General features: G+C 36.0%; 2 protein-coding genes and 1 pseudogene across 2 annotated transcripts; 2 read left to right on the top strand and 1 right to left on the bottom strand.

The window, feature by feature from the left end:
- Window positions 1–10,327: 10,327 nt before the first annotated feature.
- Window positions 10,328–12,264, top strand: LOC132277894 (G-type lectin S-receptor-like serine/threonine-protein kinase RKS1). Its single transcript, XM_059779737.1, has 2 exons — window positions 10,328–11,414; window positions 11,738–12,264. The coding sequence occupies exons 1-2, from the start codon at window positions 10,328–10,330 to the stop codon at window positions 12,262–12,264; spliced, it is 1,614 nt and encodes a 537-aa protein (XP_059635720.1).
- Window positions 12,265–14,231: 1,967 nt separating this feature from the next.
- Window positions 14,232–16,298, top strand: LOC132277886 (G-type lectin S-receptor-like serine/threonine-protein kinase At1g11410; annotated as a pseudogene).
- A 344-nt stretch (window positions 16,299–16,642) lies between these two features.
- LOC132277878 (remorin 4.2-like) lies at window positions 16,643–18,555 on the bottom strand. The gene is made up of 3 exons (XM_059779723.1): window positions 18,493–18,555; window positions 17,565–17,729; window positions 16,643–17,053 (listed from the first exon to the last, which is right to left on the bottom strand). The coding sequence occupies exons 1-3, from the start codon at window positions 18,553–18,555 to the stop codon at window positions 16,862–16,864; spliced, it is 420 nt and encodes a 139-aa protein (XP_059635706.1). The 3' UTR covers window positions 16,643–16,861.
- Window positions 18,556–67,779: the final 49,224 nt, after the last annotated feature.

Here is a 67,779-nt window from a genome sequence, read left to right as displayed (position 1 = left end):
ATCTGCCTAAGTGTATTCTAGGGGGTGTAAGTAAATGGGTCTAAGAAGAACCCAAATTTTGGTTTCCTATCCTTCTTCTCTGCCTTCTCGACAACAAAAAAGAGGTTTATATGGAAGAACCGAGTTTTCTTTTCCGAAATAGCGTGAAAATTAAAAAGGAAAAATTAGCATACAAAATTTATATGTTGAATATTTATATCAAATGATTTGCCTTTTCCAGTATTTGAATTTGACGTGAATAATCGAGCCAACTAGAAATTTATGGAACTTCATTTTTAGTGAAGGTACGAGTTTTTTTTTTTAAGTTATGTGTTGTATTCTTTAATAATTTAGACTAATCTATAACTGAATACTTTTACTATGTTTGTTTGTCGAGAAAATGGAGGGGAAAAGGAATTAAAAATTTCATTTTGATGTCGATTGGGTAACCAGTATTTGAATAACTTCACTCAATTCAAGCTAGAAGTGTGAATTAAGATATGTTAATTCTGGAAGGTATTAACTAATGAAATTCCAATTGATTTAGATTTAGATTTTGTTTTCTCTTCCCACGTTTTACCAGCAATCAAACTGAAGGTTAATTCTAATTTTAGTTTTGTTAAGTTTAGTTTTGTTTAATCTCTAGTCTATGATATTAGGACAAATCTTTGCAAGTATAAGTGATAATTGTTAATTACCTAATTTCTCTAATTCTCACTACACTCAAGTTGCATGAGTTTTGTCACTGCAATTGCATGAAACATAACGATGATAAACGTATGACAACTAATATATATATAAATTGAAATAAAAATAAATAAATAAATGAGAATCTAAATGGAGTCGTCATGATTTATGAATGATCGTTGCTCATATATATAATATAAAGTTGTCTTACTTAAATATAAATTATTCACATTCCACATATTAATTTACTTTATGGATTATCAATTATCTATATTTGCTTTATTTTCAGTATGAATATTATACATTGTAAATTGATATATGGGAGGAAATTAAATTTAGATTAGAATAACCCAAAATTTGGTTTCTTATCTTTCTCCTTTACAACAAAAAAAGAGGTTTATATGGAAGAACCAAGTTTTCTTTCCAAAATAGCGTGAAAATTAAAAAGGAAAAATCAGCATATAAAATTTATATGTTGAATTTTTTATTTTAAATGATTTGTTTTTTCCAGTATAATGATACACTAGGCAGAAATAGGTGTGATTTTTAGAGGGAGAGAGTTAGGGTTTATGGAGAGGGAAAGAGAGAAAGAAATTTGCTATAATGACAACCATATAAATAAATTATAATAACACTCCATGAAATTTGCTATAATGACAACCATATACAAGTTGATATATTTTTAAACAATGACATGTACTCCTCCTGTTTGCCTCCCTTTGACAAAGATACCCCTAAAATGCCCTGTCATGTGGTAAAATGACTTAAAATAGCCTTTGACTTGTGAATGAACACTTTTTAATAGTAAAATTACCAAAATAACCTTTTTATCTCAAAGCCGCCACCACCACCTCCTCTTACCACAAATACCACCACCACCACCTACTAAAGGTATGTTCTTAGAAGCTGCTTGTGAGAGAACAACTTTCAATTTATCTTTTACACCTTTTAATTGCAATCTTTCAAGCACCTACCCATAAATTGATGGTATGATTGTGTGAGAATGGCTCATCAACACAATTACACCTTTTTTTTTTTTTTTTTTTCAGTTGCGATCTTTCAAGAGTTCATATTCTGAGGTAGTGCACTAAGAGATGGTATTGTTTGCATGTGCAATCAAATTGAATATAAAACAAACAAACAGTTGGGACTAAAAGTTTGTTGGGACTAAAAGATCATGCACGCAGATGATTTTTTATTTATTTTTTATTTTTTTATTTTCCTAAGTGAAAGAAATTGTATTAAAGAATCAACAATAAAGTACACCCCCCTCCATACAATGAATCAAGAAAGAAAGACTCCATTCTCCGTGGCAAAGGAAAAGGAGAAAAACAAGAAAGATCACAAAAAAACAATCAAACAACTGAACCAAGATCAGCAAGTCTAAACTCACAGATGGTTGGAAATTAAACTTGATTATGTGCTTTTTAATGTTTTTGTGAAGGTTACAAGTCCTTTAATATGGTGTGTTAATTGTGTGTTAGTGAAAGTTTGTATTTGTGTTAGTGGAAGACATGAGAGTTAAGTCTACTAAATACTATGTTAGTGGGATTAGTGAGAGTATTTGGGTGTTGAAATGTAATTGGTTATATATGTCTTAGAAGATATATAAATTTATGTACTATACCTATTTTATGTGGAGACAAATGTTGAATAAGATGCCCCAGGACGTAGCGGCATTGACAGGGATCGGGAGGTAAGTCCTTGAGATCTCGCTTTCGATTCACACTCCTGACTTAAATGGTGCGTGTGTTGTTGGGCTGATACACATGCTCTAAGGAAAATAAAATAAAATAAAATAAAAGTTGAATAAGTTGGGATTAATTGAAATAATTTATTTCTTCCTCCATTTCTCTTCTAAATTATAGGGAGTTGTATTTGTTTGTCTAGTCCACTTATTTCCAACAAAATGGTATCAAAGCAAAGCCGAAAAGTGATATAAGAGCAAAAGCCAACATGGCCTATACAAATTAATGTAACACCTTGTGTTTATGTACAAGAATTCGCCTTACTCTATTTAAGAATTCCCTAACCTTCTCCAAATAAATCACAAAAAAATTAAAGGATAATTCTCCAAAGTATTGAACACAGTGCTTCTTGGCCTCTGCTTTTCCTTGCCGCCTTACATTCCTTAGCCACTAAGTTTATTTGCTAGTTGCTTTTCTACTTTTATTTGACAGCCCATTAGGGGTGGCAAATTACGATACAACCCGCCAATACGATTCGAATACGACACGAGAAAAGCGGGTTTGGGTTGACCTTAAATAGGTTCGGGTTATAAACTAGTTGACACGATTAACCCATTTACTTAAGCGTGTCGGGTTAGGATTGAGGGGTTCAACTCGTGTAACCTATTTATGACCCGTTTAAATCAACATGTTATAATCGTAAATATGATATATGTAATATGTTCCATGTTTAAACCCAATTACTATAAATAGTTAAGTCATTTCAACATAAACTTTGTTTATGTTTTATGATTTTTTTTTTCTTATTTTGAATATTTGCGTTAATTGTGACAAAAATTTTCTATTTTCTATTATTTATTATTGTTGGAAACGGGGGCATTAAAAATATAAACTTTGGATGAGATTTGAAATAGATTCCGCTAATAATTTTTTACGGATCTCTAGACAAGCGCGTTTCTCTCCGCAAGGAGATGAACGTGGTATATTTACTTTTTGAAATCCATTTCCAGATGAATGAGAAATTAGCTCCAAAGTGTGGTGTTTTGATAAGCCTAAATGGGTATGCAAAATGTGGGAAGTGTTTGTCCCACATGGAAAAAATGTTGAAACAAATTGAAATTTAAATAAGCTGAGTTTAGGATTTGGGCTTTGGCTTGGGCCTAATTGTAAAGTCCAGATTATTCTTTTTTTGGAATTTTGGATTGGGCCTAATTTTGGGTTGGGCTTATTTAAATGGGTTTCACAAATGAGTAGGGTTTTTGGGTGGTTGGTTTTTTGAATTAAAAAAACTACTTTTTAGTTTTTCTAAAAGGTTACACCTTTTAAATTAAAAAACCATATTTTAGTTTTTTCTAAAGGGTTACACCTTTTAAATTAAAAAACCACTTTTATTTTTTTCCAAAGGGTTACACCTTTTTCCGAACCATCATAACCCATAGTTGCACCCACTCGAAAAGGCACATTGTAACCTATTGGAATGGATGTGTCTATTGGTGAACAGACACCATGTGAACCATTGCAACCTATTGGAATGGATGTGTCTATTGGTGAACAAACACCATGTGAATCATTGCAACCTATTGGAATGGATGTGTCTAATGGTGAATAGACACCATGTGAACCATTGCAACCTATTGCAATGGTTGTGTCCAATGATGAAAAGACGCACTCCATCCGAAAAGGCATTTCTATTTCTATAAATACCCCCCTTTGGATCATTTGCAAGTCATTCATTTTCATTTTCTTCTATCTCCCTCTCTAGACTGGAACCCAACCCAAGAGGGTTCAAACCATAGGTTAAGTGGTTCGAGCCACTTCGACCCTAATCCAATTTTATCGAGCCATATTAAGATTGGTCCGAACCATTTGGTTCGGATTACACCCAATTCAGCATTTATATAGTATATAGATGCATTTTTGAGTCAGAGAGAGTATTACACGGAGGAGGTTCGCCGTATCCACGAGTTTGTAGTGCTGCTACTGGTGGATGTAGACCATTGTATCCTGGGAGATAGACGCCACTGAGTCCGTTAGCACCATAGCGGGGCGAATCTATCTTAAGGACATAGTATCCAATACTAGCCTCGGTCCAGGTTCATTCCTTGCATATTATTATTATTTTATTGCTTTATTTTGCATATTTAATTAAATATAGAGTAGCATATTTAATTAATGATTTATTAGTATATTGTTAATTATCTTATGACATATTAGTATAAGGGTTGTTATATCTTAAAAGTCACATTAAGCATATATTTTACCAACAATCTTAAGACAGAGTCCTTCATTGCGTAAATTTTATTATATGTTTCTATTTAAGATATAAACAAGTAGATATTATACTAATAGTTGAGATATGATAAAATAATGTTATCTACATTATTATATGATAATATGTTAAATATTAATGCATTCAATATTATGTGAAATTGAAGCATGTTATATAAGTAGATTATTGAATTATTCAATATTGGTTGAATTATTTAATTTTGTAATATGATATTATGAAGTATATGACATTACCTTAAACATGTACCAACTAGAGGTGGAAAAAAAGTACTTCGTTACTTTTATCATTGGTTGCACAAGATACCGTTATGTGTATTTGCCACGAAGCAAAGATGAAACCTTAGAAATGTGACATCATATGAATTATGGAAAGGTTGAAAACACTTTTCTATAAATTCTTAAAAGTGTAGTGGTGTCTATCTAAGGTTGCAGATCCTACTCCTATGAAAGGTTAGAGTGGACCTAAAATATGACAACCTTGTAGGTGAGTGTGTCGTGGATGGGTGCAAGAGGCACTAACATGCTACCATCACATTGAGCAAGTTACAGGTGCACAGTCCCACACCACCTACGTAAGGGAAAGGTAAAGTGATTTTATGTAGTGGTGTTATCTCTAATTGGTACGAGGCCTTTTGAGATAAAACCTAATAATAAAATCGTGCGAGCTTGATCCCAAATGGACAATATCATACTATGTGATGGAGTGGATCGTTACATAAAACCTTTGATAGGTTATAACATCAGTGCATATCATTTTCTTGTAGGCTAGAACGTTTACATCTTTTGGTCCTAATTTTCTAGTATGTTTATTGGAAAATGAGCCACAAATCTTTTTTCTTAAATTAATTATGTGATATAATTAATCATGTGATATAATATGAAACTATATTGTTATGCAAATTCAATATTATTTTTACAAAAGTTTATTATTTGAGATTATAATATTGAGATATGTAGTTGAATTACTTAGTGTACGTAGTAATTTAATTTTACAATATAGCTTATTTAATGTGTGATATTATTAATTGTATATGAGTTCATGACTGGTTTGTGTATTTAATACAACAAACAAAAAATTAACTAGTTTATCTATATCAATTCTCCCAATAGTCAAGGGAAAAAGATCTATATTAGTGTCTAAGACACGTATAGCTATGAATGGGCTGAATAAGATAGAGATCTTCGATAACTCTAAAGGGTTCAATGAAAAATGTTATGGATACACTAAGCAAGTACACCGAGACATGCTAAATCAAGCTAATCAGCTCTAGTGTACAATTTAGTTAAAAGCTAAAATGTTACTGAGTTTCAAACTAGTTAGCTTAGCTACAAGTTAAAATGATTAATGAAGTGTACAGAACTTAAGAGGAAAATTTGTTAATTGGTTATAGCTCTATACTTGGTAGTATAAAAAAACACGAGGGTGATGAGTAGCCATTTTAGCCATAAACTATTTGAGCTATTCATCATATCTGCTCATGTAGGAGGGAATAATACTACTTGTAAAGTAGTAGTTTTTGAAGAATATTCTTCAAAACAAATTACTCTACTACCAAGGTAAACTACTTAGATAAGTATGTACTAAAGCTATGAACTACTAGAATTGATAGCTAAACAAACTTAACTTCAAGCTAGCGGTAATAGCTGAAAAGTGGGTGCTCATCATAACCTAGTAGTGAGATATGAGAAGAGTGTACTTAATCTAAGCTAGTAATGATAGTTAAGAACTCACTTTTAACTAGTAATGATAGCTAAGAAGTGAGTGCTCACTTTGTGGTGATTGTATCCAAAGCTTAAATAATAAGATAATTATTTGCTTAAATGATTGAGTTATGTGATGTGCAACACATGAAATGTTATAACATGTTAATATGACTGACTTAACATGAACCTAAACATGAATAACTCAATTTATAAATATAAAAGATGTAAAAACAAATATTAATTAGAGCCCATTGTAATTAATATCTTTAGCATTAATTCACGGTAATGTCAGTGAATTATTATAAGAATATGTTAAAGATAAAGTGAGTACATATGCACTAGAGACTGTTATATATATTTGTTGAGAAGCGAATATGGAACCTTGAAAAGGTAGATGAGGTGAAGTATTTAATATATGGTACTTTCATAGTTGAAAAATCATAATAAATACATTAGAGATAAAACTTCAGGATTATCTCAAAGTTGTGGGGGGATATTGTCCATAGATAAAATTTGCTATGAGTTACCTCACCAAATAAGAATACTTATAAATGTAGGGTTCTTAATCCTAAGAAATTTTGGATAGAACCAAAAATCATTTATAGTATTATAACAATAGTGCATGTTGTTTCCTATGAGGAAAATATTATGGAACAACTAGAATAGTTCTTTTTCCAGCGGAAGGCCGAGTTATTTGTTCTAGTTGAAGAGCAAAGTGTGCAAGCTTATAAGTCCTTAAGTGGATTAAAGCTAGTACCAAGACAATGACATAAATGTGATGTATAAGTCATTGTATGCCTTAAAAAAAAAATTAATGATATACTAATTAGTATATTTGATATGAAAGATTTAACATCCAATAACATAGTATATTCTCAATAGAGTGAGATTGAGATAATACTAGTTATGATAACAAAAGCCTAGCTAACTTTTGTAGATGTAAATCTCAAATATAAATACTAGCCGAAGTATATCATTGGTTGAGATTGCAAGGCATCTTAATAACTGTGTTTAATTGCACATTTTCAATCCAGAATCAGATCACTAAAAAACAATAAATTGGGTAGTTGAGATACACCCTAAATCCAATATTGCATAGATCGAGGTATCTAACTAAATTGGAGGTGTAACAGTGATGCAATCTGGATATGGGATATTAAAGACTTCAAATCCAATAGTGGATATGTCTTTTATATTAAAGGTGTAGTTTTATGTTCTTAATATAACTCAAAGTTAGAAACTTTGAATAAATCAAATAGGGAAGTCAATAGATTTCACCTAGAGGACAATTCAAAGTAAGTCTACACCTGTGCCACTAAAGAAAATGATATTGCTAACAATAAGCAATTTTAGGGCACAAAGTATACAGTTGCTCTCACCTGGAGAAATCTCTGCAGAGTGTAATATTTCTAAACGCAACCTTGTGGCCACATATAAAATTGAAGGTTATACTAGAGAACAATTGTACAGTTCATCGAGGGGAATGGGGTTTAAAGCCGAAAGCTAACGAGTCACCTTAATGGAAACCCAACCTAGTTGACTGGAGATCCCAAGATCTAGGTTCAAAGGGACAACAGAAATTTTGAGTGACTCACCAGAAGCACTGGGAAGATATAAATCTTCTACCCATTTCTATGATGAAACAGTGCTACCTACAGCGATGATCAGGATAAGCTACGCTTTTAATGACTCTTATACCTTGAAAATTCAAGTGGGGTTTGGTAGGATACTCTTAATAAGAAGTCACCTATATGAGTGTGAAGTGGGGCCGCTTCTATGAGAACTATAAAGGCTAAGTCTTCTAGAGCACTCATTGAATACCAGGACTTGTTCAGGGCCAAAATGAACACAACAATGAGAACCAACTTTGTGAGGAAAGCTACTGTGTGTCTGTTATTGTCTTGGTTTACACAAACGGCTGAACAGTTCAAGACATCGCATTCACTGGTTAGCCAGTAAATCCGATAGCAATACACTAGGGAAGGTTCAAAGCCAAAAGCCACCTATCCTGATGCAGTAACTTTTCGATTATACTCTCTCTAGTGTCTGCATAATCATCTTTTGCATTTTACGCAAATTTCCATTCATGTGGGGGATTGTTGGAAACGGGGGCATTAAAAATATAAACTTTGGATGAGATTTGAAATAGATTCCGCTAATAATTTTTTACGGATCTCTAGACAAGCGCGTTTCTCTCCGCAAGGAGATGAACGTGGTATATTTACTTTTTGAAATCCATTTCCAGATGAATGAGAAATTAGCTCCAAAGTGTGGTGTTTTGATAAGCCTAAATGGGTATGCAAAATGTGGGAAGTGTTTGTCCCACATGGAAAAAATGTTGAAACAAATTGAAATTTAAATAAGCTGAGTTTAGGATTTGGGCTTGGGCTTGGGCCTAATTGTAAAGTCCAGATTATTCTTTTTTTGGAATTTTGGATTGGGCCTAATTTTGGGTTGGGCTTATTTAAATAGGTTTCACAAATGAGTAGGGTTTTGGGGTGGTTGGTTTTTTGAATTAAAAAAACTACTTTTTAGTTTTTCTAAAAGGTTACACCTTTTAAATTAAAAAATCATATTTTAGTTTTTTCTAAAGGGTTACACCTTTTAAATTAAAAAACCACTTTTATTTTTTTCCAAAGGGTTACACCTTTTTCCGAACCATCATAACCTATAGTTGCACCCACTCGAAAAGGCACATTGTAACCTATTGGAATGGATGTGTCTATTGGTGAACAGACACCATGTAAACCATTGCAACCTATTGGAATGGATGTGTCTATTGGTGAACAGACACCATGTGAATCATTGCAACCTATTGGAATGGATGTGTCTAATGGTGAATAGACACCATGTGAACCATTACAACCTATTGCAATGGTTATGTTCAATGATGAAAAGACGCACTTCATCCGAAAAGGCATTTCTATTTCTATAAATACCCCCCTTTGGATCATTTGCAAGTCATTCATTTTCATTTTCTTCTATCTCCCTCTCTAGACTGGAACCCAACCCAAGAGGGTTCAAACCATAGGTTAAGTGGTTCGAGCCACTTCGACCCTAATCCAATTTCATCGAGCCATATTAAGATTGGTCCGAACCATTTGGTTCGGATTACACCTAATTCAGCATTTATATAGTATATAGATGCATTTTTGAGTTAGAGAGAGTATTACACGGAGGAGGTTCGCCGTATCCACGAGTTTGTAGTGCTGCTACTGGTGGATGTAGACCGTTGTATCTTGGGAGATAGACGCCACTGAGTCCGTTAGCACCATAGCGGGGCGAATCTGTCTTAAGGACATAGTATCCAATACTAGCCTCGGTCCAGGTTCATTCCTTGCATATTATTATTATTTTATTGCTTTATTTTGCATATTTAATTAAATATAGAGTAGCATATTTAATTAATGATTTATTAACATATTGTTAATTATCTTATGACATATTAGTATAAGGATTGTTATATCTTAAAAGTCACATTAAGCATATATTTTACCAACAATTATTTGATTAAATATTAAATGTTTCATTTTGATAAATAAGTTATTAAACGGGTTAACACATTTATTCGTTTAATAAATAGGTTGAGTTAGTGTTGAGGGTTCTTGACATGATTATTAAATAGGTCAGGTTTAAATTTATTTGTTTAGTATAATACCCTTATATCGATACGACGCAATTATGACCTACGAACACGAATTGCCTGTACCCTTCAACCCATGCATTGCATACACATTCAGCGTCATTCTTTTACCTCTAGCACACATAATTTGATTACCAACACATTCATTCTCATTGGCTTATCCTTTTACCATCCAAAGCGTGAGTCATCTCATCCAATGACCAAAACCGGCATCACTCATTCACTCTAGCCAATTACCAAATCCCACATCAAGTAACCAATAGATTTTTTTTCATGTAATAAGTGAATTTTAGACAAATTTTTAACATATACAAATTAATTTTAACACCTTGTGTTTATGAACAAGAATTCACCTTATTCTATTTGGGTTGCAAATAGAGACAATCCGATCAATGACACCTCTGGGATTCTCTCCATCGACAAAACAGGAAACCTCGTTATACACAATGGAAATGATAGCATCCCCTTTTGGTCGACAAATGTCTCTGTGGCACCTCCGGCGAACACTTGTTCAGCTCAACTGTTGGATTCAGGAAATTTGATTTTGCTTCACAAAAGTGTTGTTGCATGGCAAGGCTTTGATCACCCTACGGATACTATGTTTCCCTTAATGAAAATTGGGGTGGACCGGAGGACCGGTCTGAACCGATTCCTGATGGCTTGGAAGTCACCTGATGACCCAGGAGCCGGAGAGTGTCTGTATAAAATGGACCTCAATGGGTCTCCACAATTCTTCTTGTCTAAGGGTTCGGTTCGATTATGGCGAACCGGACCGTGGGATGGGGATAAATGGAGTGGCATTCCATCAAAGCCCACATATTTCGTGTTCAACATCACTTATGTTGATAATGATGACGAGGTCTTCGTTATTCTCAGCAATAATGCATCGATTCTATGGAGATTCGTCGTGAACGAGTCTGGAACCTTAGAAATGTTTGATTGGCTCGAGGGAGACTGCAGATGGGTTGGGTTCTGGTCAACCCCCAAGGATGGTTGCGACTCTTATGGTACTTATGGTACCAGTGCTATGTTCGGTAATTGTAACCCACCCAGTGATGGGAAGTTTGAATGTACATGTCTACCCGGTTTCGAACCCAAAATTGCACACGACTGGTCCTTGTGGGACGCGTCAGGCGGGTGCGTGAGTAAACGCGGGGGAGACACGTGTCGAAATGGAGAGGGGTTCGTGCTAATGATACATTCTAACATTCCCTATGCAACAGTGACACGTGTGAATATAAGTTGGAGTTTGAAAGAGTGCGAGGAGGTGTGCTTGAAAGATTGTTCTTGTAATGGTTACACGAGTGCAGATATAAGAGGAGGAGGGAGTGGGTGTGTCACTTGGCACAGTCAGTTGATGTATACAAGAGTGTTTTCGGATGGGGGTCAGGAAAAATACATTCGTGTTGATGCAGTTGAATTAGGTATGCAATCAATCCTTTCATGCTCATACATTTGCGATTCTTCATTTAGGATGGTTGATTTTAAGTGATTTGGAATCGATAGATAATTAAATTGAACTTAAATTTAGTTATTAAATAAGCACGCTAAGTTGAATTTTGCTTGCTGAGTCACTTATAAATTCTCAGGAAAATATTATAAAATTAAAAAATATTTTTACTTATTCGATTAGAGCTAAAATGCTCAAAATTAAATGGTCACTTGAGTTTTGAAGTAATGAAAAATATTACTTCCTATTTCAAAATGAGTGTCTCTTTTGGAGAATTGTGACTCTCAAAAATTGAAGAGTCACGGTTCCTAAAAAAGACACTCTTTTTCGGACCGTGGAATAGGGTTAAGTATAGTGGCATTCCACTGCAAACATCAAATTTTGTGTTCCGCACCACTTATGTTGACAATGATGATGAGGTTTTCATAATTGGTAGCAATGAATCGGTTCTATCGAGTTTCGTCATGAATGAGTCTGGAACCGTTGAAGTACATAATTGGCTCGAGGGAGACCACAGATGGGTTGGGTATTGGTCAGCCCCTAAGGATCGGTATGACCCTTTTGGTCCTTATGGTACGTGTGGTTTGTTCGGTAATTGTAACCCACCCAGCGATGGGAAGTTCGAATGTACGTGTCTACCAGGTTTCGAACCCAAGTTTGCAAGTGACTGGTCCTTGTGGGATGCGTCAGGTGGGTGCGTGAGGAAACACGGGGGAGACACGTGTCAAAATGGAGAGGGTTTCATGCCGTTGACACATTCTAACATTCCTTATGCAACAATGACACATGTGAATATAAGTTTGAGTTTGAAAGAGTGCGAGTAGGTGTGCTTGAAAGATTGTTCTTGTAGTGGTTACACGAGTGCAGACATAAGAGGAGGAGGGAGCGGGTGTGTCACTTGGCACGGTCAATTGATAGATACAAGAGTGTTTTTAGATGGGGGCCAAGATATATACATTCGTGTTGATGCAGTTGAATTAGGTATGTATTTAGTCTTTTCATGCTCATACATTTGTGATTCTTCATTTAGGATTGTTGATTTTAAGTGATTTGGAATCGATAGGTAATTAAATTGAACTTAAATTCAGTTATTAAATAAGTACGCTAAGTTGGATTTTGTTTGCTGAGTCACTTATAAATTCTCAGGAAAATATAATAAAATTAAAAAATATTTTTACTTATTCGATTAGAGCTAAAATGCTCAAAATTAAAAGGTCACTTGAGCTTAATTTGAAGTAATGAAAAATATTACTTCCTATTTCAAGATGAGTGTCTCTTTTGGAGAATTGTGACTCTCAAAAATTGAAGAGTCACGGTTCCTAAAAAAGACACTCTTTTCAGGACGGAACAAATATAATGCAGACCTCAATAATGAAAGAATAAGTCAACTTGTTTCAACTCAATGAATGCATCCCTAACGTGGCTTATGAGGTAGAGTAGACAAATTGTTCAACCAAAAACAAAAATGAGAAAAATGAAAAAGAAAAAATGATATTTATATTTTAATGATAGTTTTTGTATGATATAATTGATGGAACAAATTATAAGAAAATGATATTCATATTTTAATGATAGTTTTTGTATGATGTAATTGATGGAACAAATTATAAAAAATAACAGTATTTTAAAATTATTAGAGCAGAGGAGCACATAAATAACAATATGCATTAAATAAATATTATTAGAGCAGAGGATCACATAAATAACAGTATGCGTTAAATAAATAGTTGAAGTGTCTCAATCAAAAACATAAAAATGACAGCACTGTCTTCATGATTGAATTAAACTAAATTTGACAAGTTATATGTTTATAGATTAGCACTCTCTGTAAACCTTTGTATGCATTTATTTCCATTCAATATAAAATGTATTTTTGAAAAGTACTGTAATATTTTAAATTCAAAAACATATATCAATTATTAATGTATTTAACTGTTGAAAATGTTATAAAATTGGAATTCCCAGAACTCCCATAATTTCGTTACGTGAAGATTGATTAGAATTCGAATTTCATTGTCAAAAACATGAAATTCCAAATTTCCATCCAGTAACTTGTTCAATTGTTATTCATGTGAAAACGCAGAAAATTAATAAATTTAAAGCTATTTTATGAGATTTAATATATATATACACACACACACACAAGATGAATTCAAGAATCTTCAATGGGGTGAATTAATGTTTCTTTTTAATTTCTTGTTTCCAGCTCAATATTCCAAGTCAAAAGGCAATCACGGCAAGAAGGTGACGGTGGCCATTCCGGTAGTGTCTGTTATTGTAGTGTTATTTCTCACAATCTTCTTGGCATATTGGTTTGTGATGAAGAAAAGGAAAGGTAAACAGATTAATTATTTGTGGTAACAGATAAAAGATTAGTTATTCTTCCAATTCAGTTTACAATTGTTTTACCATAAAGGCCATATTTACTTTTAAGGTAAACAATTTACAATAAGTTCTGCTTATTTTTGGCTTGGACTAGCATTATTAATTGTGACAACCTAAAATTCAAAAATCATAATAACTAAGGGTCCATTTGGAAATGAAGAAATGTTCAGAGATTGTAGAAAAATATGGAATTAAACAAAGGGAAAAATCGATACAATAGTAAAGAAAAAGTGAAAAAACATATAAATGATGGAAGGTTCAAGTCCCTAATGGGTAATGCCTATATGTGGCTTTCTTAAAATAAAAATAAAAAAACATAATTCAGCCACTTGTTTGTGGTTTTGACTGATTTGGCATGATCTTCATTATACTTTTACTATATAATTCATTAACACGAAAAATAGGAATGGCAAAGTTGTCATTTAGTGAAAATGAGCTTGCTGAAAGTGAAACTAGTACAGATTTACCATTCTTTGATCTAAGCACCATTGTAGCTGCCACAGACAATTTCTCTTCTGCTAACAAGCTTGGACGAGATGGTTTTGGCACAATTTATAAGGTACGTAATTAGTAGTTAATTATCTCAAAATTGAGCAGCTTAATCCAATTGTGTTTAAAGTAAAGCGAAGTTAACTTTATGTTCATTGAGGGTGAGAGTAAACTTGCACAAATTGCCATTTTTTGAAAAATAATTTAATCAATTTCAGGGCCGGCTACATAACGGCCAAGTGATAGCTGTGAACAGGGATAAGGGAATTTAAGAATGAAGTTACTCTGATTGCGAAACTCCGGCACAGGAATCTTGTGAAACTTTTAGGATGCTGCATTCAACAAGAGGAGAACATGTTAATCTATGAATACTTGCCAAACAAAAACTTGGACTCGTTTATCTTTGGTACATATGTGTTTTTTCTACGACTTTCATTTGCTTCATCTTTTTCATTATAGTTCTTGCATTATCAATGAGAAATATTTTTTATACATTAATTTGGCAATTTATGATGCATGATTTGGCAATTTTTAATTTCTTGGAATCAGATGAAGCTAAAAGGTCAACGATGGGCTGGGAAAAACTGTTTGATATTATTTTAGGAATTGCTCGAGGAATGCTATATCTTCATCAAGATTCGAGATTACGAATCATCCACAGGGATCTAAAAGCCAGCAATGTTTTACTAGATGCAGAAATGAACCCAAAAATATCAGATTTTGGAATGGCTAGAATTTTTGGAGGGGAACAAATTGAAGCAAATACCAATAGAGTGGTTGGAACATAGTAAGAAGTTCATGTATTCATGTTATGAAGAGAGAGATTTACAAAGTAAAATATTTAAGTAGACTAACAAAATTTTCATATGTTATTTTTGCAGTGGTTATATGTCACCCGAGTATGCAATGGAAGGATTATTTTCAATAAAATCTTATATTTTTAGTTTTGGTGTTGTAGTGCTGGAGATCATTTGTGGCAGGAAAAACAGCCGTTATTATCAAGACAAGTATCTGAATTTGATTGGACATGTAAGTAAAATGCATGTCATAGTTTTTAGAATGAAAAATAATATGATTGATGATTATGCTTAAACTGTTTCAGGTTTGGGGCCTTTGGGGAAAAGGAGAAGCCTTGGACATGGTTGATTCATCATCGCTAGGTGAGTCATATCGAACTCATCACGTTCAGAGATGCATTCACATTGCGCTTTTGTGTGTGCAAGAACATGCCATCGATCGGCCAACCATGTCAGCAGTTGTTCTGATGTTGTGCAATGAAACTTCTCTTCCTCCGCCTAAACAGCCTGCATTTATTTCAAGATCATCTAATAGTGGTCTGAACTCATCATTAGCTAATGTAGGAGTTTGTTCCACAAATGATATTACAGTTACCATGGTCTATTTGAGTCCGAAAAGTATATAGGCATGTTGCATGGATTTTTTTCCCATTAATTAAGGAAGCTATATTTTATTCATTGTTTTTCTCAATGTATTTAAAAATTTCCTTAGGAACATTTGCATTAATTAATCAAACCTTTTAATTTTTTGGACAAAGTAAACTATATTAACCCTTGCTTGAAAATCTTTTGAATTAAACTTTTCATTAAGTCTCAAGTATGAGATGTCTTTCAGTATGCTGTTCATTCTCCCAAAACTGCAAACAGTATAAGCAGGCGGCATTGGACAAATGCAATCATTGATCTGCTTGAAGGGTGAAAGTATAGTGCGTTAGCTTTATATTATTTGTTTCATTATCTCATTTTTTTGGAAATTTTAATGGCACATTATGTTAGTTTTTGGGAATTTTATAACTTTGAAAAATTCTCAGTAATTTGTTCATGAAAACCCGTTATTTTGTTTTTAATCCAGGGCTTCAACCTCAAAAAAGGTTTCTGCTGTTGGGACAGCATCACCAAACCTTGCTGATTTTGCTTCCAAAGTTGAGGACCCCATCATCAATCCTCTGCTGTTGGGAATGGATTGATGATGATGGTGCTGCAGATTCATTTAGTAGGAGGTTTCGGACTTTCTGGTTTTGACGGTGATGAAGCGTCTTCATTAACCACAAGACCTTGAAAAATTGATATTCACACAACTGTCTCTTCTAAAACTTGAACCTCTAACCTCTCTTTGAGAGGTAAGAGACTGATAACGCTAAGCCACTGACCCGTTGGTATCTTTTTGTTTTCTAAGCTATGTTTTCTAATATGTTAAATGTAGCTGTTGTCTAGCATATTATATCTGGCTGATATTTGTAACAATTGCCCTGTTTATCATTGGACTTCCGATTTTTTAAGTTTTGCAAATTACCATTTCATTAGCAGCAGATGCACAAAACTGAAATTCTTAAGCTTACCCATATAGGATACGGATGCTGTACAAGACAAGAAAATTGGTTCCACACTATCACTCACAGACCAAAGAAGTCCACATACTTGAATAGTTGAATCTAAATTAAAAGTATGTAGTTCTATGTTTGTTTGAAGATATTCCCCTTTATATAGAATAACTATACTTGAAAGGTGAAGGGACTCTTGTAGCATATGCTTAAAAGAAGGCCCTCTTGGCAGGAGGTCTTCCAACAGCTCTCATCAAGTTGGCTATATCTAGAACCCTAGCCACTTTGGAACCCCTCTTGGCCTCTGCTGATGCCTTCCTTTCCTCTGCTTTCCTGTGTGCTTTTGCTACTTCGTTCTGCATTTTTTCCAACGCTCTTGCTCTTTTCTCCTCCAGCTTCCTCTACAAAGAGAAAATTCTCCATGTTATTATTTAACTGTTTTGTATCCATTAACATATCCTCTCATTATTGAGGAAGATTTACAAATAATGTGCTGAGACATGGAAATTATTGAATCATCCTTCTTATTTTTCTATTTCTTTTATTCTAACAACTTCTGTAAACTTTATAGGTGAAAAAGGTAAATTCCAATTCCAATTCCAATTCAAGGGAAGCAGTGAACAATTGGGACTGTAAAATTAGACAAATCAGATAAAAAGATGGGGAAATTAATTGGATATATAATTTCGATTGAGTTAGCAAGTAATTAAATTGAAAAGTTCGGCTTTGTCAACAAGTAAATCAATTCTTGAATATATAAATGCTAGAGGTCCGTGGAAGTAAAGTGAACCTTACTCACATGTATATGTATGTAGGCACTTTGGCATGAAATATGTACATACACATATATCACACGTGACATAACATGATAAACTAATTAACATGCATGAAGTTCCATTTATTCATACATACCTCAACTTTCTTCATCCGTGAAGTGGCCTTCTGAACCTGCTCTCTCTCCCAAACACTGAAGATGGCGTCCTCACGCTTCAACCTGTTATTAATCTTGGCAATCTTAGCGGTCTGCCACGCAGATATCTTCGTCTCAGCTTCCTCTTTCGTCTCAGCTTCCTCTTTCTTCTCTCAAATAGACCATGGTAAAAGCTTTGGTCTATTTGAGTCTTAACTCTCCTAGGTCAAATTTCGCGACTTGTAGAGAGAGAGAAGAAAGGGGGAAAAAAAAAATTTGCTTTAGCTATCACAAATAATACCTTATTCTGCCATTGCTATTAGTACTCTGCTGACTAACATTATCCTTGTGGAGGTAGCTCAATATCTCGGAAATGTTGTGTTGTGGTTTTAGTATTAATTTCATCCAAGCATTTAGTGTATTTTCTCATAGCTGACTAGCCTCAGTTGAAGGAAATTCTTGCTATTAGGAGTACGGGAACTTGGGTGGACCTTATCACCCGAGGAACCCAACAACTTGAGTAATTTGAAAATGAATTTTTTTTTTTTTTTTTTAAATAAAAACATGCCCCAGCACTTTATGATATTTTGATTTGGTCTATAACCATTTTGCTAAATATCATTCAAGCCAAAATGACATTTTGAAAACAAAGAAATAGTTAGAGAAAAAAAAAAAAAAAAAAAAAAAGGGTAAATTACACAGACACCCCCTGAGGTTAGGTCATATTTCAGCTAGATGAAGATTTTGGTTTTAACTTTCACTTACACCCCAATTTACTTTTTGGCCTCTGACACATGCGAATTGACACTTTTACCCTCAATTTTTTAATCCAAAATATATATAATCCTAAATGACAAAAGGCCCCTATATAGTGTGTGTGTGTGTGTATATATATAAACACTGTTTGTACATGCCCAAATCATCACTGACCAAATCGTGATTGTCGTCGTACAGCGCCGCCTCCACTTGAATCGCTGGCTCACTATCGTACATCACCGCCGACCTCGAAATTTAGATCCTCACCGTTGGCAAATCAGTCGTCGGTTATCACGCGACTCGATCCGCTTCACCATTTCCGCTGGTTTTCACGTTGATGGAGCTGCAACTGGGTATTTCTTCACTGTCCAGTTTGGTCACTGCCCTTGGGTCATTCATGCTCATGAAACTGGGTCGCCGGAATCTTCACCTCTTTCACCGTCGACAATCTCAAACCCACTAACCTCTCGACCTATCAAAAACCCTAGCTTCTCATGGAGGCGAAGTTTAATCATGGCAGCGACGAGGTTCAGGTTTAATCACGGTGACGACGTGGTTCATGGCAACGGTAGGTTCATAACGACGTGGTTCATGGGCTGGGTTTCAATTGGGTCTTGTGGCTGGGTTTTGTTTTGGGTGGGAGCGGTGGTGTTAGAGGTGTTGGGTGGGGTTGTGGTGATGAAGGTTTTGGGTGGGTGGGTGGTGGTAGTGGTGGTGGTGATGGAGGTTTTAGGTGGGTGGTGTTGAAGGCTCTTCTAAATCAAATCCAAATTGTTACGTCAACCACTCACCAATTATATTACTTTAATTCACAAAAACTCGCCAAATCTTCGAACCATTGTTAACCAAATTAATTTTTGAAGACCACAAACCCAAAACTGATCAAACCGTCATCTTTTCCAGCAGATCCCTGTGAAAAAGAAAAAAAGAAAAAAAACGCAAACAATTTTATTAAAGAAACACAACCACTTGCTTGTGAAATTGGGGGTTTCCTCTCTCTCAATCCAGTGGGTTTTTTGAATGTTGCAGAAACCCATTTTCTCCAGAAAACTTGAACACACAACCACCACATAGATATATAGTGTGTATATAGATATAGATATATAGTGTGTATATGTGTGTTTGACTGTATTTATTTATGGCAGCCATGGTCTGTAAAATTCTTAATTGGTTTTGGAGAAGATGAACGTGTGTATTATACGTAGAGAGGGGTGAGGTGGGTGAAAGGTATTTTTGTCCTAAAAAAATTGAAACATTTTTCTTGTAAGTCAACAATTAGTCAAAGGGGCAACATAGTCATTTTAACATGTAAAGTACTCTGCACACCCAAGAAAAATGACATTTGGGGTGTGAATGAAATACTAAACCACTAATTCAAATATAAGTGAAAATTAAAACCAAAATCTTCATTTAGCTGTAATATGTCCTAACCTCAGGGGGTCTTTACGTAATTTACCCAAAAGAAAATGCCCTGAGACTCTTGACATTTTGATTTGGTTGTACAAAATCCGTATTAAAAGGGTTTTATATATAAACCTTCTTTGTAGCCTTTCTTTTCATTTTTTCTCATTTTTAAAAGGATAACAAAACCTTAACAAAACCTTCTCATCATAACTAATATGTGTCTCCCTGCAACCCCAAATCCCTCGACTTCTTTTCTTTTATCAGAACATGCAATTTTCCCATGTTAGCTTTTCTTTTCTTTGCAACCAAACTGGGCGTAAAGTCATGGTCATAACAACCTCAATTATTGATCGGACTGGATTGTCGTCACTCCTCACTTGGACCCATATGTGATTGTGACACTGCTTACATTTCAACATAGAGGTTACAAATTAAAGAAGAATATAGAAAATATATATATTTTTAAATCATGCATTATGAACAAGGTTGAATTGCATTAAATCTCCCTTTTTTATTTGTGTTTTGCACTAAATCCCCTATTTTTTTTTTTTTTTTTTTGTATTGCCAAAAAACTTAGCTAAAAGGGTCTTGTTTGGACATTGAGTTTTCTCATATATTTTGGAGACAAAAATATCCTTGTATATACCGTATATATTTACTTCATAGCGCGAGGACATCTAGCGTGAGTCAGTTCCCTCATCGAGCGACTCTAGAGGCAGAAGGTAAGGTGGCCTAGAAAACTCGACTAGTAAATTGTCACTCATAACCCAAGTCACACAATCCTTCTCAACAGCCATCACTCTCACGCTCCGAGTACGCTTCCGCTCTCACGCTCCGTACTCTCAAATTCTCACTATTTATAACTTAATTTTGCTGCTCTCATGCTCCCGCTTTCGAATTCGCTCTTGCTCTCGCTCCTGCTTTATGTAATTTAGCTCTTAACCACATATCCTCCACCATTACAACATATTATTTATACTATATTTGCATTTCCAATCAACCTTTAGACCCACATTATGAGATATTAATTATTTTTTTGGCAATTATCGTTGACATAACAAGTCCAAGTTGAGTTGTAATTGTAATACTTGTTTTACAAGTCATCGAGGTCGACAGGGACTACAGAATTAGGAAAAGGTTTGAACTTACCATATTTGAAGAGTTTATGAAGAAAAGGGTAAGAACACCATTATAGGAAGGTATATGAATAAGGTTGGACATTCTACCTTACTATGTTGATCTAAAATTTCTGTAGAATGAAACAAGGCTGAAAGAACTCGAAATTCAAGTCTGCCAATCTTGAACTAGTTCAGCTTCCTTGAATCGATTCAAGATGTTCAAGTTTGATACACTGCCAAACTTGAACCGGTTCAGCTTCCTTGAACTGGTTCAAGATGTCCTGTTTGTAATACAACTTCAGTTTCCTTTTTCTGAATGATTTCCAAATTGGTCTAGAATTGTACCAAATCCTATGCACGAAATTTACCTTATTTTCAAAGGGATTAGGTCATTCCATACTCTATATAAACTATGTCATATACATTAGTTTATTCACGGCTTTTACATTATAATTCAGATATTATTCAAAGCCTTAGGAAGTTTATTTCTCTCAGAAAATCAAAGTTGATTTTTCTGTTGTCTTCCTAGAACATACACATATTTACCTAGTTAGGTTAGAGTTGTGGAGTTCGAATCCTGATCGTGATCATACAGTTATATTAACATCGATCAGGTAAAGTAGATCTTTTTCCACATCATTCAGACAATTGAAAAACAGAAGTAAACGCAGTCACACTTTGAAAGGAATGGAGCATTTGTGGAGTGTTGTTTGATCTACCTGCTACTCTTCTACGAATATTAAGTGTAAGCCTGAGGTCAAGTTGCTGTTGGACGGGGAGTCACAAAGCCAGAGGATCGTCAACGGTTGGTGTGGTGTAGAACGATAGGGTGTGAGTTAGAGTTAAAGTTCGGTATACTTTGTTTCAAGCATAGTGGATTGGTATACTTTAGAATGCACAAGTCCACGAGGTTTTTCCCATAACAGTTGACGTATTTTATCAACTGGCTTTTCTTGCTAAAATCCTGGTGTCATCTCTAACTTTATACTTTGCTTTATTTTTTTGCATGTGATTAATTGTTTAATTGCTAAAACAAGTAAAGTTAGTAACGACACAGATTTGTTTTACAAAACCTAAAACTTTCCTAAATACATTCCGCTGCGTATAACTCACAATTTGGTATCAGAGCCAATCTCTATACATTGAGTTGATCCTTGTTGGAAAGTTTAGTTTTGTTTTCAAAAATTGTTTTCATCATGTCTTATGCGTTGAAAGAAGGCGGTTTTAATCAACGTGGTCCTTTATTTGAAGGAGATAATTACAATTTTTGAAAATCAAAGATGAGTGCCTATTTGCAAAATTCTGGTAGTAAAACTTGGGCAACAGTTGCTATACACCTCCTACAGTAGATACAACTATGGATGGTAAAATAGTTAAAGAGTTAAAAGATTCTTTTGATTTTACTGCTATTGAAACTGAGCGTAATGATGCTAATGGCAAAGCTTTATATTCAATTATTAATTCTGTTGTTCCATCTGAATATGCTAGAATTTCTGATTGTAAAACTGCTAAAGAAGCTTGGGATATTTTGCAGATTACTCATGAAGGAACTTCAAAAGTGAAGTTATCCAAAATTCAGCTGCTCTCTCATAAATTTGGCAACATTGTGATGAAAGAAGATGAATCATTTTCTGATTTTTATTCTAGTTGATGAGATGGTAGGTTCATTAAAAACTTTTGAGATGCAGAATTTTGATTTAAGTCAGAAGGAGAAAAATGTTGCTTTAAAATCTACACAAGTTAAGAATTCTGTGAATAATGACTCTGATGATGATATTGCATTCTTGTCAAGGCAATTCAACTAGATTTTGTAAAGGTAACAGAGGAGAAGGAATAACAACATGGCTAATCCTCAAAATTTTTACAAGACGTCAAAGTTTAGGTTTAATGAGAAAAAAGTAGAAGAATCAAAAGAAACTGAATTTACTTGCTGGAATTGTGGTGGCAAATGTCATGCATCCAATGTTTATCCTAGTCCTAGGAAAGAACAAAAGGATAGGAATGAAGGAAAAGCAATGAAAGTTTCTATGATTGAAAAGTCTACTTTAAGTGATAGTGATTCTCTATAGGATAATACTAATGATTTTTCTTATGTCGTTTTTCTTAATAGGGGTCATCATGTCGTTAATTTATCTGACTCTAATAGTTCAGATAACGAAGATAGTGAAGTTCATTATGAACATGTTGAAGAGGATGAAAAGGACGATGAAAGACTGAAGAAGATGGTCAGAGAAACCACTGAGACCAAACATGCAATCAATAAGCTAGCAAAGGAGCTTATCCAAGCAAAAGGAGAGAATGAAGATCTAAAGAAACAGATTGATAAAGGCAAAAGGAAGGCTGTTGAAAACAAGTCTGTCATCACTGAACTTGAGAAACAGATCATCATTCTTGAGGATAAGGTAAGTGTTCCTAACTCGTTAAAGGAATGTATTGCTTTGAAAAATGATTATTTTGAAGTTGAATTGAAATCTGAAAAAGAGTAACTGAAAGGATTCAATATGAGTCAAAACAGTTTGAATAAGATAATTAACATAGGTAAGGATGTGAATGATAAAACAAGGTTAGGGTTTGTGAAAGGGTCTTCTAGTAATCGAGGTAAAACAATGTTTGTTAAACCTACTTTTATGCATAAACCATGTTTACCTGATGCATCATATTCTGCTATATCTTATGTGCCTAAATTGTTGCATTTCACTTCTTGTAAAAAAAAATGGACATAAGTATAACTCATGCCTTCACAGGAAAAAGAAAGATTTTTCTAAAACTTCTTATACTAAGAACAAGGTGCATTTTAAAAGGAAAAAGAAATTTACACCTAAGGTTCCTAGAATTGAAATTTTGCCTAAGAAAGAAGTAAAGAGAGAAAAAGAATTTCAGGAAGTAAGAGTGAGAACTGTGTGGATCAAAAAATCTGATTTGATCAATTATGTGCCTGTTGAGTCCATGGAACAAGTTTCCAAGAGGACTTCACCTTTAAACTAAGTCCTATAAAATTCAGTGATCATGGCTTGTGTTTTAAAGAAAATTTTGTGGCCATTGGATCGCTTGTTAGGGTTTGGTTAGGGTTTGATTTTCTGATCATAATCTTCTTGTTATGCATGTGAAAATTCTTTTGAAGAATTTATGATTTATCTTTGAATATAGATAGAGACACATGATAATGTGAATAAAAACAGATTCTTGGTCTGTAATCTATACAGTGAAAGATGATTTGCAGTGCTTAGGGAATTTTTAGATTTAAATCTCTTAAGTTTATAGATTTTTGTGCTCTAGTCCATCTTTGACAAATTTGGTTAAAAATCTTTTGATCTGTTGACTAGGGTTTATTATTCACAAAAGCTATAAAGGTTATTGTTTAAAAAATAGGAGCTAAAAACAAAATAAAAAGATTGAAAAAAAAAATTCAGCTTGAAAAGAAAGAACAAAATGCTAAATAAGTTGCTAAGTAAAAAGGCTACCTATTGAGATTTGATCGGAAGCTCCAATTAAACTGTGAATTGAAGCAAAAATTGGAGATAAGTTGAGTTTAGGAATTGCTGACGACCCTTTAGAGTGAAAGCCACCTTGTTTAAAAAAAAAAAAAATTGCTCAAAATAATTTTATCTTGATGCTTTTCGATCAATAAGGTTTAGACAATGATCTGTTGAAACTCAACTAAAGATGGATTAGATTGGATTTCACACACACACACATGAACTTGCTAGATTAATTTCTAAACTTTTCAGTAAATTTTGCAAATTTGATTTCATGTTGTGATTACTTTCTGAAATTTGAAATTATTTGAAAAATTTGTGGAGTCAAATATTTGTTCTCTGAGATAATCTTAAGATTCTCTGAAAGGGTTTTGAATCGTGTGTTGATTGGATGATTTTAATGATTAGTGATTTTGTTTTTAGTCAATTTATTAAAAAAAAAAAAATTTAAAAATTTAAAAATTTTGGAAAATTCAAAAAGATTTTGATTTTTAGATTTTAGTTTGTTTTTGTTGCTTGTTTTTATCATCGATGTGTAAAACTTTTTTTGGAAAGTAATTGGAAAAGTTTTTTTTTTTTGGCAAAATACAGTGTAGTTTCAAGACTGGAAGTCTTGAATTAGTTCATTGGAAGTTGAACTGGTTCAAGATTGTCACTAGGACAAGCCTAAAGTGATTGTCCATCTTGAACCGGTACAAGATGGCTGAACCAATTCAAGTCTTGTGCACTAAAGTGCACTGCCCTTCTTGAACCGGTACAAGAAGGCTGAACTAGTTCAAGAACACGGGATTTGATGTTTAAATCATGCTTTGGGTCTCATTTGTTGCGACATCACTCAATCTCTCTTGCTTTCTCTCACTCTACATCTCACATATATATATCCATATGCATCATATCAATTTCTTGTTATTTATCCATGATATATAATTGATCATTACATAGTCTATATGAGATTGAAGACACGAATTGAAGATTGTGAGGTTGAAAGTTGAAAAATGGTTTAAGTGAGTTTTGTGGAGGTTGGGATTTCAACTTAGAGGATTGGTTAATTGTTTGAGTTGATTGTCTAGATTGAAGCTTAATTGTGCTTGTGAAATCTGAATTTGCAATTGTTATTGATTTTGGGGAAGATTGAAGATTGAATCAAGCTTTTCTCTATAACACTTTTGGGGTTGCACACTAAATGTTTGATAAAAGTCCTTAAAGAGTTACAAGCTTCAAATTGGAAAATTTTCTAAAGAAAATGGCTTCTAAATTGACTAGAGAAGCTAAAGGGAAAGGGATTGCGAATCCTAGACCACCAAAGAGGTCCAGAACCGGCATATCTATTCAAGAACCTCAAAGTGGTTCTCAAGCTCCAAGCATGGCTTCTATTAGATATCCTTCAGTTTCTAGCACTAGAAGGATTGAATTTACAGAATCAAATTTTTACAATGAAGAGGCTTGGACAGTGTATTACTCTATTTACAAGGATGGGTGACCGATAGGCTTTACAAGGGTCGCGATACCAAGTCAAGCTTGAAGAGTTGTGAATTTAGGAGGTGGCCAAGTTTTACATTTATAGAAAGCCACTACTACCTTTCTCTATATAAAATATAGATAGGGCGAGTAGGGATCGTCCCAAGGGATTTGATGGTGTATCGAATTTTGAAACTATGGTAATTAGGGTTAGTAGGTCGAGTGATCACACAATTGATTGGTTGGTTGATTATACTAAATGAGCTAAACTATAATAAAGCAATGTAATAAGATAAAGAGTAAGTAAGAAGGAAAGGTCTTGGGGTGTAGAGATCACCACCAAACAATACTATTCCAAACCATAATCAAGTGACTAATGAGGGAAATGAATGTGTTGCAACAATGTTGTGTGTGTAAAAGACATTCAATTGGTAAGGGTGACTCAGCAAGTGCAAATTATCTCAATCAACATGTGTGAGGCCACAATACATCTATTGGTAGAGGAATATATTGTCTAAACATCATGTTAAGATAACAAAATAACAATTCAAGTCATTAAACCTTTCATTAAGCTCATAGTCCAAGCAATCTATAAGGATGATTTAGTTAAACATGCATTATCTAAACATCATGTGAGAGGTACAAAATATCTATTGGGAGAGGAATAAATTGTCTAAACACATATGAAAGATACAACATATCATAACTAGTCATTAATCCTTCATTAAGCTCAAAATTCCATTACACCACAATATTAGAGCATATGCTTCTTGCATTCAAAAGCATGGAACATCAAAGAACAAGCATGAATTGTTTCCCCAACTAACACTACACTACTTAAAAGAGAAGCACAATCTATCAAGGAATAAGTATGAACCATCTAGAGATATAACAAGAGCATTACATTAAGAACTTCATATTTTGACAATCTCAAGATTAAAGGCATTAATACAAATAGACATGCATCAATAACATTAAATCTAGAGGTGAGCATCTACTCTAGTATACATAGACATATAGATAGAGAAAATAATCAATTAGAAGCATAAAAAATCCATAGAACTCAATGAATAATCAAGATCTTCATAAGTTCAAGAGTCAAAATATGCATTACAACACAAATCCCTCAAAATTACACAAGATTAGGTAAAGAAAGCATGTTTGGGGCTAACTCTAGCCCCAAAAGGATGTCTAACCACTCATGATAATGAAGCTCCAACCCTCAAGGGCTTAATCCATGGTGAAAATCTGCTCCTTGATGATGAAGGTCTCCTCCAAAGGTTGCTCTAGCTTCCTCCCTTCTTCCTCTCCAAGAATAGCCTCCAAGATGATTTTCAATGTGTGACAAGAGACTCCCTCAAAAAGTGTATCATATTCCTTATACAGGTAGGTCAAATACACCCCATGATGAGCTGTGGTCGTGCAAGGCATATTCTCCAATCATTGGATGAAGGACGAAATAAATGAGCTGGACTTTAACTTTTTCTCGCTGGAGGAAGTTCGATCGATCGAACCTTAACTTGGATCGATCGAAAATGGGTTCGATCGATCGAACTGCATCTTGGATCGATCGAAGTGGTCTGACTCCTCTGGATAATGACAAGGCTGGGATATTTTCAAGATATTTATGGGGAAAAAGACAAAAGTGGTTGGTAGGCGTACAGCTGTGGATAAGATCAATCATTTGAATAGGACAAAATAGGGTTCGATCGATCGAAGGTGATGTTTGATCGATCGAACTTGGAATTTCAGCAAAGGCCAAGGTTGCATCTATCGAGAAATACTGTGATCGATCATAGATGTTTGATCGATCGAACTCTAAGTTGGATCGATCGAACTTTTCAACTGCACAACTTGATTCCTTTTTGCTCCTTTCTTTCTCCACTTTGCTCCCTCCTTTGGTTTATCTCAGGATTGCTTCAATTAAGCTCTTATTTGGCTGAGTTACCTCAATTTTGGGATTAGTGCCTGAAAATATAAATAACACGTAATAAGTCTAAAACGGCAAAGTAAGATAGATAAAGGTACTAAAATGCTTAAGCTTAACGGGTTTAAATGCGCACTTTTCAGTGTTCATCACACCCCCAAACTTAAATATTGCTAGTCCCTAGCAATGAACTAAGAAGTAAAGGAATGAAATAAACAACTATACAAGTATAAACTGGAAAGCAAGTAAAATGATAACACCATTTTCGTAGGGAACACGATTGCATTTAGCATATGCAACAAGCCTTTTAAACCCCTAGGTTACCCCTAGTGGACGAGTAAAGTCTCGTGAGGGTTTCCAGAAATGGTACTGTAATGCCCCGTAATTTTAAAGAGTGTATTTAAATTAATTTTGTGTTAGGTTAATTTTCTTTTAATGTGTAGATTTAATCACCTTGTAATTATATATGTTAGATTAGTTAATTAATTTTATTTATTTGTGCATGTAATATTGATTTATGTTCTATATAGTATAATGATTAGTTTTGAAATTTTTATTGGTTATGTTTTAGATTAATTATTATTATTTAATTAAAGTATTTAATTTGTATATAATAATAATATAAAAATAATAATTATAAAGTTTTATTAATAATAATAATAGTTATAATAATAATAATAGTATTAAACCAATGTCATGATGAAATTAGAGATTAGGATAGGATTTCATCAATGTTTATGGGTGGAATTGAAGCCATATGGTTAGGAAGGTGGTTAGTAAATGTAAAAATGAGATATTTGTAATATTTATATTATATAATTTGTATATAAATTAGCTAGCCTACCTTAGAAGGAAGGAAAGGGAGTTAAACACAAATTATAAATTCTAGTGAGCCATTGTAAGAGTGTGGAAAGGAAGAGAGAGAAAGAAAGGAGCTTGGACCGGTGTAGGGAATTTACCCGACTACGCGCAACCGACGGATTTATTTTAAATCCAAAAAGGCAAGTTATTATCTATTTTTTCCCTTTGAATCCATAAATTAATTGTTTAAATTATTTAGATTATGATGGAGCATTGAGAGCATGCTTAGATTTTAATAAATGATTTTTTTTTAGTTTATTAAATTAATGAATTTTTAATTATTTAGGATGGTAGATAATTAGTTATTATCCTATGAAGTTAAAAATAGCTAAAATATTTCCTTAAGGTGTTAGGGATTTTTTTTAGAATTTTTAGGAATTTTTCGGGCATTTTCTGCAATTTCCGGCGAGCCTCCGGCGAGGTTTCCGGCCACCGGCAGTGAAGAAGATGACCGGAGTGATCCGGTGTGATGCGGCGCATGGTAGGTTAGTGCGCGCGTGCATCCTGGCCATTAGTAGAGTTTGATTGATCCGGTGCATCGCGGTCCATGTTACTGCGGTACACCCGGATCCGTGAGCGTTGGATGGAGGGAAGGTAGGTGGATCAATCCAGTGTAGCGCGCCCACATAGAAACGGTACAACCGACCAACCAGCACACGCCGCGTCATCAGGATGCATTAGTGCGCGCGTGGCAGCGCGTGCGCGCGCGTAGGAGGTTCTAGACGCGCGTGAAGGCGCGTGTAAGCGCGTGCGCGTGTGGGAATAGTGGAGGCGCGTGTGGGAAGCTCTGGGAGGCGCGTGGGGGCGCGTGAGGGACCCCTACAGCTACTGGAAAAGTCCAGAATACCCCTAGGGACTGTTTTGTAAATTCTAGAACCTTAAACTTGGATTTTTAGGTACTGTGTTGGTATTTACGGGTTTAACGGGCCACGAAATTATTATTTTAATACCCATTAATTATTCTTATGGCCAATTAATCTCTTCTAAGCATCTATTGGCTCGTTTATGGTACGGATATTAATGTGATTTATTTAATGACATTGTTAAATATAAATAGTGTTAATATCTTACTAAATGGTATCAAACATTACTGTTAAATTAAATAATGCCATGTTTTAGTCATATAAATTATCCAATATATATTATGGGATATTTATACTGTTAATCATATATCAACCATGATTATTATGCTGTGTGTATTTCAGGAAATAAATGGACTGTTTAAATTATGTCGCATTTATATTATATGGATGTGTCGCCATATAGAACCATGTGAGCTGGCTAATAAGTTTAGACTCATTTATACCTTATGCATTCGTTGCGATAGACAGATGTGTGGCTGTCGGGGTATGTGGTTTAATATTATTGGCATGTGTTGCCTAATTGACACACTCGGTATATTTATTAATATGGTTGGCATGTGTTGCCTAATTTATATGCTCAGTATATTCATCAGTACTTTGCGAGGTGTTATCACTATGTAGTTCGTTATAGTCTGTGTTGTCAGTACCGTGCACCATGTATAATAGCTGATTTCCCGGGTAGGGAAAGGCGACACTTAACCACCTAGTGTGAGTCTAAGTGATCACCGTCTATTCTGGTTGAGGTCATGTTATACATTGGATAGTTCCCTTAGGATGTATACAGATATAGTACTCAACCGATTCATAATGATTAATTTATTTGATTCTCTGATTTGGGTCATAGTAGAGAGGACTTGCTCTTGGGGTTGACCCACCATTGTTGTTATTTCAGGATACGGTCAGTACCCGTTCCAAGGTTGAGGTTAGCAGTGTGGGACCACCATCCGAACTCATCTACTCTTACGATCCAGTTCAGGGTAGAAGTTTTATATATTACTTCAGTTTCAGTTTTTATTTACTTTTGACGTTGAACTCTCAGGGTTATATTTAGGGATCCTTGACATAGGATTTCCAAGTTGTAATGAAGTACGGTATTAAATAAAGGATGGATGGATGTTGTATTATTTAGTGTTCCTTTCCTGTCTAAATTCTTTTATTATCATCATTTTGTATTCCATGCTTGTATATTGCCAATTGTTTTTGATATCCCTCGTTTTTCGTGTATAAGCCTGATCAACTTATGCGTGGAAAATGTGGGGGTGTCACAGTTGGTATCAGAGCATTCCAGGTTCGAGTCTCTTAGGGATCTGTGATTACTATACTTCCGCGTTGTGTATTCTGATAATTAGAGCCTAAGTATTAGGGTTCTTTGTATTCTTTTAGTCGGTCCATTATAATGTACTGACGTTAGATTTTTCTGAATTTAAAAGAAGGATGTCTCGACGTGGGACAAGGAATGCGAACCAGCATCGCAGTATTTCCCCAACTCAAAATGAAAATCAGGAATTTTCCCCTCAAGTTGCTGATATCATTGCACGAGCTGTGGCAGCAGGAGTAGCATCTGCTCTACGAAACCAACAACCTCCTCCGATAGTACCTGTTCTTGAACCAGTGGCACAGCCAATGTCATGGGACAAAACTCGTCACTCATTTATCAGAGGGAATCCACCGACATTTGCGGGGTCCACAGATGTCTTGTTAGCATATCAGTGGAAACAGGAGAGCGAGCGTCATCTTCGGATGGTAATCTGTACCGAAGTGCAGAAACAGATGCTAGCTACGTTTATGCTGATAGGCAATGCATTGCAATGGTGGGAGTCTATTACTACTGTCAAAGAGAGGACCAGATTGACTTATGTTGAATTTCAGACTCGCTTTGACGACAAGTATTTTCCTATGTCAGTAAGATCAGCGATGAAGACTGAATTTTTGGATCTGCAACTGGAGGATATGACTGTGGCTGAGTATGAACAGAAGTTCATTAATTTGTCATTATTTGCACCAGAGGAGGTCAATACGGAAGAAAAGAAGCGAGACCGCTTTGTGAAAGGGTTGATATGGCTGATTAAAGTGGTGATCATAGGTAGCCCTGCATATACTACTTATATCCAGGTGGTTAATGCCGCTTTACAGCACTGCCAGATGAGGAGTGATTACCGGAAGTCCAAGGGAGATAAGCGGACTAACCAAGACTACCAGACAGTGGAGAAAGGAAGCAGCAGTGGTACCAAGTCCAATGATCGGGGCAGATTTCAAGGACATCAACCTTGGAAGAAAAACAAAGGGAACCCAGATGTGCAGAGGGATGAAGTCCCTAATCAGGGTAGACAAGGTGGGGTACCTCAGACCGGACAGGAACAGTGGTCGGGAAATCAACAGAGAAGGCAGGCAGGTCCTTTTACGGGACATTGTTATCACTGTAGAGAGATTGGGCATCCGGCCAAGATGTGTCCCAAAGCTAAGCAGGGACAGTATGGGCAGCCGAGACCTAATCAGCCGTTACCTCTACCGGCCCCACCGATGCCACGTGGGCAAGTTCAGAATTTTCCGGCACTTCCAGCACCACCATTTCCTCCGGGACAACCTCCACAGCAATTGCATCATGGCAGAGTTTATAACTTTATGCCACATAATGCGCAGGCTCCTCAGGCTATTGAGGGTATGTTTTCTATACATGGTAGAACTGCTCGTATACTGTTTGACACGAGTGCATCACATTCTTTTGTGTCTAGATCTTTTATTATCTTATCTGGTATGACGACTCAGTTATGTGACCAACCTCTTAATATTTATACACCATTGGGAGTTGGCGCAACTTTACGAGAGTGTAGCGGTAATATCCTTATAGATATGGGCCAGTTTCGATTTATTGCAAATTTGTCAGTGTTAGATATGCATTCGTATGATGTTATACTTGGGATGGACTGGTTATCTCAGTACCATGCTCAGGTTAACTGTTACGAAAAGTCTATTGTATTTTCTATACCAGGACAGGAGATGTATCTTCTTGTTGTACCACAACCTGATAGAGGGCCTAACACTTATTTATTCGTTCTTGAGGAGGACTCACAGGAAGCAACTGCGGTATCTCGGGACAGTATCCCGGTAGTACAGGAATTCCAGGATGTATTCCAGGAAATTCCAGGCTTGCCACCGAGTCGAGAGATAGACTTCGTCATTGATTTAGCTCCAGGCACTACGCCTATTGCTAAGGCGCCGTACAGAATGGCACCAGTGGAGATGCGAGAGTTGAAAGATCAAATTCAGCAGTTGCTCAGCCAAGGATTTATTCGCAGGAGTACTTCACCATGGGGAGCACCAGTACTGTTTGTAAAGAAGAAGGATGGATCTCTTCGTCTTTGTATTGATTACAGAGAACTGAACATGGTCACTGTTCGCAACAAGTACCCGTTGCCCAGAATTGATGACCTGTTTGATCAGTTGAAGGGAGCTACTTACTTCTCAAAGATCGATTTGAGGTCTGGTTATCATCAGCTACGAGTCAGAGAACAAGATGTTCCAAAGACAGCATTTCTCACAAGGTACGGATCTTATGAGTTTCGTGTTATGCCCTTCGGTTTAACGAACGCTCCAGCTGTCTTTATGGACTTGATGAATAGAGTATTCAGAGAATACTTAGATCAGTTTGTCATTGTTTTCATTGATGATATTCTGGTTTACTCTAAGTCGGAGAAGGACCATGCCAGACATTTACGCACAGTATTGCAGACACTTCGAGAACATCAGTTGTTTGCGAAGTTTGAGAAGTGTGAATTTTGGCAGAAAGAGGTCAAATTTCTGGGTCATGTAGTGTCAGAAGAAGGGTTAGCAGTAGATCCAGCCAAGGTTGCGGCCGTTATGGAGTAGGGACAGCCTACCTCACCGACAGAGATTCGCAGTTTTCTGGGATTGGCAGGGTATTATCGCAGGTTCATCCAGGGATTTTCCAAAATTGTGGGTCTACTTACTCATCTGACTAAGAAGAATGTACCATTTGTATGGGATGATTCTTGTCAGACTGCTTTTGCTGAATTGAAGAGTAAGTTAACTTCTGCACCTGTCTTAGCCACACCTCAGAGTGGAATCGAGTATTTAGTATTTACCGACGCTTCTCTGAAGGGTTTGGGTTGTGTGTTGATGCAAGAAGAGCGACCAGTTTCTTATGGGTCTAGGAAGCTTAAGCCTCATGAGCTTAATTACCCGACCCACGATCTAGAGCTCGCAGCAGTGGTTTTTGCCTTGCGTATTTGGAGACATTATCTTTTGGGGGAGACTTTTCGATTGTTTAGCGATCATAAAAGTCTACAGTATTTGTTCACACAGAGGGAACTGAATATGAGACAGCACAGATGGTTGGAGTTCGTGAAAGACTATCACTTCTCTATACAGTATCATCCAGGGAAAGCGAATGTTGTAGCAGACGCACTCAGCCGCCGACCCTATGTCAGCCTTTCAGCTTTGTTTGCAACAGAGTGGGATGCTTTGAAGACAGTTGATGAGTTAGCGGACGCTTTTATGGCATGTGTGGTAGTAACTCCTTCTATCATTCATCAGGTCATTCAAGCGCAACTCTCAGATCAACAGTGTATTGATCGGGTTTCGGAGTTAGCCTCCGGAGATGTTCCTTTTTATTCTATAGGGACTGATGGAGGATTGAGGTACAAGGGACGTTTAATTGTGCCTTCAGTTGACAATTTGAGAAATGTTGTGATGAGAGAGACACACACTTCTCAGTTCTCTGTACATCCAGGGGGAGACAAGATGTATCAGGACATGAAACGCCAGTTTTGGTGGGCCGGCATGAAAAGAGATATAGTTATCTTTGTCTCTAAATGTAGCACCTGTCAGATGATTAAGATTGATCATCAGAGACCGCCAGGATCGTTACAGCCACTTCCCATACCAGAGTGGAAATGAGAGAGTATTTCTATGGACTTTATAGAGGGATTACCTACTTCACAGCATAATCACAACTCTATTTGGGTCATTGTTGATAGATTGACCAAGTCCGCTCACTTTCTGCCTGTTCAGTCAAACTTTACGTCAGAACAGTATGCTAAGTTGTATATTGCAGAAATGGTGAAACTTCATGGCGTACCATTGTCCATCGTATCAGATAGAGATCCGAAGTTTGTATCAGGATTTTGGAGGAGCTTTCAGCAGGCTTTGGGTACAGAACTTTATCTTAGCACTGCTTACCATCCTTAAACAGATGGACAGACTGAGCGAGTTAATCAGATTTTAGAAGACATGTTGCGGGCATGTGTTCTTGATTTTAAGGGCAATTGGGAGGAATATTTGCCGCTTTCAGAGTTTGCTTATAACAATAGTTATCAGAAAACTATTGGTATGGCACCATTTGAGGCTTTGTACGGTAGACCGTGTAGGTCTCCTGTCTGTTGGCTTGGAGTTGGTGAGAACAGCTTTTTGGGTCCTGAATTTATTAAGGACACGTCAGAAAAGATCGCTATCATTAGGGATCGGATGCGTACAGCTCAAAGCAGACAGAAAAGTTATGCTGACCGTTGAACTCGTGCTTTGGAGTTTAAGGTTGGTGATCAGGTTTTGCTTAAGGTTTCTCCTATGAAGGGAGTAATGCGGTTTGGGTCAAAGGGTAAGTTATCGCCTCGTTTTGTGGGTCCTTTTATGATTACAGATCGGATTGGGGCAGTAGCTTATCGTCTGGCTCTACCAGATAATCTTCATAGGGTACATAATGTTTTTCATGTATCTATGCTGCGAAAATTTCTACGGGAAGAATATCGATATCAACACAGTGATGTGGGTGAGATTGAGTTGCATCCCGATGCAACCTATTTGGAACAACCTTACTGTATTCTCGATCGTAGGAATCAGATACTGCGCACGAAGACTATTCCATTAGTACGTGTACAGTGGAGTCATCATAGTGCTATAGAGTCTACTTGGGAACGGGAAGATATTATCCGTGCCAAGTATCCAGAGCTTTTTAATACAAGTATGTAGTGAATTTCGGGGACGAAATTCCTTTATTAGGGGGGGGGGGAGAGAATGTAATACCCCATAATTTTAAAGAGTGTATTTAAATTAATTTTGTGTTAGGTTAATTTTCTTTTAATGTGTAGATTTAATCACCTTGTAATTATATATGTTAGATTAGTTAATTAATTTTATTTATTTATGCATGTAATATTGATTTATGTTCTATATAGTATAATGATTAGTTTTGAAATTTTTATTGGTTATGTTTTAGATTAATTATTATTATTTAATTAAAGTATTTAATTTGTATATAATAATAATATAATAATAATAATTATAAAGGTTTATTAATAATAATAATAGTTATAATAATAATAATAGTATTAAACCAATGTCATGATAAAATTGGAGATTAGGATAGGATCTCATCAATGTTTATGGGTAGAATTGAAGCCATATGGTTGGGAAGGTGGTTAGTAAATGTAAAAATGAGATATTTGTAATATTTATATTATATAATTTGTATATAAATTAGCTAGCCTACCTTAGAAGGAAGGAAAGGGAGTTAAACACAAATTATAAATTCTAGTGAGCCATTGTAAGAGTGTGGAAAGGAAGAGAGAGAAAGAAAGGAGCTTGGACCGGTGTAGGGAATTTACCCGACTACGCGCAACCGGCGGATTTATTTTAAATCCAAAAAGGCAAGTTATTATCTATTTTTCCCCTTTGAATCCATAAATTAATTGTTTAAATTATTTAGATTATGATGGAGCATTGAGAGCATGCTTAGATTTTAATAAATGATTTTTTTTTAGTTTATTAAATTAATGAATTTTTAATTATTTAGGATGGTAGATAATTAGTTATTATCCTATGAAGTTAAAAATAGCTAAAATATTTCCTTAAGGTGTTAGGGATTTTTTTTAGAATTTTTAGGAATTTTTCGGGCATTTTCTGTAATTTTCGGCGAGCCTCCGGCGAGGTTTCCGGCCACCGGCAGTGAAGAAGATGACCGGAGTGATCCGGTGTGATGCGGCGCATGGTAGGTTAGTGCGCGCGTGCATCCTGGCCATTAGTAGAGTTTGATTGATCCGGTGCATCGCGGTCCATGTTACCGCGGTACACCCGGATCCGTGAGCGTTGGATGGAGGGAAGGTAGGTGGATCAATCCAGTGTAGCGCGCCCACATAGAAACGGTACAACCGACCAACCAGCACACGCCGCGTCATCAGGATGCATTAGTGCGCGCGTGGCAGCGCGTGCGCGCGCGTGGGAGGTTCTAGACGCGCGTGAAGGCGCGTGTAAGCGCGTGCGCGTGTGGGAATAGTGGAGGCGCGTGTGGGAAGCTCTGGGAGGTGCGTGGGGGCGCGTGAGGGACCCCTACAGCTACTGGAAAAGTCCAGAATACCCCTAGGGACTGTTTTGTAAATTCTAGAACCTTAAACTTGGATTTTTAGGTACTGTGTTGGTATTTACGGGTTTAACGGGCCACGAAATTATTATTTTAATACCCATTAATTATTCTTATGGCCAATTAATCTCTTCTAAGCATCTATTGGCTCGTTTACGGTATGGATATTAATGTGATTTATTTAATGACATTGTTAAATATAAATAGTGTTAATATCTTACTAAATGGTATCAAACATTACTGTTAAATTAAATAATGCCATGTTTTAGTCATATAAATTATCCAATATATATTATGAGATATTTATACTGTTAATCATATATCAACCATGATTATTATGCTGTGTGTATTTCAGGAAATAAATGGACTGTTTAAATTATGTCGCATTTATATTATATGGATGTGTCGCCATATAGAACCATGTGAGCTGGCTAATAAGTTTAGACTCATTTATACCTTATGCATTCGTTGCGATAGACAGATGTGTGGCTGTCGGGGTATGTGGTTTAATATTATTGGCATGTGTTGCCTAATTGACACACTTGGTATATTTATTAATATGGTTGGCATGTGTTGCCTAATTTATATGCTCAGTATATTCATCAGTACTTTGCGAGGTGTTATCACTATGTAGTTCGTTATAGTCTGTGTTGTCAGTACCGTGCACCATGTATAATAGCTGATTTCCCGGGTAGGGAAGGGCGACACTTAACCACCTAGTGTGAGTCTAAGTGATCACCGTCTATTCTGGTTGAGGTCATGTTATACATTGGATAGTTCCCTTAGGATGTATACAGATATAGTACTCAACCGATTCATAATGATTAATTTATTTGATTCTCTGATTTGGGTCATAGTAGAGAGGACTTGCTCGTGGGGTTGACCCACCATTGTTGTTATTTCAGGATACGGTCAGTACCCGTTCTAAGGTTGAGGTTAGCAGTGTGGGACCACCATCCGAACTCATCTACTCTTACGATCCAGTTCAGGGTAGAAGTTTTATGTATTACTTCAGTTTCAGTTTTTATTTACTTTTGACGTTGAACTCTCAGGGTTATATTTAGGGATCATTGACATAGGATTTCCAAGTTGTAATGTAGTATGGTATTAAATAAAGGATGAATGGATGTTGTATTATTTAGTGTTCCTTTCCTGTCTAAATTCTTTTATTATCATCATTTTGTATTCCATGCTTGTATATTGCCAATTGTTTTTGATATCCCTCGTTTTTCGTGTATAAGCCTGATCAACTTATGCGTGGAAAATGTGGGGGTGTCACAGGTACCCATAAACATTAAGCTCATTCTTTCAAAAGAGGCACCAATATTGCAAACAAGCATTGGGAGAAAACTACCTCAAGTATGCAATTTTTCAACCGTTTCTAAGCAATTTCCCAAAATTTTAATATCAAGCAAGCAAGTATGGTCCTCCACATATCAAAAAAATGATCATGAAAATCGAAACAAGTCTAGATTCCATGTGAGAGATCCGACATCAAGTGTGTTGCTATCTTAGCCAACTAGAGAAGTAATCACATCCTTACCCTCAAACTAGCACACAAATCTAGTACCGATCATCAAGATAAGAGAGTGGACCTTTTATTAAAGCTTTATTGTTCTAGGTGCGCTTATTCTTTTCACTCATTTTTTTTTTTTAATTTATTTATTGAGGATCAAAGATGGAAATATTGTGCAATGTGTTGATCTCTTAAGCTTTGTAGAAGATTCATGTAGCGAGCTTTAGGTCAATGACTCCCAAACCAGATGGCTTTAGGGCATTAGGTGTTAAGACACCCCTACGGACTTACAAACTCAAATCAACTAGGCTACAAATCAAGACAACAACCATCTAATCATTTCCTACTTCTCGCCTTTTGGGAGAAGTCCTCACTTTTATTACTTTTGCAAATTTTTTTTTTTTTTTTTTTTTCAATTCAATTATTAACCTAGAGTTTGGACCCTCCACCTTTCGGCGCAAGAAGTTCACTGCTTAATGAGGCAAGAATCCCGGCTACTCAATTAAAAGGGGTTGTTATCTACCTTTATCAAGAATGAAAGCTTTCAATGCACTACTAGCTCAATTGGGAAATAACCAATTCAATAATCAATAAAGCATGTACCCCACAAATGAATGACAGTGTGCGCCGGTGCTAGTGTAGAATCGTAAAATAAATTTCAAAACAATCACAAAATCAGGATGATGTGGACCACAAATGCAAGCAAGATATCAATCTTTCAAAAAAATTACTCCTAAATGGCATTCACAAGGCATACAAGGAGTATTGGACTCTCAAATCAAGCAATTTTTAAATTTTAAGCAGTATAGTCCTCAAAAGATCAAAATCATAGCGAACATCAATTTCAAATTTCAATCATGCATTTAAAGCTAAAATCTTAAGTAGAATGCAATAAGACACCTTATCCCCAAACTTAAACCTCACATTGTCCTCAATGTGCAATGAGAACAATGGAAAAAAAAATGGAAAGAGTATACCGTGGTGGTGTAGACATGAAGCCCGGTCATGATCCAATTCGAAAGACGTCTCCCCCAAACTTGGAATCAACAACCTACTTGAATAACCACGCTAGCAAACTCACATCAAATATCAAATGGGATAAGAATAATCAAATCAAGCATTCTAAGGCAATGTAACACATGATGCAAGAGAGATATAAGATCAAACCCTAACTAAAGCATAAAGTATGCATGACTACACATAAGGGCACAATGATGAATCTTTTTATATTTTTCATTTAATGAAAGCAAGTATATACAAAATGCAAGAAAAACAAAGAATAAAATGCATGAACAAAATATAAAAAGAAAAACAAATAAGGCAAAATGTAATGAAAGAATATGTTCAATGTAAGAAATGAAAAATAATATGTGCAATGCAAGAAATGAAAAGGAACATGTACAATGTAAAAAAAAAAAAAAGGGAAAGAATATGTACAATGCAAGTATATACAAAATTTTCTTACTTTTTGTTTTTCATTTTTTTTTTTTTTTTTTTTTTTTTTTAAATATATGGGAAAACATGCAATGAAAAATGAAAAATATAAGAAATATGCAAAATGGGTGCTAAGTTTAACGTCTCTAGCCAGACGGAATGCTTCTTTGAAAAATCGTCTCATTTTTTTTATTTTTTATTTTTTAAGACAAAACAAATATGTACACAAATAAAAATAAAAAGGCAAGTAAATAAATATGTAAGAAAATAAGGAATGCAAAGATTTTTTTTTTTTTTTTTGATAAGTTAGAAGAATTAAAAATTAAAGTTAAGCAAAATATTTTTGGATTTTTGGAAATAAGATAAAAGGAAATAAAATAAAATAAAAGAAAATTGTTTTTGGGATTTGATTTTTTTTTTTTTAATTTTAAATATTTGTAATAAAAATCAAAATAAAGCTTGGAAATAAAAGTAAAAATGAAAATAAAATAAAAATCTTTTTGGAATTTTTGAAAATAAAATAAAATTAACAAAAATATTTTTGTGTTTTTAACAAATTTCCAAAAACTTCTTTTTTTTTTTTTTTTTTTTTTTTTTTTTTTTTTAGTCAAGAGAGAGAGGTAACTAAATGAAATAAAATAAAATAAAATAAAATAAATAAAATAAAAATAGAAATAGGAAAAAGTCAAAAAGTCAAAGGGGTCAAAGGGGCAAAGTTGTGATCGATCGAAAATGAAGTTCGATCGATCGAACATAGCTATGATCGATCCGAGATGAAATTCGATCGATCGAACATGTAAAATTTTGGAGATCCCGAGAGCATGCATTTTCAGAATTGAAACATGTCCAAAATTTTTCTAAGTGTTGAAGCTCGAGATCGATCGAACTATAAAATTGGATCGATCGAAATTGTAGTTGGATCGATCAAACAGTGAAAATCCTGGAGATCCCGAGAGCATGCACTTTCAAAATTGATGAAAGCTCAAAATTTTTTCTAAGTGTTGGGACTCAAGTGGAGTTCGATCGATCGAATCCATAGTTGGATCGATCGAAGAATAATTCGATCGATCGAAGGGGCTCTTGTGATCGATCGAACTGGCACCAAATGCCTAATTTTGAACTGAAAGTGCAGAAAATCCTATGCTAAGCCCCAATGATGGTAACAAGAATGAAAATTTGAAAAATAGATGGAAGAATGTACACAAGAATGAAAAGTAAAAAGAAATGAGGGAGGAATAGAGTTGTGAAACTCTACGAATACTAGTGTTTAACGTCTCTAGCAAGACGTTAGGTCAACTCACTAATCAAATGAATCAAAAACTGGATATGAAACATCCTTATTGACCCTCTTTTCACTTTTCTCATTTAATGTCCCACTTATGACAATGAAATCATCCTCCAAAAGAATGACTTGAAAAGAAATAAAAGAGATGATATTGTTCCTTTCATCCACGGTCTTGAAAACAAAATCAATCATGGTTAGGCTTACCTCTTTGTTGTGTTCTTGAAACACATTCAAATGATCATCCATATTGATAATTGGTGAGGCATTGTCTTTCAAAGACTCATTTGGATTAATAAGAAACACCCTCTCTTCATCCCTCTTCTCCTCCTCATAAATTACCATTTCCTCACCTTCTAAGTAAGCTAAGGAGTCCATTAGAGAGTTTATTTCATTTTTAGAGCTTTTAAAGTCAAAACCACAATTTTTATACATTTCCAAAAGACATTCCTCAAGAGGGTCATTAGAGATAATAGAAGGAAGGCCCTCTTCAACAAGTTCCTCCTCTTTCTCTCCTACCTCAAGTGTGGTCAACATCTCCTCACTCTTTAGAGTAGCCATGTCCGAGATAAAATCATAATCAAAATAAGGAAAGTCCTCATTAATCATGTTATGTTCTATTGGATTATCCACTAACTCACTTGCCACTTCCTCCTCTATACAAGATAGAGTGCTAGGCATTAGCTCACTAATTTCATTCTCCCCACTCTCATCATCCTCATCTATATTCATTGAAGTTCTTACCATTTTTTCATTTGCCTCTTCCTCCTCCTTTTGATGAGAAAGAGTACTTGTAATTTGCTCAACTTGAGTTTCTAAGTTGGCTAAAGTTTGAGAATGAGAATTAATAAGTGAAGTGTGTGAAATATGCACATCAAGTAAAGCTAACACTTTTTCTTCAAATCCGGGTGAGTACTTAGAAGGTGGTGGAATTGATTCATCATAAAATGGTGGGGGAGGGTAATAGTCACAAGAAGGATTAAATGAGTGATCAAGTCCATAATAAGATGATGCATGAAATGAATTGGACTCAATCTCATAAGGATTAAAACATGATGGAGGAGCATAAGGTGAAGGGATGTAATTCCCCCCCAAACTTGGATCAAACAATTCCTCCATTCACAATTAAAACCCAAAAGCAAGAAAAAAAAAAAAAAAAAAAAAAAAAAAATTGGCCTCAACAAGGGCCTATGCTTGGACAAAAATTTAGCAATAAAATGAGCCTCAACAAGGGCTATCACAAGCATACAAAGAAGTGAAACGATTAAAATACAAGAGTGCCAAGAATTGCTCACAATGGTCCTTTAGCACTTTAACTCCAAATTTAAAAGCTTAGCTTAGCAAAAATTTTTTTTAGCAACTCTTCATTTTTAGCATTTTTTCCTTTTTGCTTGCTTTGCTCCTTAGCTTTGAAGTTCTTTGCTAGCTCCTTACTCAATGCACCTTGTTAATGAAGAACAAACTTAATAAGTAATAAAAAAAAAAAAAAACAGGAAATAAAAAGAAAGCAAAGACACGATCAAAAGAGTACTAATCCTAATTGAATTTCACAATTCGACGTTGCCAATTTAAAATCCCCGGCAACGGCGCCAAAAACTGACCGGTCCTTTGCAAGGGTTGCGATACCAAGTCAAGCTTGAAGAGTTGTGAATTTAGGAGGTGGCCAAGTTTTACATTTATAGAAAGCCACTACTACTTTTCTCTATATAAAATATAGATAGGGCGAGTAGGGATCGTCCCAAGGGATTTGATGGTGTATCGAATTTTGAAACTATGGTAATTAGGGTTAGTAGGTCGAGTGATCACACAATTAATTGGTTGGTTGATTATACTAAATGAGCTAAACTATAATAAAGCAATGTAATAAGATAAAGAGTAAGTAAGAAGGAAAGGTCTTGGGGTGTAGAGATCACCACCAAATAATACTATTCTAAACCATAATCAAGTGACTAATGAGGGAAATGAATGTGTTGCAACAATGTTGTGTGTGTAAAAGACAATCAATTGGTAAGGGTGACTCAACAAGTGCAAATTGTCTCAATCAACATGTGTGAGGCCACAATACATCTATTGGTAGAGGAATATATTGTCTAAACATCATGTGAAGATAACAAAATAACAATTCAAGTCATTGAACCTTTCATTAAGCTCATAGTCCAAGCAATCCATAAGGAGGATTTAGTTAAACATGCATTATCTAAACATCATGTGAGAGGTACAAAATATCTATTGGGAGAGGAATAAATTGTCTAAACACATGTGAAAGATACAACATATCATAACTAGTCATTAATCCTTCATTAAGCTCAAAATTCCATTACACCACAATATTAGAGCATATGCTTCTTGCATTCAAAAGCATGGAACATCAAAGAACAAGCATGAATTGTTTCCCCAACTAACACTACACTACTTAAAAGAGAAGCACAATCTATCAAGGAATAAGTATGAACCATCTAGAGACATAACAAGAGCATTACATTAAGAACTTCATATTTTGACAATCTCAAGATTAAAGGCATTAATACACATAGACATGCATCAATAACATTAAATCTAGAGGTGAGCATCTACTCTAGCATACATAGACATATAGATAGAGAAAATGATTAATTAGAAGCATAAAAAATCCATAGAACTCAATGAATAATCAAGATCTTCATAAGTTCAAGAGTCAAAATGTGCATTACAACACAAATCCCTCAAAATTACACAAGATTAGGTAAAGAAAGCATGTTTGGGGCTAACTCTAGCCCCAAAAGGATGTCTAGCCACTCATGATGATGAAGCTCCAACCCTCAAGGGCTTAATCCATGGTGAAAATCTGCTCTTTGATGATGAAGGTCTCCTCCAAAGGTTGCTCTAGCTTCCTCCCTTATTCCTCTCCAAGAATAGCCTCCAAGATGATTTTCAATGTGTGACAAGAGACTCCCTCAAAAAGTGTATCATATTCCTTATATAGCTAAGTCAAATACACCCCATGATGAGCTGTGGTCGTGCAAGGCATATTCTCCAATCATTGGATAAAGGACGGAATAAATGAGCTAGACTTTAACTTTTTCTCGCTGGAGGAAGTTCGATCGATCGAACCTTAACTTGGATCGATCGAAGTGGTCTGACTCCTCCGGATAATGACAAGGCTGGGATATTTTCAAGATATTTATGGGGAAAAAGACAAAAGTGGTTGGTAGGCGTACAGCTGTGGATAAGATCAATCATTTGAATAGGATAAAATAGGGTTCGATCGATCGAATGTGATGTTTGATCGATCGAACTTGGAATTTCAGCAAAGGCCAAGGTTGGATCTATCGAGAAGTACTGTGATCGATCATAGATGTTCGATCGATCGAACTCTAAGTTGGATCGATCGAACTTTTCAGCTGCACAACTTGATTCCTTTTTATTCATTTCTTTCTCCACTTTGCTCCCTCCTTTGGTTTATCTCAGGATTGCTTCAATTAAGCTCTTATTTGGCTGAGTTAGCTCAATTTTGGGATTAGTGCCTGAAAATATAAATAACACGTAATAAGTCTAAAACGGCAAAGTAAGATAGATAAAGGTACTAGAATACTTAAACTTAACGGGTTTAAATGCGCACTTTTCAGTGCTCATCAATGGGCCAATCAAAATAGAGAGAAATGTTAATATTCAGAAGCTACAAGACACTGCAGGGCAAGCTCTGGTGAACTACATTAAAGCTCATCATTGGCTTTACTTCACTAGACTTGGCAATTGAGTTTATTGTCCGGATATGATTAGCTATTTCTATGCTAATATTCGTGAAGTTCATGACTCCCATTTTGTTGTATCTTTGTTTGGGAATGATTATACAGTTAATGAGCAGGATATCGTTTCTATTCTTGGCCTTCTGAAAAGTCGTCAATTGACAGGACATACTTTGCCTTTGACAGTTATAGGCCTTGATTTTTCCCAAATCGTACTAAAGATCTATGTGCCTAATTCTTATGTGAACCCATATACTATGCCAGCCCGATTTCTGACAGATGAAGCTGTGTTCTTCAACTTGTGTGTTATAATGAATTTGGACTACTTAGGGAAAAAAGATGAATTGACTCTAGAGCGGGCACAAGTACTATATTTTCTTACCAACAATCAAAATATTTTGCTTGACCACTCTATTCTGTAGCTTATCATTGCTCATTACAAGAAAAATTCGCGCAAATACTCTTCTCCATTTCCGATGATAATCATGGAAATTCTGAAAAAGAAGAATGTGCCGATTCCTCCAAGGGCTAATCACAAGCCTATCATGACTGAGTTAGACCCTCGTGCTTTGAACAAATCAAAAACTGCTCGGGAGAATGTTAGAAAGGTGAGGGATCGTCACAAATTTCTAAAACTTCTCAGCTGGTTGCTTTAAAAGGAGTTTTCATGAAAACTGATGCAAATCTTATGTATTCCCATCTATTTTAGCATCAAAATTCATTCTTTGAGAAGATAATGGTTGAGATCTGAGATCTCAAATTACAGGAAGCTTAGTTGAGAGGACAGCCATTTGGGATTCCAAAGGAGGATATCTACAGGCCTGTGCCTCCAGATCTGTCTCTATAAGCTGAAGATGAAAGAGATGATGAAGATGAGGCTGAGTATACTGATGAAGATGAGGAGGATGGGGATGAAGAAGCAAGTGGTGGAGATTAGGGATGATATTTCTTATCTCTGAGTTGTTGAGGAGATATGGTGCTACTTTTTTTTATTTATTTTTTATCATACATCATGACATCATGTTTTGTTTATTATTGCACAACTTGTCTATGTTTTTGGATATTCTTAGAATACACTTTCCTAGACTTCATTATGCTTATCCGAATTGTGCTTTAATTGACATCTTTGCATTGGAATTTATTGTTCTATTATTATTTTCACTCCTTTGTCAATTTGTTACAAAAAGGGGGACTCTACATGTGAATGTGATGTTAAGAGGGGAGATAATTGGATATTTACTCAAGGGGGAGTTTTTATAAATTTTTATTTATTAAACTTCACTAGTATCTGTTGCTTAATAGTGTGCAGGAAACAGGTCAAGTTTTGCATTCAAGATGAACAATGTTCATTTTGTATATATATATATATATATATATATATATATATATATATATATATATATATAATAACAAATAATGTAATTTACTTTTCTGCTTTGGGTAGATTGCAAAATTGTTTTTAGGGTTTTGTCACAAAATTGCCAAAGGGGGAGATTGTGAGATATTAATTATTTTTTTGGCAATTATCGTTGACATAACAAGTCTAAGTTGAGTTGTAATTGTAATACTTGTTTTACAAGTCATCGAGGTCGACATGGACTACAGAATTAGGAAGAGGTTTGAACTTACCATATTTGAAGAGTTTATGAAGAAAAGGGTAAGAACACCATTATATGAAGGTACATAAACAAGGTTGGACATTCTACCTTACTATGTTGATCTACAATTCCCGTAGAATGAAACAAGGCTGAAAGAACTCGAAATTCAAGTCTGCCAACCTTGAACTGGTTCAGCTTCCTTGAACCGGTTCAAGATGTCCTGTTTGCAATACAACTTCAGTTTCCTTTTTTTGAATAATTTCCAAGTTGGTTTAGAATTGTACCAAATCCTATGCACGAAATTTACCTTATTTTCAGAGGAATTAGGTCATTCCATACTCTATATAAACGATGTCATATACATTGGTTTATTAATGACTTTTACATTATAATTCAGATATTATTCAAAGCCTTAGGAAGTTTATTTCTCTCAGAAAATCAAAGTTGATTTTTCTGTTGTCTTCCTAGAACATACACATATTCACCTAGTTAGGTTAGAGTTGTGGAGTTCGAATCTTGATCGTGATCATACAGTTGTATTAACACCGATCAGGTAAAGTAGATCTTCTTCCACATCATTTAGACGATTGAAGAACAGAAGTAAACGTAGTCACACTTTGAAAGGATTAGAATATTTGTGGAGTGCTGTCTAATCTACCTGCTACTCTTCTACAAATATCAAGTGTAAGTCTGAGGTCAAGTTGTTGTTTGACGGGGAGTCGCAAAGCCAGAGGATTGTCAGCGATTGGTGCAGTGTAGAACGATAGGGTGTGAGCCAGAGTCAAAGTTCGGTATACTTTGTTTCAAGCATAGTAGATTGGTTTACTTTGGACTGCATAAGTCCACGAAATTTTTCTCATAACAGTTGACGTATTTTATCAACTGGGGTTTCCTCGCTAAAATCCTAGTGTCATCTCCAACTTTATTCTTTGCTTTATTGTATCTACATCTAATTAATTGTTTAATTGCTAAAATAAGTAAAGTTAGTAACGACATAGATTTGTTTTACAAAACCTAAAACTTTTCTAAATACATTCCGCTGCGTATGACTCACACACATGATTATGAGTCTTTTTTTTTTAAAATTTACCTACTATATATATATTTTTTAGAATTATATTGTGCATTCATTTATTTAATTTTTATTTTATATAGATTTGTTAAATAGATTCATCTTCTACCAAAATGGAAATAATGGCTACATATTTTTCCTTTTTTTTCTTTCTTTTTTTTTCAAAATAGTTTTTTCTTATAAGATATTCTTATATTATAACCTGCTAACTTACAATCTATTCCTTCCATGTGACTCTTGTGGACTTGACAAGTATTGTGATATTATTCTAAAACTGTTTAGCCTATTCTTTTATAGACTAAACTATTTTCTACTTAATAAAAAACTGCATTCAAAACTTTTTTTTTTTTTTTTCTTAAAGAAAAAAAAGTCTAATAAACTATTAAAATATTATGCAGAAAAACAATAATAAAAAAAATAAAATTATCAAGACTGATCGATAAAGCAGATTTTAAAATAACCTAATATTTTAGTCAATTTCAATTTCACTTCTCTTTCGGCATCTTGTGATAATTGCGGAATTTTTTGGGCAAAATAATAGAGGGGGGGTTTGGTGCAAAATCCAAATAGAAAGGAGGCTTTTAATGTTGTTCAACCTATGAAATAGGTAACATGCATATATATGCACCATGAATATCATAAATATGTAAAATTGACAGAACTATTGATAAATGGGGTATTATTCTGTGTCACATAACATTATCCATGGATCGTGTAATTCAATTTAAACTTTCGCTAGCCCAACCAAAACTTAGGAGAGAAAATCATCGAAAAATGTATGGTGTCTTGTTTTTTTGCTAATTTCATTTCTTCTCACCCGATTCTGCACTTCCATTGACACTATATCCTTGAACCAATCCATCAGGGACAGCCATGGAGATATATTAGTCTCTAGTGGAGAATTCTTTGCACTCGGGTTCTTCAGTCCTAGCAATTCTAGCAAACGATACATCGGAATTTGGTATTACAAAGTTCTAGAACAAACTATGGTTTGGGCTATAAACAGAGATAATCCGATCAATGACACCTCTAGAGTTCTCTCCATCGACAAAACCCACTACAAGAGTAAGTGGGCTTTACGACATAGTATTTACGGGGCTTCTTTATTTTGCCTCGTGATTACCACCATTTACGGAGTTTTTAAAAGAATCCTCGTAATTGTTACGTTATAAGACATGCTTTCACGAGGATTTTATAGAAACGTCGTAGAAAAATATTTTTACGGTGTATTAAAGAGCTCGTGAATATTTAGATATATTTACGGCATATTTGTACACCTTTAACGAGATAAATGTTCCTCGTAGATGAAACATTAAAATTTCACATTAAAGGCCTTTTTTTTTCCTCGTAAATAAGCTTGAATAGGCACAATTAATAAAATTACTTAAAAAATATACACAGGAAATAATGAAAAAATGAACTTAAGTTCATTTATGGTGTATTAAAGGGCTCGTGGATAAATTTCACATCTACGGCGCCTTTTTTGCCCAGTAAATAAGCTAGCCTTTTACGAAGATCCATTCCCTTCTGTTTTTGCCCCTTCCCTCCAATTTTTCTCTTCCTTCCACTTTTTCCCTCCGCTTATTTAGAATATTTGGTGCCTAAATTGCGTTGTTTTTTTGGGTCCATTAACACTACAACATTCCACTTTTCCATTTCAATTTCATTTAACCCTACTTCATCCATCTCCCCTCTCTGCTCTATCTCGATCTCTTAGCTGCAAGACTCCCCTCTCTGAAAAATATTTTGCCTTTTGATTTAAGATAACTCTGTCTCAATCTCTACTGCTCGATCTCGATTTCTCAGCTGAAGCCCTTGATTGATGTTTGCTAACCCGCTCTATCTCGATCTCTCACTGTTAGATCTCTATCTCAGCTGCAAGACTCCTCTACCCTGTCTCGATCTCTTACTGCTCGATCTCCATTTCTCAGCTGAAGCCCTTGATTGATGTTTGCTAACCCGTCTCTCTTTCGGCATTATCTTATCTGAGATTATAAAGTTAAAGCCTAGGCTTCTGTTTAGGCTGTCTTTCCTCTGTCTTGATCTCTAACCAGCTACTCGATCTCCAAGAGCTGTTAATTTATGTCATTTCGAGATCTTACTCGCTAGATTTTCCTCCCAAAACGTTCTCGCTAAAGCCTCTCTTAGGTACCGCTTTGTTTCATTTTAATTTCTTCATAGTTCGTTGTTTTATTTCTCACTGATCATTCATTTTACACAATTTAGTTTCTCTCTGCAATTTCTAAGTAAGTTCCAATCCATAAGTAAATTTCTTTTTTTAATGTTTTTTTTTCTTTTATGAAATGAATTTTTGGTTTGAATTTTTTTTTTTCTTTTATTTCCAAATGAATTTTTTGTACTTAGTGTGTGTGTGTATATATATATATATATATGATACGAAAAAATATAAACCTACCCTACCCTCGATAAGATTGATTAGATTTCATTATCAAGGATAATGAAATCAAATCTGACGTGGTTCTATAGGTAAGAATAATCCTATTATAACTGGAGGAGGTCAAAAAGATTAAATCATATCCCCGACAAATCTGGCAACAAATCTCCTATGATTTCGCACAAGCGGAAGATAAGATCAACCATCGACATCGGCGAAACGATTTTGATTCCAATCGACAGCCATAAATAGGGCACCAAGCCATTAAAGAAGGTACGACGTAAAAATTATTATTATGCCCTGTCTTCTTTTTAGACCTCCGTGACTAATTTGATCGTCGGAGAGCTTTTGGCAGGCACCACACCGGTGCCATCAAGGTTCATCGATCTTCTCCTCTCTTCCTTGCAGGAAAATGGTATCGTATCGGACTACGCGAATTTTAGCCGCAACAGATGGCGCCGTCTATGGGAACGATGATTCCCTTGAATCAATTAATTACTCGTTAGGTATATACGTTTGCAGTCCGGTATGGTTACCGAAGGAACACCGTCGCAGGGATCTGGTCAAAGGGTAGAGTCGGGTGAAAACTTGGACGTCCCAAACGACCAGGCACGGCTTGCAGCATTGGAACTGTAGGTTCAAACTCTGAGTCAGGGTATGAACCAGTTGATTCACGCTCTTGCAACACTTTGTTCCACCGGTTCAACAAAACTTTCCAGGACAAGATCTCTCAAGTCCAAACGAAGGTAATGGGAATCTTGAAGAGAAGGATAATCATCCCCCCCAAAATGAGACTGAAGTGGAACAAGGCCAGGTGGGAACCCGACATAGAGAGGTGGTTCACCCATCTCTCCCACGGAGTTCCCGACCTCCTGAAAGCATAGCCTTCTGTCTTAAGGAAAAGACAAAGAAATTTACCTATCTCGACTTGCAGATCAAGGATCTCAAGGGGAAAATGGAAGATGTAATGCAGGCTATGAAAGGGAAAGGTCCTACCGCCGTAGATGACCTGGTACAAAGGACCAACCTACCTTTCAGCCTCGCCGTTATGAAATGTCCACTACCTAGCAAGTTTAGGATGCCCTCGTTCGAAAGCTTCGATGGGACCAAAGATCCCCTCGATCACCTGGAAACTTTTCAAGCTCTTTTGCATTTACACTCTGTGCTAGATGACATCATGTGCCGAGCTTTTCCCACTACACTTAAGGGATCAGCGAGAGTTTGGTTCAACAAGTTGAAGCCAGGAACCATCAATACCTTCGAAGAATTGAGTAAGCAGTTTGTGAGCCACTTCATTGCAGGTCAGAGGCATAGGAGGCCGGCTTCCTACCTATTTACCGTGGAGCAACAAAAGGAAGAGTCGATTCGGGAATACATCACCCGATTCAACGCAGAGATGTTTCATAGGAGGACTCCTGTAATACCCCTAATTCTCAAAAGGATATAACTGAAATTTTATTTATTTATTTTATGTGCATTTTAATTGACTAATTGATTATTTGATTTGTGTGCATTTAAATATGATTATCTGGCTATGTTTTAAAGGTTTTATTTGCTTATTTGGTAATTGTGTTTGTGTTTAAATTAATTGTAATTGTTTTAATTTAATTATTGGTTAATTTAATTATTTGATTATTAGTGACTTAATTGAGGTGTATTTTTGGTAGCTTAGAATATTTATGTGTGTTGTATTTATTATAATTACGTTTAGGGTTTAATTATGTATAATAGGGTAGCCGACGTGTTAATGGGCTGGGATTAGGATTAGGGTTTAGAAGGAACCTATATATATATATATATAAGACAGTATGGTTTGCTAGGTTACAAATCCTATTCACGACATATTATCTTGAGAAGAAAAATAGAAGAAAACTAGAGAAGAGAGAAACAAAGAGGTTTGAGGGGAAAAACAGAGAGCTTTCAGCTATAGATTGTAGGTGTGCCATAGAGGAAGGAAGAGGTTGATGGTGGAATAGAATTGGAGCAGTAGGAAGGTTGCCGGTAGTCATCCATTCGTCGGAAACTCCATAGACGGTGGTGAAGATTTCAAACCGGAATCTTAAGGCAAGTTTCATTTTATCTCCTTCCTATAAACTTGTGTTTTGTGCATTCTATATAGTATCCAGGAATTTAATTTCGTGTTTGAAACTATGAACTGTTGTGTTTTTGTTTTAAATTTTTGTCATTAATTTCACAAGAGAATTTAAGGAGTTTCTAGGATTGAATGAACTTGAATTGAACCCTAAGAATGTAAGAAAAATTCTGGAACGGAGGGTTGAACTTCGCCGGTCGTGAAGAAGACAAACGAAGAAAACATAAACTGTTGCGTTCATGGTTTAAGCTTTTGCTAAGTAATTAATGCTGGAATTAAAGACATTTCTAGACTTGTTAGGACTTAATTTGAACCTTAAAAATCTTTAACAAAGTTGGGGCAGAGGATTGAGACTTGGCCGGACGCGAAGAAAGCAACACAGAGGAAGCGGAGAAGGAAAAATGAAGGCTGGAGAAGTGGAGGCGGCTCCACCCTTCAATGGAGGCGGCTCCATTGAAGTGGAGCCGGCTCCACAAAGTGTTGAGGTGGCTCAACCTAAAATTGGAGCCGGCTTAACCTAAAATTGGAGGCGGCTCCAATTTTTGTAAGTGCCCAATACGTGGATTTTTGTGATTTTTGTTACTCCAGGGGCTAAAAGGCAATGCTAAACTTTGATGGGGGTTCTTAAATGATGTTTATAACACATTAAAGACCTAGGATTGTTGGTGTAGGCTATGGGAATGGACATCATGAAATATAGAAAAAATAATATCCATGTTGTCAAAGAAGGAGGAAGATTTAATTGCTAGTTGTTTTAGCAAATTAAATAGACTGAATTGAAAGGTAATTTTGGGATTTTATATCAATGATTTATATAACATTATTAAGTCCCAGGAATGTTGGTTTCTACTATAGTTATAGACATCATGAAATTTACATACTAAATTATATGCTGTCAGGAGTAGTGGAAGTTGTAATTGCTAGTCTCGCTTTAGAAAACTAAATGGACTAGCATGGAGGTGGTTTTGGCATTCAAATAAAATGTGTTCAGTTTATACTTTTGTGTCTTAATATATTATACTCTGGATTTATATTTGAGGATTAATAGACTTCGTGAAATTTTGAATAATAATTTGCATGTCGTCACGGATTATGGAAGGGTTAATGCTAGCGGCTGTTTTAGCAAAGTAAACGGATTAATAGGAGTGTGGTTATAAAATCTGAGTGGGTGTGCTCAGTTTTTTTATATCTGGGTATCATTAGATCATACTCCGGACTTATAGTTGGGGATTAAATAGTCGCCATGAGAATTAAATATTAATTTGCATGCCGACATGGATTGAGTAGGATTTAAATGCTAGTCTTCGTTTTAATAATGTAAATGAACTAGTATGGATGTATTGGTTGGGAATTCTAGTATAATATACAGTTTATAATTTTGATATTCATTATATTATGTTATGGATGATAATTGTTGAACTGTTATAATTTCTGTTCTGTCAATTATATGGAAATGGATGGCTTAAATTGTTTATCAGTACTTTAACAATTTAAAAGGAGGATCTATGATTATAATCATATACTGGATGCATGATAGAATCTTATCAATATCTGATTTCTATTATGTTGGTTTCTGGATTTACTTGATATTCATTTAGAGTGTGCATCATTCTTGGATCATATGCATTATATGTACCGATATGGGACGGTGACATATCAGGGATGTATTAGATCAAAAAACTAAGTCCTACTCATTCATACATACGGAATGGATTAACTAAAACAGTTAACTCCTACATGGATGCATGTCCTGTCAACTAAAACAGTTGAACGACATAACAGATGGTTGTTTTATCTTTCTGCATTAGGAAGGAATTTATATATATACTTATGGTACCGTGATACGAGCTTGAGTCTCCTGATCACGATTAGGGTGCGTATATCGCCTAGGATTGATAACCAGACCTGATGACGTTTCCTTGGTTGTTCTACTCTGGTTGAGACGGATTATGTGGGCTGGTGAACGTCCTATAGTGTGTACTTATATCTATATGGACTACTTTAGCTATTGTTGAGCTATCTAGGATGTATCTGTGTATCGGGTTTATGTATGGATTGTAGTAGTTTGGAACTTGCATGTGGACCTGACCCACCCTTATTTTTTAGGTGTTCGATAGTACCAGGCTTAGAGCTTGTTCGTGGTGATGCAGATACAGTCACTTACTCTTCCAACCAAATAGGATTTTCTTTCTGATTTTAGTTTTGGATTTTAAATTCTGTAAAGTTTTATCATTTTGAATTATTAGGGGTCCACTAGATGGATTCCCGAGTTGTATGGATTGGAAGGTTTTAAATGATATTTATTTATTATTTAAAGTTTGAGGTTTTTACTTTAGATTTCTATCAACGGATTGTTATTTTATTCTTAAATCAGTTTTTATTTTTGCTTGTTTACATATTAATTGTTTGGTATTCCTCGAATCTGTGCTCGGACTTGATCACCCGTGGCTCTAGAATCGAGGGGTATCACAGTTGGTATCAAAGCACTCCAGGTTCTAGTGTCCTTAGGAGTGTCTTTCGTTAGAAATCTTCCACGTTGCGTCTCTTAAAAACTCATAGCCATATTAAGATTCATTGTACTCTTTTACGGTTCGTTAGGAGGAGTAGCTGATGTCAATTATATTCCATAGTTATGGGATGGTTGACACTAGGAGGAGGATGGGGTCCAAGGCGACAGTGATACAGACCCCGAAGGAGTAGAGGATTACGTTATCGAGTTCTTTATCAGAAGCAGAACTTGGGATCGAAGGTTTAGTTCTGGTTAACACTACTTTTAGAAGTATAAGCCAAGGAGGAATTTAAGAGTGTGTTTTAGGTCACCGTATAAAGGGACCAACACGATTTCAATTGTTCTCTTAAAGGAAACAACCGAGGAATGGGAGTCCGAAGAGGATTCTAGTGGAAGAGTTTTCAACATACCCAAGAAAGAAGGTATTGAATTTTGATAATCAGGGATCGCGTATTGATAACTCGTGTTCATTAACAGAAAAGGGACTAATGTTGGTGGCGTTGGTAGGGATCGACCTATATATAGTTAACCTTTTGTATTACCTTTAAACGAGGTAGAGAAAAAGAACTCTTCAGGAGTTTAGGATCGGATGGAGTTCTTATCGGAACGCAGCAAAGATTATATAACACATTCCGGGGAGTAGGGGGATTAGGTTGTGATGATCTAAGTTGCTTTATACAGCTACATTAACGGGTTGCATTCCGTGTATAAGGAGGTTGATGGTTAAGCCTTTGGAATTTGCTATGGCAAATGGATGTTGTTTGAGCTATGGTTTGAGCTTAGGTTTTGAGGTTGGATGATTACCTCTGGAACTGGAAAAGGAGATTGTGAACCAATCAGGTACAGTTGATTTTCAAAAGAAATTTTCTTTACTAAGAGGAACGATGTTTTACGTAGGGTTCTATTGTGTTTTATTGTGTTTGATTATATGTGCTTTATGTGTTTCCTTTTTGTTAATTATTTAGGATCTGGATTACAGTTTAATTGGGGACACAAGTGAGTGATCACTCAACTACCGTTTTGGAGGAATAAAATTAACTACGCTAAGATTTTGGGCATGGGGTCATAGGATTTGGTAAGTATACTTACCCGTAGCCAATCTAGTGAACCTAGACATGCGTGGTTATGGTATGTTTTTAGGATGGGGTAAGTAGACCAGCAGTTCGAGTCAAATGATATAAATTCATTTGATAAACTGTAAAGCCGCGATGGTTTATCGGAGGAAATGACTTGGCTGAATATCTTCTTGGAAACTTTAAACAGGTGTTCCCAAGTCAGCAGGAGGATTTTGTACTGGTTTAAGTACTTGTTGGAACAACACCGACTAAGGATAGTAGACGGATTAACAATTCATCGGTCTATCCTTAATCAAGAATTTGGTTTATGAGGGCGTGTCGTTAGGAGAAGTTACCGGAGTTGCATATCGAGGAGAAAATAAAATCACTTCATTTGCACGAATAATATGGAATTTTTATATATATATATAAGGTCACAACTCGCAACAAATAGTTGTTGCTCGGAAATTATTGCCTATTTGGAGGATGAAAGGATTTCCAGATGTAGTTGCAGTTAGAAAGGATGTCTAATAGACACTTACTTGTGTTAAACAAGTAAGATGTCAAAGACTTGAAGATGAGACCGAACATCTAATTATGGAAGCTGGTGTTACCAGACTAACAATACTTTCATTTGACAAACTGGAAGGAAGATGTAAGGACTGAGGGTTACAACTCTTAGTTCTTTAATTGGTCTCGGAGGAAACATGATGCTTCGCAAAAGGAAGCAGATGTTTGGGAAGCAGGTAGAAGGAGGGACGTAATGATTTGCCTCAAAGTCTGATAGCTAGTAGGTAATTTAGATGGATCGTCAAAGATCATTGAATCCTTGTAGTCACTTCTCATGCTAGAGCGGGACTAACAGAGTAGTTTCCAGGGATCTGGAGGAGAGATTGCTGAGTTTGCACAAAGGTGAGGATCCTGATCGGAATATTGGTTGACTGATACAATTAAATCAGTTTCACTTTGTCTATTTTGGAACTGGTAAGATATCAGTTCCTATCACTAGCACGGATTATGAGACGGCTTAGATGCATAGCTGTGGTGACTCACACTTTGCATTCAGTTTCGTCTGGTGGAAGTAATAGGGAGGAGAATGATTTTATTCACCGATATGGTAATTAAACTCTCGGTGGTTGTTACGCAATCTGTTGCATTTTAGCATGTGTAAATAACCACACTTGCTATTACCAGGGGAATGGAGATAGTTAACTTAAAATATTGGAGCTGATCCCACAAGAAGTAGTACCTTACTTGGATGAGTTTAGGGTACTAAAGGAAGATTAGTAGTGTCTTCCTGATTTTAGTAAGGGTGAAGTAACTGCGATGTAAATTAGTGAAATTTTACAGTGCAGTCAAATAGTTATGAGTTGCATCATGACATGCAATGTTAGTTTTGGTGCGGTACGGATAGGGACATATACATATCTGGCTCAAAGAGTATCATCTGTTAACAAGGTGAAAAAAAAAAAAAAAAAAAAAAAAAAAAAAAAAAAAAAAAAAATTGATACTTGGATATCATCGGAGGTTTTAGCTACTTCCTATATCAACATGGAAGTAGGACCGATCGGGAGGGGATGGTTGGTAGGAAGTACCGACATTGGTTGGAATTTTACTTCCATCTAAATTAGGAGTCGTGGATCAAGCAAGTTCGATTGTGGACATCACTGTTGGTGGTGTTTGTTTTGGCTTGTTATGTCAAGTTCCACCTTGCACTGATAACAGAGTCATAGTCTGTGGTTATCTTGTATAGGAGTTAAACACTGCTATGTCAATGGAGTTTTGAAAGTGTTAGAGCAACAACTATGCTTCGCATCTCTAGACAGGAAATCGGATCATGGAAAAACATTGTCTTTTGGAGGAAGGTCAGGTTCACGTATCGCACTGACTCCTCACGGATTTTGGTTATTGGTTTAGGCAGTAGTCTATTGTTTAGCGTTACCAACTTGTTAAGCGCTGTATGTCTAAGAATTTTATGTGTCTATTCTATGGCACTTGAAGGACTATGGATTGGTACCCTGGTATAGATATTGGGTAAGGATAATTTTGTTATGCAAAACAACCTATGTGTAGTTTGTGGTGTTTTCTTAACTAATGGAACCAAAAAGTTCTTAAAGGATTAGGACTTCTGTGGCGCCCATAAACAGAGGCAACGTCCACAATCGAATGGAAATGACTTTAAAATAAAAGAATTCAGAATTTCATGAATTCTGAGGACGGAATTCCTTTTGTTAGGGGGGAAGAATGTAATACCCCTAATTCTCAAAAGGATATAACTGGAATTTTATTTATTTATTTTACGTGCATTTTAATTGATTAATTGATTATTTGATTTATGTGCATTTAAATATGATTATCTGGCTATGTTTTAATGGTTTTATTTGCTTATTTGGTAATTGTGTTTGTGTTTAAATTAATTGTAATTATTTTAATTTAATTATTGGTTAATTTAATTATTTGATTATTAGTGACTTAATTGAGGTGTATTTTTGGTAGCTTAGAATATTTATGTGTGTTGTATTTATTATAATTAAGTTTAGGGTTTAATTTATGTATAATAGGGTAGCCAACGTGTTAATGGGCTGGGATTAGGATTAGGGCTTAGAAGGAACCTATATATATATATATAAGACAGTATGGTCTGCTAGGTTACAAATCCTATTCACGACATATTATCTTAAGAAGAAAAATAGAGGAAAACTAGAGAAGAGAGAAACAGAGAGGTTTGAGGGGAAAAATAGAGAGCTTTCAGCTATAGACTGTAGGTGTGCCACAGAGGAAGGAAGTGGTTGATGGTGGAATTGAACTGGAGCAGTAGGAAGGTTGCCGGTAGTCGTTCGTTCGTCGGAAACTCCATAGACGGCGATGAAGATTTCAAACCGGAATCTTAAGGCAGGTTTCATTCTATCTCCTTCCTATAAACTTGTGTTCTGTGCATTCTATATAGTCTCCAGGAATTTAATTTAACTATTAAAACGGATGTTTTATGCATGATAGAGTCTCTATACAATTTTAGACCCCTGTTCGTGTTTGAAACTATGAACCGTTGTGTTTTTGTTTTAAATTTTTTTCATTAATTTCACAAGAGAATTTAAGGAGTTTCTAGGATTGAATGAACTGAATTGAACCCTAGGAATGTAAGAAAAATTCTGGAACGGAGGGTTGAACTTCGCCGGTCGTGAAGAAGACAAACGGAGAAAACATAAACTGTTGCGTTAATGGTTTAAGCTTTTGCTAAGTAATTCATGCTGGAATTAAAGACGTTTCTAGACTTGTTAGGACTTAATTTAAACCTTAAAAATCTTTAACAAAGTTGGGGCAGAGGATTGAGACTTGGCCGGACGCGAAGAAAGCAACACAGAGGAAGCGAAGAAGGAAAAATGAAGGCTGGAGAAGTGGAGGTGGCTCCAGGGGCTAAAAGGCAATGCTAAACTTTGATGGGGGTTCTTAAATGATGTTTATAACACATTAAAGACCTAGGATTGTTGGTGTAGGCTATGGGAATGGACATCATGAAATATAGAAAAAATAATATCCATGTTGTCAAAGAAGGAGGAAGATTTAATTGCTAGTTGTTTTAGCAAATTAAATAGACTGAATTGAAAGGTAATTTTGGGATTTTATATCAATGATTTATATAACATTATTAAGTCCCAGGAATGTTGGTTTCTACTATAGTTATAGACATCATGAAATTTACATACTAAATTATATGCTGTCAGGAGTAGTGGAAGTTGTAATTGCTAGTCTCGCTTTAGAAAACTAAATGGACTAGCATGGAAGTGGTTTTGGCATTCAAATAAAATGTGTTTAGTTTATACTTCTGTGTCTCAATATATTATGCTTTGGATTTATATTTGAGGATTAATAGACTTCGTGAAATTTTGAATAATAATTTGCATGTCGTCACTGATTATGGAAGGGTTAATGCTAGCGGCTGTTTTAGCAAAGTAAACGGAATAATAGGAGTGTGGTTATAAAATCTGAGTGGGTGTGCTCAGTTTTTTTATATCTGGGTATCATTAGATCATACTCCGGACTTATAGTTGGGGATTAAATAGTCGCCATGAGAATTAAATATTAATTTGCATGCCAACAAGGATTGAGTAGGATTTAAATGCTAGTCTTCGTTTTAATAATGTAAATGAACTAGTATGGATGTATTGGTTGGGAATTCTAGTATAATATACAGTTTATAATTTTGATATTCATTATATTGTGTTATGGATGATAATTGCTGAACTGCTATAATTTCTGTTTTGTCAATTATATGGCAATGGATGGCTTAAATTGTTTATCAGTACTTTAACAATTTAAAAGGAGGATCTATGATTATAATCATATACTGGATGCATGATAGAATCTTATCAATATCTGATTTCTATTATGTTGGTTTCTGGATTTACTTAATATTCATTTGGAGTGTGCATCATTCTTAGATCACATGCATGATATGTACCGATATGGGACGGTGACATATCAGGGATGTATTAGATCAAAAAGCTAAGTCCTACTACTTCATACATACGGAATGGATTAACTAAAACAGTTAACTCCTACATGGATGCATGTCAAGTCAACTAAAACAGTTGAACGGCATAACGGATGGTTGTTTTATCTTTCTGCATTAGGAAGGAATTTATATATATACTTATGGTACCGTGATACGAGCTTGAGTCTCCTGATCACGGTTAGGGTGCGTATATCGCCTAGGATTGATAACCAGACCTTATGACGTTTCCCTGGTTGTTCTACTCGGGTTGAGACGGACTATGTGGGCTGGTGAACGTCCTATAATGTTTACTTATATCTATATGGACTACTTTAGCTATTGTTAAGCTATCTAGGATGTATCTGTGTGTAATACCCCTGATTTTAAAAAGGATAGTCTCGGTATTTTTTTTAATTGCATTTAATTATTTAGTTGATTTCTTGGCTAATTGTTTACTTGTTTAATTGATTTAATTATTTGTTAAATGTGTTAATTGATTTAATTGTTTAAATGAAATTGTGTGTGATGATGTGTATTTATTTAGGAATTTAAATATATATATATATATATAAGGAAAGTCATATATATTTATATATTACATATAAAAAGGATTACACATAGATTATACGTACCATATATTTTAGTTACCTTTTTAGTATTTAGATTTTATTTTATTTTATTTTTATTATTAGTTTGGCTTGGATTGGGAAAAGGATTAGTGTTATTTTATTTGACTATAAATATATAGTTATAGGGTTGTGACAGAGGTTAGAAAATATATTACGTACTATATTTTAGAGAGAGAAAGAAGGAAGAGGAAGGAAGAGAAAAGGAAGAAGGAGGTTAGGGTTTTTTATCTAATCCCTAAAGGCAAGTTCTTTTCTAACTCTTCTCCTTTGATTCGTACCCTATGCATGCTCGATTAATTCTAGGTTCTGTAAATAAATTAATTGAATCTAATTATATAAATTTATTTGAAAAATTCAGTTCATGTGTTACTAATGGGTTTGAAATAATTTTCATATTTTGATAAATTAAATTTTCATGTGTTGTATTATAGTTTGGGTTTTAATTATGTTGTAATATATTATGGGTTTAGTATAGAGTAATTTATATAATTCAGATGGAATTAGATTTGATTCACACGCGCCGAACAAGGAAGCCATTGATAGTTGTTTTTGAAAAAAAAAACAAACAAACAAACAAACAGATTGTAATTTAATGTTAATTAGAATTTCTGTTTGTTTACTTCATGCACGCGTCACGAGAAATTTCTTTTAGCATTAGCATGAATCAAATTGGCATGCACCAGTTATATATATATATACGAATCAGTGTGGTTCCTTGTATACACGCCGAACGAGGTCAACTATATATGTTTCCATTAATCAGTTTATGAATGAAGTATATAAGAATTCAAAACTAAATTTTCTTTGTGCACGCCGAAAAAGGAAGTAACCATCAGTTTTGGTCACTTTTGCATTCTAGAATTCTATGCATTAATTGTAAGCAACAATCTGTTTGTAGCAAGATATGACTTTAACATAAACTAGTTTATAATATAATTATAATTGAAATTTATTTTATTCATAAAGTGTACACGCAGAACGAAATTTGTATAAAGTATAAGTCAGTTTAATATATTTTTGATTGATGAATCTGAATTAAATATTTATTTAATTTAATTAGATTCATTAAGAGTTGGAATGCATGGTTTAAGTGTACATGCTAAGTATGGAATTTAATTAATTTTAGAAAGGATAAATTAATTAAATATTGTTGGATTAAATTAGTTTAATCAATTGTTTAGATTTAAATTAATTTAATGAGTACATGGGGATGTACAATTTAATTGAGATGCATGTTAAATTCTTGTGATGTAAATTAAATGCATGCTAATTAGAATTGATATTTTTGCTGAAATAAATGCAAAGGACGTGTATAAGATTTATATCATATTTATTTGGTTTATTAGATGTAAAAATATATATATATTTACATTATCCTTGGGTTGGAAACTGTTATTTGGATATGTTATGGATTAATGCACCATTATGGGATGGGGGCATATTAGGGACGGATTAACTTACGAGTTAAGTCCTACCTATTTTTAATAAGGGAACGGATTAACCATAGTGTTAAGTCCTACTTATTCGTGTCAGGTCAACGGAATAGTTGGATGACATAGTATTGAAATAATAATTGGATAGATTATTTTTGATGGTTGGATAGGACAGATTTTAAATATATAATTATACACCATGATATGAGCTTGAGTCTCAGGATCAGTGGTTAGGATGCGTATATTGCCAGGGATGTGTAGCTAGATATAGCGTAGTTGTGTACCCTGGTAGGTCTAGGTACTCATGCCCACTATATGTGCGTTTTGCATGTTGCCTACTATTCAGGTTGAGACAACTCTATAGTCTAGTGAGGTTCCTTTAGTGTGTGTATATATCTATATATGGACTATTTAGTTATTGTTGAATTAATTAGGATGTGTACGTGTATCGGGTCTCTGTTTGGGATGTAGTAGATTAGAACTTGTATGTGGGCCTGACCCACCATTATTTTTCAGGTGTTCGTCAGTTCCAGTCTTAGAGATTGTTCGTGCCGAGCAGAGACAGCCATTCATTCTTCCGACTCTACGTAGGACTTTTCTTCATTAGTAACTTATTATTTTTTCGATTCAGTTATGTCAGTTAGGATATTATTAGGGGTCCACAGTATGGATTCCCGAGTTGTAGTTTAATTAATTACTGGTATCAGAAGATTGGAGGATTTTATTATGGAATTTTAATCATTATTTATTTGAGGATTTTTAAATAAGAATTTATTATTTAGTTTTCCTTTCAGCTTATCTGTTTATTTTTAATTCATCTTGTATTCCAATGCTTGTTTAAATATTAATTGTTTGATATCCCTTGTATTCTGTGCTCGGACTTGATCACCCGTGGCTCTAGAATCGAGGGGTATCACAGTTGGTATCAGAGCACTCCGGGTTCAAGTGTCTCTAGGGATCTATCGTTTTAAGACTTCCGCGTAGCGTATTCTTTTATTTAGAGCCTAAGATTAGGATTCGTTGTATTCTTTACGGTTCGGTTAAATCGTACTAATGTCTGTCTTTCTATGTTAACAGCATGGTTAACGCTAGAAGAAGACGGGACAATCAGAGAAACAGGCAACGAAGGGAGGCGGCTCGTAGGCAGCGTCAGGAGGATGAGGGTCAGTTCTATGAGGAGCATGAGGAAGTTCAGCAGACTCGGGATCAGGGAGGAGATCCAGAGTTTCTTCCTCACATCAATGACCTTATTGCTCGGGCTATAGAAGCGGGGGTAACCGCTGCACTTCGGAATCAGCCTCAAGTACAGCCGGCACCGTTACTGGCACCGGTTGTTCGGATTGATACTTGGGAGAAGGCTAGGAGTTCTTTCACAAAGGGGAGCCCACCTGAGTTCACAGGCTCCACCGATGCGAGAGCAGCTCATCAGTGGAAACAGGACATCGAGCGACATCTTCGCTTGGTTCAGTGCACGGAGGTTCAGAAGCAGATGCTTGCTACTTTCAAGCTAGTTGGGGATGCACTACAGTGGTGGGAGTCAGTTACCACCGCAGCGGAGAGGATGGCATTGACTTACGATCAGTTCAGTGCACGCTTTGATGAAAAGTATTTCCCTTATGCAATCAGGGCAGCCATGAAGACTGAGTTTCTTAATCTGCAGCAGGGGAACATGACAGTAGCGGAGTATGAGCAGCAGTTCACACGCTTGTCTCTCTTTGCACCGGAGGAGGTGGATACAGAGGAGAAGAAGCGCAACAGTTTCGTCAAGGGACTGATGTGGTCTATCAAGAGAGCTATTACGGGTAGTCCAGCCTATACTACTTATGCTCAGGTGGTAGACGCCGCTCTACAGCAGTATCAGTTGACCGTGGATTTTAGACAGGCCAAGGGTGAGAAGCGGGGTGATCGAGACTCTGCTAATCAGTCAGCTGAGAAAAGGAATGGGAACGGACACCGACAGAATGACAAGGGCAAATTCCAGGGACATCAGCCTTGGAAGAAGCACAAGGGTGGTTCAGATGCTCAGCAGAATGGGGCACCTATTCAGAGGCAGCAGAATGGGGGACCACAGGCAGGACAGGGTCAGCCACAGGCTAACCGACAGAGGAGGCCATTTGGTACTTTCTAGGGTAGTTGCTATACTTGTGGAGAGTATGGTCACACTTCCAGGCAGTGTCCTACAGTAAGACAGGGACAGAGACAGGGACAACATGTGCAGCAGGGGCAGAGGGCACCAGTGCCTTTACCAGCTTCACAGGTTCCACGAATTCAGGGACAGACATATCCAGCTTTACCAGCGCCGCCGCAGCCTCAGGGACAGGCATCGCAGCAGTTACATTATGGCAGGGTGTACAACCTCATGCCACAGGATGTTCGGGCACCTCAGGCTATTGAGGGTAAGTTTCCTATTCATGGTTTACATGGACGTGTTTTATTTGATACTGGTGCTACACACTCATTTGTAGCTAGAACTTTTGTTGCTTTATCTGGGATGAGGACGAGGGTATGCTGCTTTATCTGGGATGAGGACGAGGGTATGCACTAAACCTCAAGGTATTTCTACACCATTGGGCGATACAGCCATTTTACATGAGAGTGATGGGCCTGTGACACTAGATATTGGTAGACTCATATTTCTAGCCAATCTATTGGTCCTGGACATGCACACTTATGACGTGATACTTGGGATGGATTGGTTATCGCATTACCATGCCCAAGTTAATTGTTATGATAGATCAGTTATTTTCACTATACCTGGTCAGGACATGTACGTCGCCGCTATGCCGCGTTCTAAGGGGATCACTAGCACCTATTTGTTTCATATGGAGGAGGAAACGGATGAGGGGACTACTGTATTATTGGATAGCATACCAATTGTACAGGATTACCCGGATGTATTTCAGGAGATTCCAGGGTTGCCGCCTAGTCGCGAGATCGACTTTGTGATAGACTTAGCTCCAGGCACTACGCTTATTGCTAGGGCACCATATAGGATGGCACCAGTGGAGATGCGCGAGCTGAGGGATCAGATTCAGCAGCTACTCAGCCAGGGTTTCATTCGCCGGAGTACTTCACCCTGGGGAGCACCGGTTTTATTTGTGAAGAAGAAGGATGGTTCGCTCCGCTTGTGTATAGATTACAGGGAGTTGAACAAGGTTACTATTCGTAACAAGTATCCTTTGCCCAGGATTGATGACTTGTTTGATCAGTTGAAGGGAGCTACTTATTTCTCTAAGATTGATATGCGGTCTGGATATCATCAACTTCGGGTTCGGGAGCAGGATGTCCCGAGGACAGCGTTTCTCACTAGATATGGATCTTATGAGTTTTGGGTGATGCCATTCGGGTTGACTAATGCACCAGCGGTTTTCATGGATTTAATGAATAGAGTCTTCAGAGCTTACTTGGATCAATTTGTCATTGTCTTCATAGATGACATTTTGATTTACTCGAGGTCAGAGGACGATCATGCTAGACATCTTCGGATAGTCTTACAGACGCTTCGTGAGCATCAGTTGTATGCCAAGTTTGAGAAGTATGAATTTTGGCAGCGGGAAGTGAAATTTCTGGGTCACGTGGTGTCAGAAAGGGGAATAGCGGTGGATCCAGCCAAGGTTTCAGCGGTGGTTGAGTGGGGACAGCCTACATCACCTACCGAGATTCGGAGTTTTCTCGGTTTGGCAGGTTATTATAGAAGGTTCATCCAGGGGTTCTCAAAGATAGCGGGACCACTCACTCATCTGACTAAGAAGGGTGTACGGTTCGTGTGGGATGAACATTGTCAAAAAGCTTTTGATGAACTGAAGACTAAGTTGACTTCTGCACCGGTTTTGTCTACCCCACAGAGCGGGATTGAGTATCTTGTCTACACAGATGCTTCTTTGCAGGGTCTGGGATGTGTCTTGATGCAGGAGGAACGACCAATTTCGTATGGATCTCGGAAACTTAAGCCTCATGAGCTTAATTATCCAACACATGATTTGGAGTTGGCAGCGGTGGTCTTTGCCTTACGTATTTGGAGGCATTATCTGTTGGGTGAATCCTTCAGATTATTTAGTGATCACAAGAGTCTGCAGTACTTGTTCACTCAGCGAGAGCTGAATATGAGACAGCGCCGATGGTTGGAGTTTGTGAAAGACTATCATTTCTCTATCCAGTATCATCCAGGGAAAGCGAATGTGGTGGCAGATGCACTCAGTCGTCGACCTGTTGGTAGTCTTTCCACTCTGTTCATTACTGAGTGGAATGCGTTGAAGAGGGTGGATGAATTGTCGGATACTTTCTTGGCTTGCATGGTAGTTACACCTTCTATCATTCACAAAGTTTTGAAGGCACAACTCACGGATCAGCAGTGCATTGATAAAGTTGCAGAGATAGCTTCCGGAGAGGTTCCATTCTACTATGTTGGGGCTGATGGAGGTTTGAGGTACAATGGACGGTTAGTGGTACCTTCTGCTGATGAGTTGAGGAAGGATGTGATGACTGAGACTCACCACTCTGAGTTTTCGGTTCATCCTGGAGGTGACAAAATGTATCAGGATATGAAGCGGCAGTTTTGGTGGGCAGGTATGAAGAGGGACATTGCTCTATTTGTCTCACGATGTAGTACTTGTCAGATGGTCAAGATTGATCATCAGAGGCCGCCAGGAGCTCTACAGCCACTGCCGATACCGGAGTGGAAATGGGAGAGCATTTCTATGGATTTTGTGGAGGGATTACCTAACTCGTTTAAGAATCACAATTCCATTTGGGTCATCATTGATAGGTTGACTAAATCTGCTCATTTCTTGCCTATTCGCACTGATTACACTTCGGAACAGTTGGCGAAACTTTACATTACAGAAATTGTGAAGTTGCATGGCATTCCGTTATCTATTATATCGGATAGGGATTCGAGCTTTGTATCAGGGTTTTGGAAGAGTTTTCAGCAGGCTTTGGGTACAGAGTTGCATCTTAGCACTGCTTATCATCCTCAAACTGATGGACAGACCGAGAGGGTTAATCAGATAATGGAGGATATGCTTCGTTCTTGTGTCCTTGACTTTAAGGGCCATTGGGAGGAGTATTTGTCACTTGTGGAGTTCGCATATAACAATAGTTTTCAGAAGACTATTGGTATGGCACCGTTTGAGGCATTATATGGACGACCATGTAGATCTCCTGTTTGTTGGATGGAGGTTGGCGAGAGTCATTTTTTGGGTCCTGAGTTCATTAAGGATACTTCTGAGAAGATTGCTCTTATTAGGGATCGCATGCGCACTGCCCAGAGTAGGCAGAAGAGTTATGCGGATCGTCGTACTCGTGTTTTGGAGTTTCAGGTTGGGGATCAAGTTCTACTCAAAGTGTCTCCTATGAAAGGTTTAATGCGCTTTGGAAAGAAAGGGAAGTTATCACCACGGTTTGTGGGTCCATTCATGATTACCGATCGCGTGGGAGCTGTAGCTTATCGGTTGGCACTTCCGGATCATTTGGATCGCATCCACAACGTGTTTCATGTTTCCATGTTGCGGAAATTTCTGCGCGATGAGGATAGGTATCAGCACATAGATGTGGGTGAGATTGAGTTGCAACCGGATGCAACTTATGTGGAGCCACCGTGTCGCATTATAGACCGTAAGGATCATGTTCTTCGCAATAAAGTCATATCGTTAGTGCGTGTCCAGTGGAGTCACCATAATGAGGCTGAGTCTACTTGGGAGCAAGAGGATGTCATTCGCTCACAGCTTCCAGATATAATGGAAGAAGGTAAG

The sequence above is a fragment of the Cornus florida genome, unplaced genomic scaffold (assembly GCF_030987335.1).
Source record: "Cornus florida cultivar Cherokee Brave unplaced genomic scaffold, ASM3098733v1 CherokeeBrave_3.0.0_Hap2_Chr01, whole genome shotgun sequence".
Classification (NCBI taxonomy): domain Eukaryota; kingdom Viridiplantae; phylum Streptophyta; class Magnoliopsida; order Cornales; family Cornaceae; genus Cornus; species Cornus florida.
This window is presented reverse-complemented; position numbering and strand designations above follow the sequence as displayed.

Coding starts and splice junctions, on each gene's coding strand:
- LOC132277894 (XM_059779737.1), top strand. CDS start 10,328: ATGAACAAGAATTCACCTTATTCTATTTGGGTTGCAAATAGAGACAAT. Junction 11,415..11,737: donor TGTTGATGCAGTTGAATTAG/GTATGCAATCAA, acceptor CAAAAATTGAAG/AGTCACGGTTCCTAAAAAAG.
- LOC132277878 (XM_059779723.1), bottom strand. CDS start 18,555: ATGTACGATAGTGAGCCAGCGATTCAAGTGGAGGCGGCGCTGTACGAC. Junction 17,730..18,492: donor ACGACGACAATCACGATTTG/GTCAGTGATGAT, acceptor ATTTGAGAGAAG/AAAGAGGAAGCTGAGACGAA. Junction 17,054..17,564: donor CACGGATGAAGAAAGTTGAG/GTATGTATGAAT, acceptor TTCTCTTTGTAG/AGGAAGCTGGAGGAGAAAAG.